Raw genomic sequence first — 71,887 nt, 5'->3', positions numbered from 1 at the left:
GAAGGGAAGAACAAAAATCAAAGAGATGGAAAAACAGAAGGAAAGATCTACAGGCCAGTTCAGAGAGAGGGGATCTGAATAAACATATTGACAAAAGAACTGTACAACTACAAACAGAGGATTAAAAACAACACCAGGTAAAGAAGGACAAGGTTCTAGAGACACATACAAATTATGCACAAAAACAGACTTACCAAGAATATTTTTTATATCGTTATGACTAATAAAGGGAAAACCAACTGGGTATACGAAACCATGGAGGACCTCAAGAAACTAAACATCTCCACAGAAGACATCACAGACAGGAAAAAATACAGAGTAAAAAACTGGAAAACAGAAATTTCAGCAGATATTGAAAGAGAAGAAAATGGGGAAGAACGGTACAGAAGAGAGGAAGAAGAATCACAATGAATATATGAGAAGTTTTTGAAAGACAAACGAAAGAGACAGGAAAAAAGCCTTCAAAATTGATGGTGCTTTACTGCTCTCCTTAAGGGGGTATTAATTAACAATAATTCAATATAATAATAATAATAATAACAATAACAATAACAATAATAATAATGACACTATCTCTGTCTCAAGAAACTGATCTTCGAAGATCAGCTGAAGTTATCTCCCATGTCTTACTCTGCCTCTGTCCATGTGAATAACAGTAAAATTTAGGCTTATTTGGGAAAACAGCATCAAAGAAATTGTTTATTACAAATGGAACAACAGTATTATAGATTGCACATGACAAAGATTTATTGTCACAAATTGATGTTATCACCACTCTTGATAAATCCTGTTAATACAGTACAATAAAAAATAATAACACCCGATAAATCTCTGTACACACGCCACATTACCACAAGTGAAAACTACATGGAGTGGAAACAGAGGGAGATACTACAACGCAAAATTGTTTCCATCTTATGACCTTTTTGTTGTTGCTGTGGTAGTCTGAAGATTGGTTTGCTGCAGCTCTCAATACTAATCTATCCTGTGCAAGCCTCACCACCTCCACCTCCACATATCTATTACAACACCCACCCATTTAAACCTGCTAGTTGTCGTGAAGTCTTGATCTATTTCTACAGTTTTTATACCCCTTCCCTTCCAACACACACACACACACACACACACACACACACACTAGCCACCAAGGAAGAGCCTACAGCTTTGATTCAACCCCCCCCCCCCCCCCCCCCCGCCAGTCATACCCTCATACCTCCCTAACTATGCTTTGTTCAATACTCCATCTTCCACAATCGCAACGAATTCCTCCATCCTCCATGAGATATATACATCCTAAACACCAATCCTGTAAAACTGTTGTCAACCTTTCTGCCACAACTCTTAGCCCTGCAGAAGTCTTGGTACTTTCTAAAGGCCTCACCTTTAGCCCAAAACCTAAATTCAAGTGTGCTGGACTTGTAAAGGACCTTCTTTCCTTACCTAATCTCTGCAGTGGATATTTCTTCAATGTGCATTAGGGAGGTATGAGGGTATGACTGGAAGGGGGGGGGGGGGGGGTGTTGAATCAAAGCTGTAGGCTCTTTCTTGGTGGCTAATGTGTGTGTGTGTTGGAAGGGAAGGGGTATAAAAACTGTAGAAATAGATCAAGACTACTCTCCAGGCTGAACGCTGAAAGGCATAATCAGTCTTAAATGATGATGCATCCCACTAATAACAGCCAACAAAAACCTCACACAGAACCTTGCTTAAAACAGTTCCAGCCTCCCTCCCACCCTGAACCTCCCCTTCCAGCCAGTCATCTCTTGGTTATCTTTCAGGAATTCGTCACTTCTAACCCGGCCTTACTTTTCTTTCCTAAATCCTCCCTAATGAGACCAACATCACTCCTATGTAACACACAGCTACCCATATCCTGTAAATTAATCCGTGCCTTATCATCTTTCCACAGATAAAAGCTTCATCACAGTGTTCATGAATCATAGTGACTATGTGGCATAGAGTCTTCACCAACTTTCTAACACCTCTGCATACAAACCTTACAACCATGATCACATCCTAGAATTCCAAGACTCCAGCAGCTCTCCAAGACCTTAAGTCCATCCCATAAAAGCTACACAAACCCAACTACACAGGTCTCTCCACTTGTCCAACTGTGGCTGGGTACAATCCTCCCACTGAACATCACATGCAAACCATTGTCTGTAACCTCCCATCCTACAGTGAAGACAATGCTCACTTCCTTCACCGCCTTTCTGCAGTTCCTGTTTTGCTACCACATGACTCCTTGCTGGTTTCTATGGATGCAACATCCCCCATGCCCATGGCCTCACTTTCCAAACATCCTCCTGATACCAAACCCATCACCTCTTTCCTAATCCCCTTACCCAATCACATCCTGACCCACAATTATTTCACTTTTGAAGACCAAGTCACAGGGTGAAATGCCTAAAGCTCGCACCACAAGTATGAAGTGCTATTTATTTGCGGCTTTGACAGAATGGGACTCATTATTGTTACCCAATCATCAGATTGTAAAAATCCTTTCTTGTGCAGATGTACACTTTTTAAATGAAACTGTGCTTACTGACATTAACAAACTAAAAATATGGTAAATCAGAATGTCAGTGGGGTTTGTTGCAGGATTCTAGTACAAGTTGTCAATGAGATACAGTATTTTTAAAAGTTTCCACACCAATACTAGTTTGTGCCACTCAATCTGGGTAGTTACTAGGTATGATGTTGTTTGCTTACAGTGTGTTTGTGTGTGTGGGTAGTTGCTAGGTATGATGTTGTTTGCTTACGGTGTGTTTGTGTGTGTGGGTAGTTGCTAGGTATGATGTTGTTTCCTTGCAGTGTGTTTGCGTGTGTGTTCCTCGAGTTCATTGTGACTTGCAAGTCAGTAAGTGCGTGACAGTCCAATCAGTAGGTCGTGAGTGGACGATGGGATTTACCAACGCAGAAAAAGGTGACATGCTCATGGTGTATGGAGAGTGTACGAAGAATGCAGTTCATTCTTCTACAGTATATGCGGCAATAAATACCAATAAATGTCAAGCATCTCGGCAATCATTTATCAACCTCTTCAACCAGTTATATGGAAGTCATAGCCTATATCTTTGCAACATAACAGATGAAACAAGTAAATGATCCACATGTTACCTCTTGCACAATCGCATGTGGAAATGGCATTAATCGGACAAGTGTCCTATGCATTCTCCATTGACATAGGTTTATCCCTTTCTATAAAGAGCTGCATGGAATTGATCAAGAGAATTGTGTTAACTTCCATACATGGGCATTAAGACAGGATACTCCAGATGTAACATGTATCTTGTTTAGTGGTGAAGGAAATTTTAACAATCGTGGCCTGGTAAAGTGCTGAAATAAGCACAATTGGTCTGTTAACAATTCTCTTTGGCTGTGGCAGGTGGAATGTCAGCATCCTTGGAGTGTAAACGTGTGGTGTGGGGCAGTGAACCATCAGCTCATAGGCCCATTTTTCTTAGAAAGAACACTGAATGTGCACAAGTATCACAGCCTCCTAACAAATCATCTTCCACGGATGCTAGAAGAGATTCCTCTGCAGACTAGGAGCAACTTGTGGTACCAATACGATGGCTGCACAACCCACAGTGCACGGAGTACAACATGGCTTCACAAACTGTTTACAAATCTTTAGATTGGATGCAGAGGACCTGTATCTCGGTTGACCCATTCGCCAAATTTCATGCCTGCAGACTTTTTTTCTATGGGGAAAGCTGAAATACTGTCTACAAGGGCATACCAACTACATCTGATGATATGCAATGATGTATTACTGCAGCCTGTCGGATTGTCCCTGCTGAAATACTGGTATGTGTGCAGCAGTCTTTCCATACCAGAATGGGAGCATATACTGTTGCTGCCAGTGGTCATTTTGAACACAGCCTGTGATGGTCAATTGTCTCATTACTGGTCACAATCCACATAACTAGTGTATGGACTTGGACTGTTCTTTGGTGTGTGCTACCTCAGCTAATGTACAAGTGTTGGCGTGGGAACTTTTCAAAATATGATATCTCATGAATGGCTCACACTAGACTCCTGCAACAAACACCCCTGATAGACTAATTTACCCTACTTTTAGTTAATACCAATAGGCATAGTTTCATTTAAAAAAGTGTATGTTTGCACAAAAAATGCACTTTCTAATATCACTACAATCTGTTGGTTGGTTACTAGCATAAGCCCCCAACTACCAATCCATCGTGTGAAAACCACACATCAATAGCACTTTCCATTTGTGCAATGTTTGTGGTGCAGGTTTTAAGCGATTATCCCTGTACAAACAAATCTGTAGTACTGCCATGGGTACTTGCATGGTGCCATCCTATACCAACTTTTTTATCGGCCATCAGAAGTCCTTCCTATCCAGTCAACACCTAAAACCCCTTGTCTGATTCAGAGCAATTGAGACATTTTCATGATCTGGACTCATGGTATAGACTGCTTCTTCCATAACCTAAAAACCTACTCCCAAATCGTCTTAAACCGATTATTCTCAACTCAATGCGCCATATCACTAGACGTCGATATCCATAAACACATGTCAAGTGGACCAACCACCAACAGTACCTCCCTCCACTTTGACAGCTGTCACCCATTCCATGTCAAAAAGTCTCTTCCATACAGCCTTGTCGCACGTGGACTCACTATCCCCAGTGGAAAGCAGGAGTTGTCTAAATATGGCAATAGCACTACCAGAGCCACAGTATCCTATCCGTCTCATTCATAAATAGATCTCCCATGCCATCTCCTCATCTCACACCTGTAACCCTGTTAACCAGACAATGGTCAGCACTCATCTAATCACCCAGGCCTTGAAAAGCTCAACCATATTCTTGACTGGGGCTTTGACTATCTCAGATGGGGTATACTGTACTCAAGATACTACCCACTTCCTGCAAAGTAGTGTTCCACTGCCCGCACAATCTAGAGAACATCCTTGTCCGCCCCTAATCCTGTGAGTGACCCAGGTGCAAGACCTGTCCCACAAATCCACCCACCACCTCCTACAGCAGTCCAGTTGCAGGCATCTCCCACCATATAAAAGGCACGATCATGTGCAAAAGCAACCTGTTAAAAATCAGCTATGCTGCAATTACCTTACAATTTTCCATGTAGGGATGACAAGTAACCAACTGTTCACTCACAGTAATGTCTAGCACCAAACTGTGGCAAACCACAGACTTGACATTCCAGTTGCCAAGAGGCTGTACACCACTTCAACAACTGCTTCACTAGACATACCATTTGGATATTCCCTTCCAGTGCAAGTTTCTCTGAACTACACAGGTGGAAATTGTCTCTCCAGCACATCTAGTGCCATCCACCTGACCTAAACCTCTGCTAATTTGTTTCCCACTGTATCACTTTACCTTTTCTCTTCTGTACACACCAATCTTTTCCCATTCAGACCATGTACTGTCTTCTCCAATCACTCTGCGCCCCCCCCCACCCCCTGCAGCTAGTGCGGGTGTGTACATTTGGGTGTTTGTGTGGTTTCCAAACTAAACCATGTGCATTTTAGATATGTTAGATCCATATACTTTACCTGAAACTAATTCTCTGAGGTACTGAGACTACTGCTTCCTGGCTCAGGGTTTCTATTTTCAGCTAACACAGAAGTATTGTCTACAAACAAAAGTGTATGGGACAGGATATTTACCAGTGTATCATTCACACTGGACACCAAAAAGACTGTTGTGTGGCATGTAGACAACCCCCGAGATGGTGCACCAAGGCAGTGTGACTGCAGGAGCAGCCAGCAAAAACTCTACACAAAAGATGGTCCAGCACTTCTCAGAGCTTACAGTCAAAAATTATCAGGCAAGGTGTCCATATTATGCAAATTAACGTAGGATTAACAAGTGACAAATGCAGTTACCAAAGCAAATTAGATGATGAGCATGCCATCAGTATTATAGCTCTATAGGAAATGCATTTAGGTGATAATTCAGCAGCTACATGCAAGATTATGCAATATAAAGCAATATCAATACTCCTCTCAATTGTTAGGTGCATCCACAATAAATGAAAAAAGAAACAGCTCTTGGATTATGCTGGCTTAAGCTGTCAGAAAATTAGTGATGTAAAAGTAATTAGGATAAAACTCAAAGGCCTGGTTATTACATCAGTCCACAAATCACCTAACGGAAAGTGTCTGACACTAGTCTTACACACAGCAACTAGACAGCACGTATATGTTTAAGATTTTAATTCCAAAACACAACCCGGAGATACATAAATAGAGACAAAAATAGAGAACCATTGTTCGAATGGATCAACACACAAGAAATTATCTAAGTTTGATGCCAAGGAATTTAAAACGTTTTGGGCAGGCAGATGGAAACTGATACAAAACCTGACCCATCCATCTTTTCCACTGATGAGAACAAATTACCACTGAATCACTCAATAGTAGTACTGAAACATTTTTCAAGGAGTGTACATTGGCTCACAAAAGTTATCATTGGTGCTGAAATATCAGTTACAAAATACATTGATAAACCCACATGGAAATTTGAAAAAACTAACTCGATACAATACACCCAGGAAGTGGAGAGCAACCCGCACTGGACACCTCAAAAGGCAGAACATTGGGAATTATTGTAGATGTAGCTAAATGGAATATCTGAATGGAAGTAACAAAATAATGTGTACTAGGATGGGACAAACCTGCCCAAGTCCTCTACAAAGGATACCAAGGGTCTAAATAATGTTTTGATAACATTTTGTATTTAAAAATATTTGTGTGTATAAATTGTTCATGTTGATGTAAATTTGACAATTTAAGAAATGGTCATGCTTAGGAACAATGTAAGAAATAGGTGTTATGTAAAAGCCAGCGTGCTTTTGTTTGATACGAAAATGGTTGTGGGGAGTGGAAAAGGTGCGAAAGGCGAATTGGCGTGCTACCTCGAGCAAGTGCGGGAAGTAAGTCACACAGTTTGTAGGCAGCAGTGATTGATGTAACTCCTTTGTGGAGCAGAAGCTTTGCCTGTAAATTTCCATAAAAATGCCTCGGTTGAAGACTGCAAACAGCTTACAGCATAGCTGTGAGTTGTTGAGCTACTGTATGTAAAACTGAATGAAGCCAAGAAGAGAAATTGAGCCCATACAGCAAGAAACTTGCAGGCCGTAGTGTGGGTAGTGTAGCCGTCATAGCTGTTCGCCACACCCAAGCCTACAGCCACCAGATAAGATTTTTTTCTATTTTTACCTTTGTACAGCATGAACCATTAATTTAAACTGTGTTTTAATAATCATTCTTGAACTTTACGGAAACTGGCTCACCCTGTTATTTCATCCTAATCATACATCTGTATAGGGTTCCTTCCTGGTGTTTGATTAATCCGAGTGTCCTGTTTTACAGACTTTTGAAGTGCCAAGTTAATATAAAGAGGCACCATTTAAATTGCTTTAGTGTAAATATTAAAAATTTTTTCATAACTATTGCAAAGTGTTATACACTCCTGGAAATGGAAAAAAGAACACATTGACACCGGTGTGTCAGACCCACCATACTTGCTCCAGACACTGCGAGAGGGCTGTACAAGCAATGATCACACGCACGGCACAGCGGACACACCAGGAATCGCGGTGTTGGCCGTCGAATGGCGCTAGCTGAGCAGCATTTGTGCACCGCCGCCGTCAGTGTCAGCCAGTTTGCCGTGGCATACGGAGCTCCATCGCGGTCTTTAATACTGGTAGCATGCCGCGACAGCGTGGCCATGAACCGTATGTGCAGTTGACGGACTTTGAGCGAGGGCGTATAGTGGGCATGCGGGAGGCCGGGTGGACGTACCGCCGAATTGCTCAACACGTGGGGCGTGAGGTCTCCATAGTACATCGATGTTGTCGCCAGTGGTCGGTGGAAGGTGCACGTGCCCGTCGACCTGGGACCGGACCGCAGCGACGCACAGATGCACGCCGAGACCGTAGGATCCTACGCAGTGCCGTAGGGGACCGCACCGCCACTTCCCAGCAAATTAGGGACACTGTTGCTCCTGGGGTATCGGCGAGGACCATTCGCAACCGTCCCCATGAAGCTGGGCTACGGTCCCACACACCGTTAGGCCGTCTTCCGCTCATGCCCCAACATCGTGCAGCCCGCCTCCAGTGGTGTCGCGACAGGCGTGAATGGAGGGACGAATGGAGACTTGTCGTCTTCAGCGATGAGAGTCGCTTCTGCCTTGGTGCCAATGATGGTCGTATGCATGTTTGGCGCCGTGCAGGTGAGCGCCACAATCAGGACTGCATACGACCGAGGCACACAGGGCCAACACCCGGCATCATGGTGTGGGGAGCGATCTCCTACGCTGGCCGTACACCACTGGTGATCGTCGAGGGGACACTGAATAGTGCACGGTACATCCAAACCGTCATCGAACCCATCATTCTACCATTCCTAGACCGGCAAGGGAACTTGCTGTTCCAACAGGACAATGTACGTCCGCATGTATCCCGTGCCACCCAACGTGCTCTAGAAGGTGTAAGTCAACTACCCTGGCCAGCAAGATCTCCGGATCTGTCCCCCATTGAGCATGTTTGGGACTGGATGAAGCGTCGTCTCACGCGGTCTGCACGTCCAGCACGAACGCTGGTCCAACTGAGACGCCAGGTGGAAATGGCATGGCAAGCCGTTCCACAGGACTACATCCAGCATCTCTACGATCGTCTCCATGGGAGAATAGCAGCCTGCATTGCTTCGAAAGGTGGATATAAACTGTACTAGTGCCGACATTGTGCATGATCTGTTGCCTGTGTCTATGTGCCTGTGGTTCTGTCAGTGTGATCATGTGATGTATCTGACCCCAGGAATGTGTCAATAAAGTTTCCCCTTCCTGGGACAATGAATTCACGGTGTTCTTATTTCAATTTCCAGGAGTGTAGTTTGCTTACATAAAATTTAATCAGAGTGAAGCCAAGTTACTAGAACCTGTTAGATGGCTATACACAATTAGTTCAAAGAATAATAGCTTTTGAAAGTAAATTCCAGCAAGAAAGAGGTTTTCTTTAAGTGAAATGTTCAGTTAAAAAGTGTGTGCTTTAGTGTCTAAGTATTTAAGTTTCTTGATTATGGAAAGTGCTTTTCTAAAGGTTGTCCCCCCACCCCGGCTAATTGTTTTTACCTTCCTTGAAGTTATCTACTGGGCTTTTTCTTTTTTAAAAACATAATGTATAAAGATGTAGCCCAAAATTGTTTAAGTGGTGTAATTTATTTGAAGAGCCAAACTAAACAGTAGCAAGAAAGTAGGCAAAATTCAAATTTCTGCTTCTCCAATACTTCACTATTTCAATTGCCAGGATAGGTTGGTGACCATTAAGTACATGTTTTAAACCACTAAATGAACTTGGAAATGAGTTGTCCTAGCTTCAGTATACACTCCTGGAAATTGAAATAAGAACACCGTGAATTCATTGTCCCAGGAAGGGGAAACTTTATTGACACATTCCTGGGGTCAGATACATCACATGATCACACTGACAGAACCACAGGCACATAGACACAGGCAACAGAGCATGCAAAATGTCGGCACTAGTACAGTGTATATCCACCTTTCGCAGCAATGCAGGCTGCTATTCTCCCATGGAGACGATCGTAGAGATGCTGGATGTAGTCCTGTGGAACGGCTTGCCATGCCATTTCCACCTGGCGCCTCAGTTGGACCAGCGTTCGTGCTGGACGTGCAGACCGCGTGAGACGACGCTTCATCGCGACTGCTACGGTCGCAGGTTCGAATCCTGCCTAGGGCATGGATGTGTGTGACGTCTTTAGGTTAGTTAGGTTTAAGTAGTTCTAAGTTCTAGGGGACTGATGACCACAGATGTTAAGTCCCATAGTGCTCAGAGCCATTTGAACCATTTTTTTTGAACGACGCTTCATCCAGTCCCAAACATGCTCAATGGGGGACAGATCCGGAGATCTTGCTGGCCAGGGTAGTTGACTTACACCTTCTGGAGCACGTTAGGTGGCACGGGATACATGCGGACGTGCATTGTCCTGTTGGAACAGCAAGTTCCCTTGCCGGTCTAGGAATGGTAGAACGATGGGTTCGATGACGGTTTGGATGTACCGTGCACTATTCAGTGTCCCCTCGACGATCACCAGTGGTGTACGGCCAGTGTAGGAGATCGCTCCCCACACCATGATGCCGGGTGTTGGCCCTGTGTGCCTCGGTCGTATGCAGTCCTGATTGTGGCGCTCACCTGCACGGCGCCAAACACGCATACGACCATCATTGGCACCAAGGCAGAAGCGACTCTCATCGCTGAAGACGACACGTCTCCATTCGTCCCTCCATTCACGCCTGTCGCGACACCACTGGAGGCGGGCTGCACGATGTTGGGGCGTGAGCGGAAGACGGCCTAACGGTGTGCGGGACCGTAGCCCAGCTTCATGGGGACGGTTGCGAATGGTCCTCGCCGATACCCCAGGAGCAACAGTGTCCCTAATTTGCTGGGAAGTGGCGGTGCGGTCCCCTACGGCACTGCGTAGGATCCTACGGTCTTGGCGTGCATCCGTGCGTCGCTGCGGTCCGGTCCCAGGTCGACGGGCACGTGCACCTTCCGCCGACCACTGGCGACAACATCGATGTACTGTGGAGACCTCACGCCCCACGTGTTGAGCAATTCGGCGGTACGTCCACCCGGCCTCCCGCATGCCCACTATACGCCCTCGCTCAAAGTCCGTCAACTGCACATACGGTTCACGTCCACGTTGTCGCGGCATGCTACGAGTGTTAAAGACTGCAATGGAGCTCCGTATGCCACGGCAAACTGGCTGACACTGACGGCGGTGGTGCACAAATGCTGCGCAGCTAGCGCCATTCGACGGCCAACACCGCGGTTCCGGGTGTGTCCGCTGTGCCGTGCGTGTGATCATTGCTTGTACAGCCCTCTCGCAGTGTCCGGAGCAAGTATGGTGGCTCTGACACACCGGTGTCAATGCGTTCTTTTTTCCATTTCCAGGAGTGTATATTCAGTATATATTCATACTGTGTTTCTATCTAGCCACTGGGTAAGATCTTAGGAAAAGGAGTGAATAGTCCAATTTACTTATCCATTAGACGCAACACACGGTAAATCCTGTAAGAAGGATAACTCTATTGATTATCTTTTCCTATAAACAGGACTATCCTTCCATAGTGTATTTTATTTGGAAACTAAACTAAATTTTAGTAAGAGGGTTATATGTGGCAACATAGAGACAGGGTTTCTGTTATTTACGTAAAAGCATACTAATATCATAATGGTAGTGTTATAAGGTCCTATTAATGTGTGGTCATGACATTTGTTAAATGTCTCACCACATTCCTATTGAAACTATTTACTCTTCTTGTAAATAACACCTATGACAATTTTATACAAATGTCCACTAAGACTTTGCTCGTCAATCAGTACTGTTAAGAAATACTGACTAGCTTTATTTTCAAGAATCTCAAGTTTAAGTTATACGTATTGTTATCCTCCAATAAGAATCATTGGCCGATTCTTCATCTTTGACAGGTTCATCATGCCTGCAATGCAAAACATTATCTTTTGTATTAACATATGAAATCCAACTTTTTAAATTTAATAAATGCTTATACAGACATAAATGATTAATGGAAAATCTCATATAAGATGTGAAACAAATACTAACAAAGAGATAGAGGGGCTGGCCAGTACTTACCTCAGCTCAGTACAGCCGATAGATACACATAAAACAGAACTGAAAATTTACATTCCTAGCTTTCGGAACTTTGTTCCTTCATCAGGGAGGAGAGAGGGGAAAAAAGGGAAGAAGGGAAAGTGGATTCAGTTACTCACAACCCAGGTTATGAAGCAACAGGGAAAGGGCGAAAGAACAGACTCGCGAAATTACAGACCAATTCCCGTAACATCAGTTTGCTGCAGAATTCATGAACATATTCTGGGTTTGAATCTAATCAGTTTCATAGAGACCAATAAGTTTATGTCCACAAATCAGTACAAAGCATCGCTCATGGGCAACTCAGCATGCCCTTTTGTCATACAACGTCTGCTCAAAAAATTCCAGAACTTAGTCCACAAAATTTTCTATGCTTATCTTTTAGTTACTATGGATTGTCTCCTTCGAAATACTCTCCTCCACAATTGATACACTGCTCCCAATATCATTTCCACTTCCAGGAGCAGTCTTGACACACCTCTTGCTGGGTTGCATAAACTGCCGTCTGCGAATTTTCTTTTATCTCATCTACCATTGCAAAACTTCATCCTTTTCAACTTTGGAAATGAAAAGAAGTCTGCAGGGGTCATACTATTCTCGCAAGGAACATCTCATTCTCATTTGTGAGATCCAAAAAGTTTTTTTGGTCTTGACTCATGAGCCGTGGAATGAACTTCGCGGCAACACAATGCATTCCAAGATGCTGTGTCATTTCATAACATGATCCAATTGAAATGTTACATTCTTCTACAATCTCTCGGACAGTGAATCTTCGACTGGAACACACAATTTCGTTGACGTTCCTGACACAAGCATCATCAGGGGACATCTAAGAGCGTCCTGAACAAGGATCATTTTTGACTTTTGTAAAGCCATTTTTAAAACGTGTGAATAATACATAACACCAAGTATGGCTTAAGCACTCATCGCTATAGGCTCCCTGCATCATTTGGTGTGTCTCTGTAAAGGTTTTCTTGAGTTTCACGCAAAATTTAATGCAGATGCATTGCTCCTCTAACTTTGCCATCACAAAATTCACAAACCAGATTCCATATTTCTTGATTTCCGAGAAGCATTTGACATAGTGCCTCACTGCAGACTCTTAAGAAAGGTACAAGCACATGGAATAAGTTCCCAGACATGTGAGTGGCTCAAAGACTTCTGAAGTAATAGAACCCACTACATTATCCTGACGGTGAGTGTCCATCAGTGACTAGGGTATCATTAGGATCGTTCCAGGGATGTGTGATAGGAGCGCTATTACTCATATTTTCTATGTGCATAACTGATCTGATGGACAAAGTGGACAGTAAACTGTGGTTGTTTGCTGATGAAGTTGTGGTGTATGGAAGGTGTCATTGTTGAGTGATTTAGGAGGATAAAAGATGACTTGGACAAAGTTCCCAGTTGGTGTGATAAATGACAGCTAACCCTAAATGTAGAAAAATATAAGTTACTGCAGATGAGTTGGAAAAACAAATCCATAATGCCAGAATCCAGCATTAGTAGTGTCATGAATGAAGAAGTCATATTGTTTCAATATCTGGACATAACATTGCAATGTGATATGAAATGGAACAAACTTGTGAGGGTCATGGTAGGGAAGGCGAATAATCATCTTTCGTTTGTTGGGTGGATTTTACTGCAGTGTGGCTCAGCTGTGATGGACATCACATATAGGATGCTAGTGTGATCTCTTCTTGAGTACAGTTTGAGTGTCTGGGATCCGCAAGGGGTTGAATTAAAGCAGACATTGAGGTAATTCAGAGGCAAGATACTAGATTTGTTAACAGTAGGTTGAAACAACAACATACAAGTATTATGGAGATGTTTCTGGAACTCAAATGGGAATCCCTGGAGGGATTTTGAGGAACACTGTGCTGACTGCAGAACAATTCTGCTTGCACCAACATACATTATGCATAAGGACCACGAAGATAAGAGACAAAAAATTAGGACTCGTAGAGAGGCATATAGACATTCACTTTTTCCTCACTCGATTGGCAGATGGAACGGGAAAGGAACTGACTACAGTCGAATTAAAATTACTTGATAGTTGGCACTTCAAACGCCAATAAGAGTAGTCAGCGTCACACTTGAACTGTCTGCTGTTGCCAAACTCCACCAAAATTGGCCAGTCACTTCCAATTCCTGGTTCAGCATTCTTTCTTGATGTATTTGTATCCTGAATTATGAGCCCGACACTTTTATTATGTATTTCATGACACGCGATAACTACACCAAAAACAACACACATTAACAATGCTAATGAAAGACACACATTTCATTCATAGCACTAACCAAACACTACTGAATAACTCAGCACAAGGTGTAATTCAGTATCGTACATATAGTTATCATATTCACAGAGATCATCTTACATTAGATAAGCTTTTCACTACACTGCGTGAAACTGAAATTTTTAAGGTTGCAATTCATAGTTGCAACTGGGTCACTACATTCACATATATAAATACTTCATGCAGTGCTGTGGCATAGCACAATGGTTGGCAGATTAATCTAATGTGTAGCATGTCATAGGTTTGAATCTCATCAATGTAGCAAAATTTTTATTTCTAAATCTAACCAAAAGAGTGTGATTATTATTTTCATTCAATTAATTGGTTTAAATGCATTTTTTTTTATTTTTAATACTTTGCTGCATCATTTTTCATCATTGTTTTGACTGTTCTATTTGGTCTTATTTTTCTTCCTGTCATTATTTCTTCATTTGGAATCTGCCTCAGTCATCTATAATCCACGAACAAGTGCCCACACGGGCTGTTCACTGGTTTCTAACATGTCAGCATGTGCAGCTAGTGTAAGGATAGTTACAGGTAACAAATGACATGGAGAAATTTCAATTTGCTTTCAGCCCTGAAATTGAGTTTTTGTTGTCTTGAGTTTACCCTTAAGGGTTAGCTTTAATCGCCATGAACAAAGCGATCATGATATTAGTACTGCTGCAGACTGTTGACCACAATTTTCTCGGCTGGGTTAGGACACAAGTTTACAGTCAGGGATACAAAACGGGTCGTCTGCCCCAGTTCAGTCACTGGTCACTTTAAATCAATAGTCAACAGAGTATCCAACATTTCTGACATACCTTGCACCAGCCACTAGAAAAATTGCTCTGTGGTAAACATTTAACATAATTTGTGAAGTGAGCCGCTTGTTTGTTGTCACCTGTAACCAAACGGTAGCTGGTAGCCAATGTGGCAACATTGTTGCAGCAAGTTATTGATGTCAACTATCAAGTAATTTTATTCAGACTATTGTAGTGAGACAGGGTACCTTCTGCCATGCACCATATGGTGGCTAGTGGAGTATGTATGTAGATGTGGAATCAGTCTTTCCTTCTCATCCCATCTGGAAAGTCTCCCCTGATCTGCAGTTCTGGGTAACTTTCTCAAAATCTACCCTTTTTCCTAGACCTATCCTTCACCGCTCTTCCTTCCACTTCAACCCGTCTGCCTCAAGAATGAGCTACTGGCTCTGAAAGCTCGCCTAATTATAATCTTCTTTTATGTGTGTGTTCTGCCACCACTTAGCGAGTATATTGTTTATCTATCCAATTCAATTATCATGTAATCAAAAGCTGCATTTAACACACCAAGTCTCTTTTACCAATCATTTTTAATATGTCCTACAGAATGTACTGTCCATCCTGTCCTTTTTTGAGATTACTGTTTTGTTGTACTTTTCTACAGGCATCATCTTACTTATTAGGAGTCAGTTCCTTCATGTTGTTGTTGTTGTGGCCTTCAGTCCTGAGACTGGTTTGATGCAGCTCTCCATGCTACTCTATCCTGTGCAAGCTTCTTCATCTCCCAGTACCTACTGCAACCTACATCCTTCTGAATCTGCTTAGTGTATTCATCTCTTGGTCTCCCTCTACGATTTTTACCCTCCACGCTGCCCTCCAATGCTAAATTTGTGATCCCTTGATGCCTCAAAACATGTCCTACCAACCGATCTCTTCTTCTAGTCAAGTTGTAGAGCTGCATGTACTCGGGAAAAATTACGGCTGTAGTTTCCCCTTGCTTTCAGCCGTTCGCAGTACCAGCACAGCAAGGCCATTTTGGTTAATGTTACAAGGCCAGATCAGTCAATCATCCAGACTGTTGCCCCTGCAACTACTGAAAAGGCTGCTGCCCCTCTTCAGGAAAAACTTGTTTGTCTGGCCTCTCAACAGATACACCTCCGTTGTGGTTGCACCTACGGTACGGCCATCTGTATCGCTGAGGCACGCAAGCCTCCCCACCAACGGCAAGGTCCATGGTTCGTGGGGGGAGTTCCTTCATAGTTAACAGTTAAGGAATGGGTGGCTGAATTCATATGTGGCATATGTCTCTGTAAGATGACTCATGAACAACTTCCTAGAATTACAATCAAATATGAAAATGCTGAGAAAGAACACAGTGTGATATTGCAAGATCAGTAATTAAAAAGATGTGCAAAACAGTTGATGCCGTGGCCGTACCAGAAAGTGAGTGGCATGTCTGTTGAAGCCTGACTACAACCTAATGTGAAAAACAATTTGGGACAATCTGACACACAACTGATTCTATGCACCAATCTGTTCCCGTGGATGAGAGATGACTGAAATGAAACAGCAGTTGCACAAAAATAGCCAAGGTGACTTCATCGGAGAGAAAGAGTGGTCATTGTTTTCTAGGATGCAAAAGGGATTTGTATTTTAGATTAGCTTGCAAGACTGAAACAATACCTCACAAATACTATGCAAGTATTCTGACTCAACTGGATGAAAAAATATGGAGCCAAGACCCAGGGGGGGAAAAAAAGGTTTATCGTCAGTGAAATGCATATGGTCACAAAGGCACTTTCACAATAGGAAAACTGGGAGTTTCAAGTGTGAAGTCTTCAAATATCTATTCCATTCTCCAATTTTTTCACATTCTGACTTTAGCTTCTTCTTCTTTTCTTTTTGTATGAATGATTCACTTAAGACTACATGCGTCACACCTCAAAACCGTTTTGTGAGTCGACAACTGGATATGTTTTCACTGCTCTGTCTCTTGTAACTCCGTTGGACATGGAGGTAGCAAATGAGGATGTAGGATGTCCATGACATACTGCTGTGCTGTCAGAGTGACCTGAAGTCATATCCGATGCTGCCCCACACGCCCTCTCCCTATGTCGTTGTCATAATCACTGACAACTGTCATCGTGGGTCTTGCAGAATGTGACTCACTGCTGATCACATGACAGGTGCAGGTGTGAAAGGGTTACAATGTGCTTGGCGTACATTACAGCAATTCTCCCATGGGCTCGTCAGACACGGTCAACCGGAAGCTTGCTGACAAGCACGCTGCCCTTACGTTCCCAAGCAGTCCAACATGGGGCCACTACCATATCTGAATGTCTCACAAATCTGCATATTGCATAATTCAATCAGCCTGGCAAATGGAGACACACAATTAGGCCCCTTCAAATTTTGTTACGTGCTGATAATGCTGACTCACAGAAGTACAGGGCATCTGTGCCCTTCACAGGGATCACTCAACATCTTACACTCTTCACATCTCTTATAGCTCCTACCATTCATGGTAACAATCCGAGACACAAACAAAGCTAATGCAATCTGGTGGCCTTTGTATCCATTTCAGAGAGTTGCGACTCTCATAATTTACCACTGGTATGCACACTCGTGAAACTATGTTGCTTCAGGGAGCTTCCCTTTTTTTTCTTCAAGCAGTTTAGTTCTTTGAATCCATTTTTCTTGTTGCTCAGAATAATTATTTTATTGTGTAGCAAACTTACAGACTAGCATTCTGGTCTGAGCTGTCAGAGTTGGCGGTCATGTGTGTGTGAGGTGTGCTTGCTTGTGTGAATGAATGGTGTGTATTTCTATTTCTTTTTCTGATGAAGGTTGTGGCCAAAAGCTTATGTGTAAGTGTCTTAACTGTGCCTGTCTGCATTTTAACGTGCCATCTTTATGGTAATTAGCACTCTATATTTTCCTACACTGCTGATATTCCAACCTGGAGTTTCCATTGTTTGAACTTACGGTCTACTGTTTTATGTTGCAGTGCACTTCTACAAGTGTAATACACAAATGCTGCCTTAGGAAAGAGTCACAATAACATCCATGTCTACCGTTTGCTATTTTTTACGAAATAGCATGTCACACTCGAAATTTAACTTAGCCAATGAAATAAGTTTGAAGATTTATTGTGTGTAAAAGACACGAGGGCCCACTGTGTGGGAAATGTGTGAAGTTCTGTGCAGAGATGGAGTTATCCACAGACGCGGTAAGTCTGGGGAGCTATACGGGTGTTAAAACATCGCCACCTGCTGGGATGAGGGGCCACTTACTCTGTGGTGGCGCTGTGCCAGCAACGAGCTCAACCCATTGATTAGCACCACAGATGACAATGAGCAACCAGCTGCTTGTCTGTGCAGAGATATAAAATTTATCGATTATGGACGTCGGGTGACAATCTGTCACATGGAGAACAATGTTTACTCTGGCAATTTTAACACTAATCTAGTGTTCTGCAACATATTAATGTGAAATATTGTCTATGATGTTGAAGAGTGTAAGTTAAACTGATATCTGAGAATTTGTTGTTTTTGTGGCATTATCTGGAAAATGGCCTCTCTTGCAGCTCCAAGCATAAATGTCAAGTGAAGAAGAATAATTAGCACAGCACACTGGAATCGAGTAGGGATCCGGTTTACTGCTCGGCCACTAAATTAGCATATTGTGTGTACACCAGAAGAGACGCTGTACACACTTGCATATACTACACACACAAGTACAAGCATCGATCAAGCTACTGTGAAACTGCACTCTGTGTGACTCATCACTACATCAGAATACTGTAAATGTGGTGATTCCAATTTCTTAAGGTCTCTTCCTGTTTGTTTTCATCAGTTGGATCTTATTTTTCAAGTATGTGGGAATCCAATGAGCTGCCTGTTTGGATACATTCTTTCTGTATGTCCCACAAGTTGGATTCTTTGGAGACACATTGTAACAAGAGTTTTTAGGATTTTGCCTGGAGATTTCACACTGGGTTCTGTGTGATGTATTCCATCTTTTATTCTTGGACCTAAGATTTTTACTACAATTTTACATAACTCTCATCAGATAATGCTGTCTACACCAATATGCAGCACCTTCATATCCTCCAGAGTGATATTCAACATCTGACGCTATTCACATCCCTTATATACCACACAATGCTTGCTAAACAGCAATAAAAACAAAGAACACTAATGAATAATGAAGGAAAAGACAGCCTGTTACTTACCATAAAGAAGATACCTTAGGCTGCAGATGGGCAGAATTAAAAGACACTTACATAAAGCTTTCAGCCACAGCCTTCATCAGTAAGTAGTAATCTGTCTTTTCCAACATTGTTGATATTCCTACTGGAGTTTCCATTGTTTCAAGTACACTGATTCTTTTCTGTGAGTGTTTCCTTTATGATGTTTTCTGCATTTTAGCTTTTTTTAAAAAAAAGAAAAAAAAGAAAGAAAGAAAGAAAAAAAAAAAAAGATTTGTTGCTGGAAAACTTCTGAAGTCCAATAAAGGAGTTACAACAGCCATATATGGTTATCTGGTGGACCTTGCAAAACCAAATTCTAGGGCTGAAATGTACTGTTGACCAATGGGCATTAATCAGAATGAATACTAAATAAAAAATTAAATCCAATTTTACACAAAAAACACAGGTTCTATCACTGTTGTTTTTCGTTCTATTTTGCTCTTATGTTTGCTATGACTTGTTAAGCAGAAATTTTCTTTCTATCTATAGAGTTACATTTGCTGTAATGTATCTTACCTGCATGTTGTTTCTTCTTTCTACTCACTCCTGCCCCAATCATGGCAAGCAAGTCATCCTCACTGCATTTGCTTCGTATTGCATCTCTGAAACAACAGTTAAAACACCCATTAAACAGTACCAGGCAATTACCCACAGTGAAATGTTGGTACACTAAAAAGGAAGAAAAACTTTGCAGAAATCTTCAACAGTAATCCTGTAGTTTGCAGTAGGCAACAGCAGGATAACAAACCCACTGGACAAGAATGGGAAAGTCATGATAGAAGTTACTTTTATTTTTATAAATAAACAGGTATCCTACACAAATGCTCAAGAGTATACATAGGATCTCGGGCTGAAGAGGTGGAGCAGAAAGTGACATTAGTTTTGTTGAAGAGGGAGTAGAGGAACATAGCACAATTTCTTGCAAAATGACGCCAAATTCATTGATAAACTGTTAATTAATTGCCAAGCTCACTAATGTGACCATTTTACAACAGGTACTTACTGCTTGGAGTATATGTGAATTTTCAGGCTTGCCTGATAGATCTGTTGCAAAAACACTTTGGGTTCCCCACCAGATAACATTATGCAAGTCCCTCCCTCAATATTTCAGTGACACAACATTTTGGCATCTTCAGGTGGTGGTGATTTCCACTATCACTGCTGCAAGATGCAACTGGCAATTTCCACGTGACAGCTTTGAAATTTATCATGTGGATGACTATGACCATCATATTTAGAATTCAGAGGATTTCATAGAATACCTGAAGATGCTTAAACTAGAACTTTCAGATCTTTTAGTTAGCTCAAATGTTATATCATTACTTACAAAAGTGCCCCTGCAGCCCTCATTAGAGGTTATTAGCAGCAAGTTTGAGAAAGAAATTGTGGTGCTGTTTAAACATGTGCATACCTCATCCTATTTCTTATGTAACACCAACTACTTTGATCAAGTGGACAGTGCTCCCATGGGAGATCCTCTATTTCCCTTAGTAAATATCCAACATTCCTCCTTCTGGCAGAATGCTGAAGAGACATTTGTGGTGTGGCCCACATAATACAGACACTACCTATGTTCCTGCAGCATTTGCACTCACTCCATCTGAATATTCAGTTCACTGTGGAAGTACAATAAGATAGCAGCTTACCATTCCTGGATGTCACGGTTAGAAGAAAAGCTGACAGAACACTGGGGCATAGTCTCTACTGCAAACTGATACATGCAGAGTTATATTTGCGGTCCAAAAGTTGCCATCACCCTGCACAATGTGGTAGTGTCTTACACTCCCTGGCACATAGAGCACACGTGATCTCAGATACCGACAGTCTGCCTGGTGAACTGTAACACCTAAGAACAGTGTTCCAGCAGAATGTTTATTCTTGTAAACAGATTTGCAATGTGTTCTGAGCAAAGCAAGTTCAGTGTAGGGATGTAAATGAAGATACTTAGACAAGCACTGCAAATGGCTTTCTTGCCATATTTCAGTGGCATGTTTTCAAAAATAGAAAGAATCGCTAAGAGAAACAGAATCAAGTGTGTTTTTCGTCTACCAGCAAAACTAAGGAATTGTTTGGGTTCAGTTAAAGACAATCTTGACCTTAGAAAACACAGATCATATATAAGATCTGATGCCATTATGGGAAATCTTATATAGGGCAGACACCTCACATTGTGCAAGAACACTGTGTTCAACAGCGCTGACAAAAATGCCACCCAGTAAATTAGTGGTAGCAGAGCACTGCCTGAATACAGGGCACCACACATTTCCCAAGAGGACTGAAATTTTATCCTCAGCATCATCACTCTAGGATTGTGTTTTTAAGAATGAGGCATGTATCCATACGGTGGGCAATCTAACCAACAGGAATATGGAATTTTGACTAAGGACTGCCCAGAATCCAGCACTGACTGCTATGAAATTAACACAGTAGAAACCAGATCCTCCGATGTATGACCTGATGCAGCACCTTGCAGAGAGTTAATTCAGCTTTTAACCACACGAGTGTCCAGAAGTGCAGTCATTGCCCACAACACATAAGCAGAAGGCTACTATGAATGGCATATCCATCCAACTGGGAGTGCCTGTCCACACATTCGTACTCCTGCTTCTAGCCTGACAAATTTCAATTCTGCTGTGCGAATATCACCAGTCACATCTTGCAGCAGTGATGACAGGACCCACCACTACCTGAAGATGACGAACAGTTGTGTTGGTGAAATCTTGTGAGGCTTGCACAAAGTTATTCAGTGGCAAATCTGAGAAGATTTCTATACATTATTTTTCTGTGACGCAGGTAATGTGCAGCAAAATGTGATAACTTTCTGCATTTGCCTTTTTGTACATTTCAAAATACCCCAAAAATTGGTGATAAACACTGAACATATGACGTAACCAGATGACATACCCCACAGCATGTGCAGCAGTTGGGGCTGAGTGTAAAGGAATGATTGAGCAGTGCAATACTTTCATTTGAGCAAACAGAGCAAATTTCGAAAACATTTTGTAAATATGATCTGTTGTAAATGTAGATGTTACAAAATTATTGTCCCTGCTGTAATCAAGCAAAAGCAGTTCTGATTTTGTGTTTTTTGTTTCTGTCCCTTCTCTTTTTGTTTACAGACATTAGTTAGTAAAGAAAACATAGGTCATTTAATGGCAATGATGCTATTCTGAAGTTTATACTCATCTACTTGTTATGCAATATGGTAGGTTTTCATTGTACTGTACTTTGCAAGAAATCAAGGAAACTGCAAGGCCGGTAAATAAAATAATAAACTTCAATATAAATACATAATTGTTTAACACAATGAAAGAATACTGCCTGCCAGATGCAAGACTCAAATCCTGAATGCCATCACTAAAGTCGCACACGTGTGTCCGTAGCCACAATGATATGAATACTTGACTTGGGTTGGGATGATCAAGTGTGACAGGCCGAGAGGCTCAACCACTGCAAGCATGGCAAGGTACATCATCTGGTGACATTTGTCATTCGCTTTTGACACATTTCCCAACATTTGTATCGTATCCAACATTTGTGATCCCATGTGTCTTGTATTAAATTACTTGTCTCAGGGTCATCTACAGTGCTTTGGAGGTTTTTAAATGATAATACGCATCACCCTGTCTGTGTGTGTGTGTGTGTGTGTGTGTGTGTGTGTGTGTGTGTGTTTATATATATGAAACAAATGCTAACAAAGAGATAGAGGGCCTGGCCAGTACTTACCTCAGCGCAGTACAGCCGATAGATACACAAAACAGAACAGAAAATTGATGTATCCTAGCTTTCGGAACTTCGTTCCTTCATCAGGGAGGAGAGAGGGGAAAAAAGGGGAAGAAGGGAAAGTGGATTCAGTTATTCACAATCCAGGTTATGAAGCAACAGGTGAAAGGTAAACAGGGAGGGTAGCAAAGATGGAGGCATGGATGTCAGAGGGAAGCCAAAGATATTCTACTGTAATTACTGTGCCAGCTTCAAACCAAGGAGGATGAATACAGAAGTAAAGAGGCACATAGTATAAAGATAAACGCAACTGTGTAGGATGAAAAGATGCGTGAATGGCTAAAGAGGAAAGGGAAAGAGGAGAAGACTAAAGAGTAAATGGGAGTGAGGTTGGTTAACATAGGTTCAGTCTAGGGGGATGGCGGGATGAAAGGATGTGTTGGAGTGCAAGTTCCCATCTCCGCAGTTCCGAGGTACTGGTGTTGGGTGGGAGAAGCCAAATGGCACATATGGTGTAGCAGGTTCCTAGGTCCCTAGAATTATGCTGGAGGGCATGCTCCGCTACTGGGTATTGGACATCTCCTAGGCGGACAGTTCGTCTGTGCCCATTCATGCGCTCAGCCAGTTTAGTTGTCGTCATACCAATGTAAAAGGCTGTGCAGTGCAGGCATGTCAGCTGATAAATGACGTGTTGTCTCACATGTGGGCCTGCCTTGAGTTGTGTATGTTTTACCAGTAGCGGGGCTGGAGTAGTTGGTTGTGGGGGCATGCAAGGGGCAGGTTTTGCATCGGGGTCGGTTACAGGGGTAGGAACCGCTGGGTAAAGAAGGTGGTCTGGGAATATTGTAGGGTTTGACAAGGAAGTTACAGACGTTAGGGGGTCGGCAAAAGGCAACTCTGTGTGGTGTGGGGAGAATATTGTCAAGGGATGATCTCATTTCAGGGCTTGACTTGAAAATTCATATCCGTGGCGGAGTAATTAGTTGATGTATTTGGGCCACGATAATATTGGGTGACAAGGGGGATGCTTCTGTGTGGTCTGGGGGTAGTAACATTGTTGTTGGGTGGGGAGGAATGTATTGCTTGGGAGATCTGTTTGTGGACAAGGTCTGCAGGATAGTTGTGGGAGCGGAAAGCACTGATATATAATATAATACAGGGAAACATTCCAAATGGGAAAAACATATCTAAAAACAAAGATTGTAACATACCAAACGAAAGCATTGGTATGTTGATAGACACACAAACAAACACACACACAAAATTCATGCTTTCGCAACCCACAGTTGCTTCATCAGGAAAGAGGGAAGGAGAGGGAAAGACGAAAGGATGTGGGTTCTAAGAGAGAGGTTAAGGAGTGGAAAGACTTACCTTAGGGGGGGGGGGGGGGAAGGACAGGTATACACTCGCACACACACACACACACACACACACACACACACACACATATATCCATTCGCACATATACAGACACAAGCAGGGTATATGTGCGGATGGATATGTGTGTGTGTGTGTGTGTGTGTGTGTGTGTGTGTGTGTGTGTGTGTGTGTGTGTGTGTGTGGCATACTGATCTGAACTATGCAGCCTTCAAATGGAAGTTTTTTGATCACTCCTTATTTTGCACCCTGCCACCTTGGCAATATGTACCGCAAATCATCAGACAGACGACCTTCCTGCATGCTTCGAGCATCCCCTGGTGCTGTTCCGAACCAATGCTAATCTTTGTAACTGCGACGAGCAGTGTGCAGATTGCATCTTTGTATCCCACAAAGAGGTGACAGTTCCCAGTGGCATGAATGGTTACTGTTTATTGACTGTCACTGAGTTGGTGAGTCATTTGCTACATTGTGGCCCACCTGTTCACTGCTAAAGCCATGCTAGTCAGTGGTAACCCCTGTCAATGATATCCTGTTGCCCACAGCAGTTCACTCTGCTGATTGTGGTAGTATTTTCCTTGAATAAATCTGCTCACATTACACCTTTGACACTGTGGTACAAGAAAGCCCAATGACTACACACCCTTATAGAATAAGTGTCTCGAGCCATGGGTACCCAGGATATGGCAGTGATAAAATCACCCTGTGATCAACTGTCACACTGCAGCTGTAAGCTGCACCTCCTTTTTCAGAATACTCAGGTTTATTAACTTGAAGTAAATCAGATCTTTTGAAGGAAGATTTAACAAAAAGGGCACATCCAGGAAAGGATGAAACCATGTCTAATTAACTGGCACACAAAATTAATAATTAGTGGTGACAAAGATCCTCTGCAATAAAAAATAATGTCCACTGACTTCATGTATTAGTCTTCAAGTGACAGAATATATGTAACTGTGTCCTTCTTATTTACACTGATTAAACAATGGAAATTCCAGGTAGGAATATCAACAGTGCAGGGAAAGATAGATCACTATTTACCGTAAAGAACACAAAGTTGCACACAGGCACAACACACAAGCAAGCACACCGCGTGTGCACGCACGCACGCACACACACACAGAGAAAAAAAAACTGCCAAGTCATATGTGTGTGACATGTGCTTGCCTGTGTGTATGAATGTGTGTGTTTCTCTGTATCTCTTTTGCTGATAAAGGCTGTGGCCGAAACCTTTGTGTAAGTGCCATTTTAATTGTGCCTGTCTACAATGTAACATGTCTCCTCTACAGTAAGCAGCACTCTACCTTTTCCTATATTTTTCATTTACACAGATGTAATTAACAAATCAGAGTCTATTTATTCCAGAGAAGTGACAGTTTGTTCATGACAGTTCAGCACAAATCAGATTTTTTATATACAGCAAGGCTACATATAAATTATTCTGTGCGCCAGTGTTCATGCTGACTATAGGGATTCACACTGATCATGTGTAATTTGACATCTGGTCCTGTAAACTTACTTCTGCTCAACGTGAAAAATTCTCCACTCCACATTTTGTAATTAACCTTAACATATCAAATAATGCACCCTTCGATATAACTGCTTATTGTCCACTTCCCATCACTCTATTCCCAATGTCAACCCAGCTGACCTCTACTTCTAATCCAAAAACCATGGTTGACTCAATGTTTGCTATTGCAAGCTATTGCTATTGCAACACAAAAGTGCCAGAGGCACCAGTAATGATATATAATTAAAAATACTAGAAAGTAAGGCTCACCGGTTAGTTCATGCTAAGACAAACACTACAAGTGTCTAAGACACTGCGCTCTCACACAAGTACGAGGTCTGAATACATTCCAGTTACGATACACTAAACTATTTCATTCACGGTGGCAATATACATACTCTCTCCCCAATAAACAGAACAGTTATAACTCAATTGTTCACAAGTGTATATTATGACTCTTGCCACAGCTATGCAGTCAGTATGCCACAGGCGTGCCATAGAAAGGGATCAGGTTCAATTCCTTGTAGAGCCGGGAAATTCTGCTCGGTGGACAGACTGGAATAGGGTACACACTGCTTGTAGTTTCAGCTGAGGAGCTACTCAAGTGAGAAGTAGTGTCTTCAACTTCTGGAAGTTGATAACAGCCTGGAGAGTTGTATACTGACCCCTTAACTCTCCATAGTTATATAGTAGAGAACATCTCTCGAAGAGCATTGCGTGATCTTCTGGGCCCAATGCAGAGTTCCTTTATCAATGTATATTGTATATCACCACTTGTACACACTCATCAGCACAGTACCATATTGTCTCTTCACGTGGCAAATTTTTATTCCCTTGTTTCCAGATCAACATTTTTCCTCTTCTTCTTCTTCTTCTTCTTTTTTTTTTCCTTACTATCATTTCTTGTACCACACATATTCCACACGGTTTATGCTCACTTCTTCACTGATACTGCCCATCCTTCTCTAGTGTGCGAGTTGTCCCTGCTTTCCTGCGTGTTTGTTGGTTTAAACACCCTTGTTTCAAAAGAGAGTGACAGCTTAGATACAGTCTTGTCAACATTTTGTATTTTTATTTAGCAATTATTGTTTGAGCCTTATAGGCGAATGTCACAAGATATTGTCAACCACTGCATTCACTAGATTGGAATGGGGTTCATGGTAACTTATCAATTCATTTTTTAAGTTGCTGTTATCTTTTTCATCCTATCTTGGACTAGCTTTTCCATACTCCCACTCTATTTTACGTAGTCAAACAGTTATCTGCCCTTGCAAACTTGCTCCTTTACTACCAAGTTAACTAATACTGGGCAGCCTAACAGAAGTTCCAATATCCAGTCTTTCACCACAATTCACCTACACACACTTTTCACTCACTGATTTCCTTTTTTCAATGTCATAAATATTTTGCTTTCACAGACTGCTGTGCTTTGAACATAAAATTGTAGGAACATCTGCCTCACATGTCAGTTTTTTTTTTTTTATTTATTAGAGAATATGTTCCTTGCTTATTCCTATCTGCTTCTGATACATTTCCATTCTCACTTTTATTTTGTTTTGATCCATTTCTTTTTTCTTTGATAGACAAGTCAAACAACAATGGCAATATGTTGCAGCCCCCTGTGTTTCACCCTACTTACTACGAACTTACTTCTCTTAGCTTTCAATTTTATTAGTCATTTGGTTTTTAAGATACTTAATTGTTTGACCCTGTATTTTTATATCTTATTTTACCTTGGGTTGATAAAGGATTTCTGTTATGCTCACAAAGAGAGAGCTGATTCTTCTCACCCCCCACCCCTCGTACCTTGTCCTGAAACAAACTTATCGCCAAGTATCTTGCAGTTTTTTTTCCTATTATTAATCTCTTAGTCTAGTCATCAATTTAAAAGTGTCAGTTGTTGGTCCCATTGTCTAATAATTTGTACATTTATATACAGGAAGTTCCAATTTTTATTTGGAACATATAGACTCTGATAATCATGAATCACAGTTCAAATGGCTCTGGGCACTATGGGACTTAACATCTGAGCCAAGGCAGGATTCAAACCTGCGACCATAGCAGTCACGCGGTTAAGGACTGAAGCGCCTAGAACCGCTTGGCAACGGTGGCTGGCGAATCATACTTACCATCACATGGACAGAAATACTGTGTTAACTTTATTACAACCTAGGGACATAGCTAAAAATGTCTTTACATAATTTCCAGTCCTGATTACTTTCCTTTAATTTAATCTCACAAATAGGTTAGTGTAACATGATGTTGACAGAGGCAAATTATATATACTCACAAATTATTTAGCTAGAGGTATCTGGTTTGTATGTCTGGGAGGGAGGAGGGTGCAAGCTGAAAACTTCAAGAAAAGATTACTCATTTCATACCTGCTGGATTTAACTGCAGTTTATCTCTTCCATATACCAACCACATACTTAATGTGCATGGCAAACAGTTTAAAAGTATTATTCTATACTCAGCATTTGGAACTATCAGTTTCTTCATGAGAGAGGAAAGAGGGATAAGTTTCTGAAGGTCTGAAAGGTCACTCGGACTCCACGACTAATGTGAGGACAAGAGGAACGAATGTGTCTATAAGAAGTTTTGGAATTTCACCTCCTGAAGGTAAAATACTGATCAGTCTGTCAGTCTTCTAGTAATTTTATGGTTTCCTCACATGAATTTTCACTTGGACACGATTATTCTATGTTTCATCACTCACCTGAGAGATATCTCTGAATTCCCAAAGAGACACACCTCCAAATTGCCATCAGCTGTTATCCGTAAACGGTTGCACGTGCCACAGAAGTGTTCACTCATTGAGGTAATAAATCCCACACATCCCTTGAAGCCCGGGACATGGTATGCCGGCAAAAAGAAATTGTAAGAAAATAGCTACTGCTGTTGTGAAAATACTATAAATGTGTCGCTCACCAAGTGGAGGAAGGAGAAAACGTGCATTAAGGGGAGTTTGAACGCCCTATCCTGACAATGTTAAATTTAGTGACTTAACTTCCCCGTATTTCAGGAACAACTGTAGCCATTGACAAGAAACTTTTACAGCACATTAAACTATATGTTCTGAGTCTTACAATAATTGCATTTCAGTCACTGCTTTTGGAAATACAATTTTTTAATTACACAGTTAAAATTTTGTGTACTTTTTTGTATGTTATTCTAAATAATTTTATTTATACATAACATTATGTTTTTCTTTTAGTTCAGAAGACTCAGGATACGTATGTTATTACTCCCTCAAAATTTGAATTCGCTACTCGAAGTAGTTTCTGAGATTTAGGGAAAAATGCAAGAGAAAATGTAAATTTTCAGGAAGAGTTTTTAAAGTTTTAATAGACTGTAACTCAATATATGCTTAACATTTTATTTTTAGTCACTCAGAAGCACCCTGCACCATACTGTATATCATCCTCTTGATCTTTTTTAAGTTTTTTCTTGTTTTCTTCTTTCTGGACTCCGTAGTGGCCAACTGTGCTGCATACTTTGCTTTACCAATGCAAACCTTGTCCATCCATTCAAATTCTCTGATGCAGTTTGCTCCAGAATTAATTCCCATATGTTGTAGCACTTTCACGCTACCAATGTTGCCATCATTAAAAGCAATAACAGCATAACTGACCCCCACTTTAGTGTCTTCATTACGAGAAAATCATTTTTTGGTCTACATCTACATCTACATCCATACTCCTCAAGCCACCTGACGGTGTAGGGTACCTTGAGTACCTCTATTGGTTCTCCCTTCTATTCCAGTCTCGTATTGTTTGTGGAAAGAAGGATTGTTGGTATGCCTCTGTGCGGGCTCTAATCTCTCTCATTTTATCCTCATGGTCTCTTCGCGGGATATACGTAGGAGGGAGCAATATACTGCTTGACTCCTCGGTGAAGGTATGTTCTTGAAACTTCAACAAAAGCCCATACCGAGCTACTGAGCGTCTCTTCTGCAGAGTCTTCCTCTGGAGTTTATCTAACATCTCTGTAATGCTTTCGCGATTACTAAATGATCCTATAACGAAGCATGCTGCTCTCTGTTGGATCTTCTCTATCTCTTCTATCAACCCTATCTGGTACGGATCCCACACTGCTGAGCAGTATTCAAACAGTGGGCGAACAAGTGTTCTGTAACTTAATTCCTTTGTTTTCAGATTGCATTTCCTTAGGATTCTTCCAACGAATCTCAGTCTGGCATCTGATTTACTGACGATCAACTTTATATGATCATTCCATTTTAAATCACTCCTAATGCATACTCCCAGATAATTTACGGAATTAACTGCTTCCAATTGCTGACCTGCTATATTGTAGCTAAACGATATGGGATCTTTCTTTCTATGTATTCGCAGCACATTACACTTGTCTACATTGAGATTCAATTGCCATTCCCTGCACCATGCATCAATTCGCTGCAGATCATCCTGCATTTCAGTACAACTTTCGATTGTTGCAACCTCTCGATATACCACAGCATCATCCGCAAAAAGCCTCAGTGAACTTCCGATGTCATTCACAAGGTCATTTATGTACATTGTGAATAGCAACTGTCCTACGACACGCCCCTGCAGCACACCTGAAATCACTCTTACTTCGGAAGACTTCTCTCCATTGAGAATGACATGCTGCGTTCTGTTATCTAGCAACTCTTCAATCCAATCACATAATTGGTCTGATAGTCCATATGCTCTTACTTTGTTCATTAAACAATTGCGGGGAACTGTATCGAACGCCTTGCGGATGTCAAGAAACACAGCATCTATTTGGGAACCCGTGTCTATGGCCCTCTGAGTCTCGTGGACGAATAGCGCGAGCTGGGTTTCACACGATCGTCTTTTTCGAAACCCATGCTGATTCTTACAGAGTAGATTTCTAGTTTACAGAAAAGTCATAATACTCGAACATAATACATGTTCTAAAATTCTACAACTGATCGACGTTAGAGATATAGGTCTATAGTTCTGCACTTCCTTTCGACGTCCCTTCTTGAAAACGGGGATGACCTGTGCCCTTTTCCAATTCTTTGGAATGCTATGCTCTTGTAGAGACCTACGGTACACTGCTGCAAGAAGGGGGACAAGTTCCTTCGCATACTCTGTGTAAAACTGAACTGGTATCCCATCAGGTCCAGCGGCCTTTCCTCTTTTGAGTGATTTTTATTGTTTCTTTATCCCTCTGTCATCTATTTCAATATCTACCATTTTGTCATCTATGTGACAATCTAGAGAAGGAACTACAGTGCAGTCTTCCTCTGTGAAACAGCTTTGGAAAAAGACATTTAGTATTTCGGCCTTTAGTCCATCATCCTCTGTTTCAGTACCTTTTTGGTCACAGAGTGTCTGGACATTTTGTTTTGATCCACCTACTGCTTTGACATAAGAGCAAAATTTCTTAGGATTTTCTGCCAAGTCAGTACATAGAACTTTACTTTCGAATTCATTTAACACCTCTCTCATGGCCCTCCTCACATTACATTTCGCTTCGCGTAATTTTTGTTTGTCTGCAAGGTGTTGGCTATGTTTATGTTTGCTGTGAAGTTCCCTTTGCTTCCGCAGCAGTTTTCTAACTCGGTTGTTGTACCACACTGGCTCTTTTCCATCTCTTACGATCTTGCTTGGCACATACTCATCTAACGCATATTGTACGATGATTTTGAACTTTGTCCACTGATCCTCAACACCATCTGTACTTAAAACAAAACTTTTGTGTTGAGCCGTCAGGTACTCTGATATCTGATTTTTGTCACTTTTGCTAACCAGAAAAATCTTCGTACCTTTTTTAATATTTCTATTTACGGCTGAAATCATCGATGCAGTAACTGCTTTAAGATCGCTGATTCCCTGTTCTGCATTAACTGTTTCAAATAGTTCAGGTCTGTTTGTCACTAGAAGGTCTAATATGTTATCGCCACGAGTCGGTTCTCTGTTTAACTGCTCAAGGTAGTTTTCAGATAAAGCTCTTAAAAAATTTCACTGGATTCTTTGCCCCTGCCACCCGTTATGAAAGTTTGAGTCTCCCAGTCTATATCCGGCAAATTAAAATCTCCACCCAGAACTATAACATGGTGGGCAAATCTACTCGAAATATTTTCCAAATTATCCTTCAGGTGCTCAGCCACAACAGCTGCTGAGCCAGGGGGCCTATAGAGACATCCAATTACCATGTCTGAGCCTGCTTTAACCGTGACCTTCACCCAAATTATTTCACATTTTGGATCTCCGTCAATTTCCTTCGATACTATTGCATTTCTTATCGCTTTAAACATGCCTCCCCCTTCACTGTCCAGCTTGTCTCTGCGGTATACATTCCAATCTGAGTTTAGAATTTCATTACTGTTTACATTTGGTTTCAGCCAACTTTCTGTCCCTAGTACTATGTGGGCATTGTGACCGTTTATTAATCAGAGCAGCTCTGGGACCTTTCTATAGACACTCCTGCAGTTTACTATTAGCACATTAATATTGTTATTCCCTGTTGCATTTTGTCTACTCCTACCTTTCCGCATCTCAGGAGGTGTCTTTTCGGGCCTAGGGAGGGAATTCTCTAACCTAAAAAACCCACATGTGCACTCCACACATACTCCGCTACACTTGTAGCTGCTTCCTGCATGTAGTGCACACGTGACCTATTCAGGGGGACCCTACATTTCTCCACCCGATAGCGGAGGTCGAGAAATTTGCACCCCAGATCTCCGCAGAGTGGTCTGAGCCCTTGGTTTAAGCCTTCCACTCGGCTCCAAACCAGAGGACCACTATCGTTTCTGGGAATGATACTGCAAATAGTTAGCTCAGATTCCACCCCGCGAGGCTTTCCGCCTTCACCAACTCTGCTAACTGCCTGTAAGAACTGAGGATGACCTCTGAATCCAGACGGCAGGAGTCATTGGTGCCGACATGAGCAACAATTTGCAGTCGGGTGCACCCAGTGCTCTCTATCACTGCCGGCACAGCCTCCTCCACATCTCGGATGAGACCCCCGGCAAGCAGACAGAGTGAACACCGACCTTCTTCCCCGACCTTTCCGCTATTTCCCTAAGAGGCTCCATCACCCGCCTAACGTTGGAGCTCCCAATAACTAATAAACCCCTCCCCACCATGTGCCTGCTCGGACCTTGCTGAAGGAGTGGCCACATGTCCACTCACAGGCAGAACGGACGATGCCACACGGCCAGCCTCCACACTGACCCTCCGCCTCGTGCGCCACAAACGCCGCTGAACCCGCCACTACCCTTGCGAACAGAGTGGCCCAACCGCGCCCGGTACCCGCAAAGATGTGTCAACAGCAGGGTCAGTGGGTGAAGCATGTAACACCTGGGGTGTACCATGCAACGCACCAGACTCCCCACTGCCACTACACTCCGAGGCAGCAGCCAGAAGACGGCTAACCACGGCCATCAACACGTTCAGCTGTTCGCGAACAGTGGCCAGCTCCTCCTGTGTCCGTACACAGCAGTCTCACATCCTATCCATCCTAAGAAATCAATTTACTGTAGAGAGTTAATCAACTTATAACTACACTGCTAATTCACTAAAGGCGGCTGATAGTTGACTAAATTGTGGTTAGTAGATACTTCCTGTAGAAAACAATGAAAATAGCACTACCTGTCTCTGGACTGTATTCAAACAAACACTAGCACTACTGGCACTATGTCTGACTAAACGGACTCTCTCTGACTGTATTCAAAACAAACACAAAATCTATGGAACACTATTACTAGCACTCGACAATTAAAGCTTCCTAAAAGCAAAAACACACGGAAGAAGAAGTGACAAGTAAGAAAAATAGAGTTAATACTTAAACTAGCGTAGCTCGCTGCACAGCAGACGTGACGCAGACGGCAGTTACGATGACACTGACACTATAAGATTATTGAACGACTCATTGGGATTTTGAGTTTGACAATGCAGACACTTCTTCAATAATTCAGGATTGCCAGGTCTCTCTAAACAGGTTTTATGATATCCACAACTGCTGCTGGGATAGAATGTTTATGGCTGTATGACCTGTTTGAGTACTGGGCATTGCGGTAATTGCACCATGAACCAGATCCAGGAGGGCAAAGATGGTGTACTGGTTTATCATCAGCTGACAGTCTCTGGAAGAAGGTAGCCCATACTGCCTGCTTCATTTTCAACAAATCCTCAGTATTATTTCTAATGGCAATCTCATAATACTGTTGTAGTTCATCAATCATGTTGTCTGTCAGCCTGCTTCTTATGGTCTTACCACCTGAAAGTTTCTTGTCTCTCAAACTTTGTTTCAATTTCCTCAATCTGGTACCCATCCTCTTCTGGACATGACCAACACATTCCATTTCTGTGATAAGCTTCTCACCATAAGGCTGAGTGGCTACTACACTGTTATATTTATTTGAGTCTGTCTAACCTAAGAACTTAGTGTAACACACTCCCCTTTAGTTTACAGATCGATTATAAATTTCAACAGCTGCACAGGCCTCCGTACGACTAGTTGTCCTTCATAATTTCTGTCACAGATATGCCCTTCTTCATTCCCTGGTTTATACTTATAACAATATTTGGTTAAAATTTGGAAATCTATAAGCTTTCCAGTATCCACACTGGTCACTGTAGCAACAGAATTCTTAGAACTGCAGCTGCACTTCTACCAAGTGCCCCAAAAGCTACTGATATGTCAATCATACCATCGTTTATTTCAGCAGCTTCATTTGCAGCACCCTTAATTGACTCACATGCAGCTGATTTCACAGCAGCTCCAATAAATCCTGCATACTTGTCCATTTTACAAAGTGGGCGTGGCATATACTTCACGACACACATTGTTTCTGCTGCAGTGTGTCCTTTGCCAATAGCTCTCAATCCATAAGACCACCTAATATTTATTTTAAAATAATTATCTTTACACTTATCAGAACTCCAAAATGAATGAGTATATTTACAACTGGCAGAATTAATGATAAGTTTCCTGGCTAGTCCATTTGATACCTCAATGTCTTCATGTAAACTAACTGGCCCTCCACATACATACAGCACACACATTCACATAACATCCCTATTAGGATGTGTAAATGTATCAGAATATAACCTAACCTACCGTTTACATGAGGTTTGTTTTGAGATAACTGTGTTATCACTATGTTTTATTTTAATCTTTGAAGCACTAATGGGTGTTTCTCTAGATACTCATGAGTTTGCCAGTATTTCATTGTCTGTAACTTCACACACCACATGCTGAATACAATGTTTCTCTTTATTCAAAATTTTATTACCATGAAACCCACATTTCTTAAAAACACTTCATTTTGGAGTCATACTTTTTGAGAGATTTACCAGTCTATTCGTCACTTTTCCTCGGAAAAACGTTAGCACTTCGATATACAAAGCATGTTTATACTATGAAAAGATACGATACTATTTTTGACAGTGCTACCAATACAAACACATAATTTAACCTTTATAACACAGCAATCCACAGCTTTCTACAGGGTGGACCATTGATAGTGACCGGGTCAAATATCTCACGAAATAAGCATCAAATGAAAAAACTACAAAGAACAATATTCATCTAGCTTGAAGGGAGAAACCAGATGGCGCTATGGTTGGCCTGCTAGATGGCGCTGCCATAGGTCAAACTCATATCAACTGCATTTTTTAAAAATAGGAATCCCCATTTTTTATTACATATTCATGTAGTACGTAAAGAAATATGAATGTTTTAGCTGGACCACTTTTTTCGCTTTGTGATAGATGGGGCTGTAATAGTCAAAAATGGTTCAAATGGCTCTGAGCACTATGGGACTTAACTTCTGAGGTCATCAGTCCCATAGAACTTAGAAATACTTAAACCTAACTAACCTAAGGACATCACACACATCCATGCCCGAGGCAGGATTCGAACCTGCGACCGTAGCGGTCGCGCGTTTCCAGACTGTAGTGCCTAGCACTGCTCGGCCACTCTGGCCAGCTGCTGTAATAGTCACAAACATATAAGTATGTGGTATCACATAACATTCCGCCAGTGCGGACGGTATTTGCTTCGTGATACATTACCCGTGTTAAAATGGACCGTTTACCAATTGCGGAAAAGGTCGATATCGTGTTGATGTATGGTTATTGTGATCAAAATCCCAAGGGGCGTGTGCTATGTATGCTGCTCGGTATCCTGGACGACATCATCGAAGTGTCCGGACCATTCGCCGGATAGTTACATTATTTAAGGAAACAGGAAGTGTCCAGCCACATGTGAAACACCAACCACGACCTGCAACAAATGATGATGCCCTAGTGGGTGTTTTAGCTGCTGGGGCAGCTAATCCACACATCAGTAGCAGACAAATTGCGCGAGAATTGGGACTCTCAAAAACGTCGGTGTTGAGAATGCTACATCAACATCGATTGCACCCGTACCATATTTCTATGCACCAGGAATTGCATGGCGATGACATTGAACGTCATGTACAGTTCTGCTACAGGGCACAAGAGAAATTACAGGATGATGAAAGATTTTTTGCATGCGTTCTATTTAGCGATGAAGCATCATTCACCAACAGTGGTAACCTAAACTGCCATAATATGCACTATTGGCCAACGGGAAATCTACGATGGCAGTGACAAGTGGAACAGCAGCGACCTTGGCAGGTTAATGTATGGTGTGGCATTAAGGGAGGAAGGATAATTGGCCCCCATTTTATCGATGGCAATCTAAATGGTGCAATGTATGCTGATTGCCTGCGTAATGTTCTACCAATGTTACTAATGTTTCACTGCATGACAGAATGGCGATGTACTTCCAACATGATGGATGTCCGGCACATAGATTGCGTGCGGTTGAAGCAGTATTGAATAGCATATTTCATGACAGGTGGATTGGTCATCAAAGCACCATACCATGGCCCGCACGTTCACCGGATCTGACGTCCCCAGATTTCTTTCTGTGGGGAAAGTTGAAGGATATTTGCTATCGTGATCCACCGACAATGCCTGACAACATGCGTCAGTGCATTGTCAATGCATGTGCGAACATTACGGAAGGCGAACTACTCACTGTTGAGAGGAATGTCATTACACGTATTGCCAAAGGCATTGAGGTTGACAGACATCATTTTGAGCATTGATTGCATTAATGTGGTATTCACAGGTAATCACGCCGTAACAGCATGCGTTCTTAGAAATGATAAGTTCACAAAGGTACATGTATCACATTGGAACAACCGAAATAAAATGTTCAAATGTACCTACGTTCTGTATTTTAATTTAAAAAACCTACCTGTTACCAACTGTTTGTCTACAATTATGAGCCATATGTTTGTGACTATTACAGCGCCATCTATCACAAAGCGAAAAAAGTGGTCCAACTAAAACATTCCTATTTCTTTACGTATTACACAAATATGTAATAAAAAATGGGGTTCCTATTTTAAAAAACACAGTTGATATCAGTTTCTCCCTTCCAGCTAGACAAATTTCGTTCTTTGTAGTTTTTTCGTTTGACACTTATTTCGTGAGATATTTGGCCCGGTCATGATCAATGGACTACCCTGTATGTAAAAAATTACCGATTTTATTAGGTCTTGAAATAATGCATGTAAAAATTTTAACATTTTCAACTGGTGTAGATTATATTTTAGAAACTAAAATAAAATACTTCCCACGCAAGTTTATAAGTAATATACATATCATTTTATTTGGAAAATTGCAAATTTTATAATCAGATAAAAACCCGAAAAAGTGAAAAAGAATGTTTTCCCCTTCTAACTCCCCTTAAAGTTACGGAAATGTGCAAGCTTTCGGAGCCAGTGGCTTCTTCTTCTGGCAGAAACAATGAAGGGGAAGGAAAAGGGAAGAAAGAAAAGGTTTGTCAAGGTTTAGGAAATGGGGAGAGTTGCAGAAAAGCTACAGAGAAACCCAGGCCAGGACAGACTTACTGAATGGGATGAGAAATATATAACTAAACCAGTCCATCTCTCATACCACCAGCAGATGAGAAGTATTCTTGTGATTGGTAGTAAGTCATAAACATTAAATTATTTTCAGTGTATGTTCATATGTAATACTGCACGTACCTTTGAGGTATCATTGGGCCCATTGGGAAGAGGATCGAAATTAGGCCACTGCTTTCTAATTATTTGGAGCATTTCACTAAATGAGACCATCTTCCCATCATTCCATTTGTTGCCGCTGAAAGGCATGTACTCGATAAATCTTACGTCAACATTACTCTCTTTTGTTAACTACACAAAACTGCACACTTCATCTTCATTAAAACCTCGCATTACAACACAATTTATCTGTGGAAGAAAGACACCATTAAAAACTTGGTATCAGATAAAGCATGGTTTAAACAGAGTTTGAAAGACTCTATAGATGAATATCTTAACAGTGTCTGTTAGGCCAGCTTAAATAAGAATGTCTGTTAGATTTCAGTTCTGAGAGCACTTTGTCATAACAGTCAAAATTATGTACGTTTTGTTTGATAAATTTATTAATAGTGCATAACAATGTTTGAGTCTGACAGCGTATCAATTCTGAAAATATTAGCTGTTCCAGTTTGTATTGTATTCACCTAGTTTGACAATCTCCTGACAAACGATCAGGGTATTCAAATGTTTTATATTTTTTATGTTATACTTTCTGGCATGTTACTCACCCATGAGAATCATCTCATGTTTTGGGTCTTGGAACAAAAGCTGAATCTAATCTAATCTAACCTACAAAATAATGGTTCTACAAGTCTGTTGTTATATTTGTATACCTCACTGATTCTGTTAAATTAATCTTTTTCTCTCTTTTTAGAGAATGTGGGAATTTATCTTAGCATGTCAAGCTGTTAACCTTCTTAACAATTTACGAAAATTAAACTACATACATCTCCAATCTTTTTCCCCACTCCAACGCACACATCTTTTGCTGAAGGCATTATTTTAACTATTACATTAAATTATGAAGCTTTCTTGAAACTGTGCTGCCATTTGTGAAACAACTTTAAAAGTGTTCTCAAGATAAAAGGTCTTCACAAAAAGAGCATTCAGTATCTGTGCAGGTGGTAACACTGACAGCCTTCATATAAACAAGCCCAAATGGTAGAACATCCTTATTTACACACACACGCAAAGGTAGAAAAAAGGAAAAGAGCACACCTTTCATTCAAGCATTGAATATATAAACTGATGAGACAAAACACTATGACCTCCTGTTTGATAATGTGTTTGTCCACTGTTGGAACACAATACAGCAGTGATTTTGTGTGGGACAAGTTCAACAAATTTCAGGTATGTTCCCAGCATTATGTGAGGTATGTTCCCAGCATTATGCAGCACCGAATGTCTAAGCACAGGTCATGTAATTCCCATAAATTGGAGATCAGTGGTTTCTGGGTGCAGAACTGGTATCTGATAGCATCGCAGATGTCTTCCATCAGATTCAGAAGGGGTGAATTTGATTGTGGCCTCGTGACACTGAAAGTCATATTGTTGAAACATGTCACCTTCATTAGGGACAGGGTGCGGACAGTGCACAATAATGTTCACACAGAACAAAGCTGTTATGGAGCCTTCAGTTACTACCACAGGACCCACAGAAGACCAGGTGAATGTCCTCCATAGCATAATATTGCTCCCACTGGCCTTCGTCTGTAGCAAAGTGCACCTTTCAAGCACCAATTCACTCTGTTGACAGTGTATGTGCACAAAACCGCCAAGCAGGTGTAATGCGAAACATGAATGATTCAACCAGATGACACATTTCTATTGATTCACTGCCCAATCTCAATGCTCCTGAGCCACAGAAATTGTAATTCAACAGTGTTGTCAACATGGGAACATACAGGGGTTGTCTGCAGCAGAGCCCTATGTTTAACAATGTGCAATGAATGGTGTGCTCTGAAATACTCGTGCTTCCACCAGCACTGTGTCATCAGACCTGCCACAGAAATTAGCTTTCTCAGCCGAATGTCATCTTTTTTAAAGGAACCATCCCAGAATTTGTCTTAAATCATTTAGGGAAATCGAGGAAAAGCCAAATTTTGGTGGCCCGATGGGACTCGGGTCCGTTGTCCTCTCGAAGGCAAGTCCACTGTCTGACCACTGTGGTGGCATGACCTAGTCTTAATTAAGCCAGAAAATCCTGGTAAATGCTGACATACTTATTGATTTAAGATATAACAATTTAAAACAATCCTTTCATGAATTTCACTACAATTTTCTGCTCTTATGAAAAAAAATTTCCTTTGACTGTTTTGATATTGTTTAGTATGTTTAAATAATGATGGCAGTCTCTATAAAAGGGCAGTTTGACTTTTAAGTTTAGTTATACTGTTTTAAACTACATCCTTCATCTATTTGTCCACACAGAAGTGCTATAGGATATAACTTGAAGACTATGGTGAGGTGGTGGGGGACAGTCATGTGTTGAGAAGGTGGTGCTGCCAGAAATGAAGTGTGACACTGCATACAGGGAGAATAAAAATACTCTATTCCATATTCATTTACAATCTAATTCTGGCCCCCATATGGTTTTACTTTTCTCCAATAAGAAAAAAGAAATTGTCAGTAACTGTCTTTATAAGGTCTTAAAAGGAAACAAACAATAGAAAATCTAGGCTGGAATAATGACCATATTATAAAAAAGATACATTGCTATTCACAGTATACAGGAGATGTTAGGTCACAGACAAGCACAACAAAAAGACTACTAAACACGTAAGTTTTCGATCAGAAAGTCTTCTTCCAAAGTGGACAAAACACACACACACACACACACACACACATGACCGTTGTTTCTCCCATGATGCGCAGTTGCTCCCAGTCTGGCCCTAGCAGCCAGAGACAGTGGTCATGTATGTGTGATTTGCATTTGCGCGCATGTGTGTGTGTGTGTGTGTGTGTGTGTGTGTGTGTGTGTATGTGCATTACTTCTGCAAACCTTTCAGAAAGGACACGGTATGCATTTCATTCAGCAAGATGAGTAATAAACAATATTAGCAATACTGCATCAAACTTGTTCACTTTCATCTTTGGATTAAACATTCGATTTCAGAGAGTACAGAATTTGGCAGAATCAAATTTTGGGGATATGTGGAACTGGGACAGTGGCATATTTTTCACCCATTCAACAAACTAAGCACTGCTGATTGCTACTTTTATTGTGTCTGCTGTTGCAATGCATATATGAAACTGTAAGTGCAGCATCTATGATGGAATAAAATGTTATACAAATGAAACAAACTCTCGTTCAGAACATGTTCTCTCATACACAGTCTATTATTTGGTTCTTGTTGATCATTATCAAAGAAAGCAGCAGTGTAAGTAACAATAAATAGTAGTCTCTTGCCATTGTTTCGCTAATGAGACGATTTCTCTCTCTTTTCTTCTTTCGCAAAGAAAAAGGAGCCACAATTGCACTTTGTGTGCCAGTTACTTTCCAATACATTGGCACCAGCTGATCTTATTTAAGAATACTCAACTTTCGTAGCCATGCAGCACATCCTTTGCTTCCTGGCCTAAATCCAAGTTAACTCCCAGCCCCCCTGCCTCCCCCCCCCCCCCCCCACACACACGCCACTCCCCCCCCTCTCCCCCCCCCCCCAAATCAGCTAGTTGTGTGCTGTTATCTCACGTCACACCCTAGTCTATGAGTGCCCAGCTGTCTGTCGCCTGACCCCTCTACCTGCACCCCTAGCTAGCCCACAGATGGCTCCCCACTCTCCCACGAGCCACTAAATGCTTCCCTCCAAACCCCTCCCATCTCTCTCCATCTCTCACATTGCCTCAACCCACCCCATCCTACCCCACTCTAAAGCCCCACCTCACTCCAGAACACTCACCGTAGGCCAGTAAAGAGCTGGCAGTTGAGTGACCACAGCATAAGAAGACATGCATGCGCATGTGAGAATGTGTGTGTGTGTGTGAGTGTGCGCGCACGCGTGCGCACGCGCGCATGTTTTCCCTACAGCTAGAAAAAGAAAGTGCATTCTGGAAGCTCGCCAAGCAACGTACCTTTGTTTGGAAGGTAGAAGGCGAGGTACTGGTGGAAGTAAAGCTGTGAGGACGGGTCGTGAGTCGTGCATGGATAGCTCAGATGGTAGAGCACTTGCCCACGAACGGCAAAGGTCCCAAGTTCGACTCTTGGTCCGGCACACGGTGTTTATCTGCCAGGAAGTTTCATATCAGTGCACACTCCACTGCACAGTGAAAATCTCATTCTACATACCTTTTGTTCGTGTGCCTATCGATGAGACAGTGCTTCTGCCTTTTGGTGAGCCATCTCCTTTATTCCTAAATAATTTGTAATTTTCAACAGAAACCTTCCATACGTTATTATTGCATCCTACATTACAGTATGCAATTTCCACAATATGTGGTCATCTGTGAATATAATGGGGGTAACAACTGTAGGAGACCAAAAACTGACTGCAGTAAGCAAGTTCAAGTTACTGTACGCTGCAGTAGTTATGCAGAGGTGAAGAGGGTCACACAGGATAGGCTAGCATGGGCAACTCCATGAAACCAATCTTCAGATGGAAGATCACAACAATAAAAACATTTGATTCAGCATACACCAGACTCCAAACAGCGTACACAACCTGTATGCTCAGAAACACAGAAAATCATATTGGTTCCATCAGCAGGAAACTTCAGCCAGTAATTGATATGGAACACTGTGTCGATTTTGTTCATTAATAAAATCCAAAACTGGGGAGTAATAAGAGAGTATTGTTGTAACTTCTTATCAACCTGGTTACCAAAATACATATTAAGAAGACTGGTAAAGTGTTATTTTAAAGGGGTCACTCCAAAGCACCACGAAAGTATTTGAGCAATGTATAACATTAGAGAATCAGTGCGCAATATTCAAAGCCTATCTACATTATCTATATCTGCATGGCTAGTCTGTAATTCACAATTAAATGCCGGCAGAGGGTTCAGAGAACCACCCTCAACCTATTTATCTACCATTCCACTCCCCTACAGCATTTGAGGAAAACCAAACACTTCAATATTTCCGTACAAGCTCTGATTTCTTTTATTTTATTACAAGATCATTTCTCTCTATATAAGAGGGCTCTAACAAAATATTTTCACATTTGGAGGAGTAAGTTGATGATTGAAATTTTAAGAACCTGCTCCAGCAAAATGATTTTGCTTTAATGACTGCCACCCCAATTCACATGCAATATCTGTGGCATGCACTTTCCTGTTTCCCAATAATACAAAATGAGCTGCCCTTCTTTGAACTTTTAAATGATGTCCTCTGTCAGTCCTATCTGGTAAGGATCCCACACCATGCAGAATACTCCAAAAGAGGACAGACAAGTATAGTTGTAGATAGTCTCTTTAGTAATCCTAATCTTCTAAATGTTTTACTATTAAATCACAGTCTTTTGTTTGCTTTCCCACCGCATTATCTATATGAGCATTCCAATTTAAGTTATTTGTAAATGTAATTCCTAAGTATTCAGTAGACTTCACAGCCTTTAGATCTGCGTGAATTATCATGTAACCAAAATTTAGTAGATGCCTTTTACTACTCATGCAGATGACATAACAATTTTTATTATTTAAGGTCAGTTACCACTTTTTGCATCATATGGATAGGTAGCCTAAATCATTTTACAGTTCATTTTGATCATCTGATCACTTTACAAGACATTAAATGATTTGCAAGACTGTAAATGATAGCATCATCTAAGAGGACTGCTCAGATTCTCTCTTAAATTGTTAATGTAGATCAGCAACAGCAGGTGGTCTGTAACACTTCCTTGAGGAATGTCAGATATCACTTCTGTTTTACTTGACGATTTTCCATCAATTACTATGAACTGTGACCTTTCTGACAGGAAACCACACATCCAGTTGCACAACTGAGACAATACGCCATATGATTAAAAAACGCTTGTGAGGAACTGTTTCAAAAAGTCTTCTGGAAATCTACAAATATGGAATCAATTTGAGATCCCCAGTCGACAGCACTTATTACTTTGTGTGACTAAAGAGCTAGCTGTGTTTTAAAAGGTCGATATTTCTGAATCTATCTTGGCTATTTATCAATGAATAATTATCTTTGAGATAATTCATAATATTCAAACACAATATATGCTCCAAAATCCTAATGCAAATCAACATTAATGATATGAGTCTGTTATTTAGTAGATTACTCCTCTTTTCTTTCTTGAGCATTGGTGTGACCTGAGCAACTTTTCAGTCTCTAGGTATGGATCTTTATTAAATGAGTGGCTATATATGATTTCTAATGGAGCTATTGTATCAGCATTCTCTGAAAGACACATAACTGCTTTATGACACTGAGGAGAGCTACTACTAAGTTACTCACAGTTGCAGATGTTCTTGATTTGAATACTTCAATATTTACTTTGTTGTCTTTGGTGAAGAAATTTCAGAAATCCGTGTTTAGTAACCCTGCTTTAGTAGCACTGTCATCAGTAACATTACCACAGCTATTGCGCAGTGAAGGTATTGGTTACGTCTTGCCATTGGTGTACTACACATGCAACCAGAACCTCTTTGGATTTTCTTCCAGATTTCAAAACGAAGTTTCACTATGGGAACTATTAAACACATCTTGCACTGAAACCCACCCTAAGTTTCGAGCTTCAGTAAAACATCGCTAATCTTGGAGATTTTGCATTCTTTTAAACTTTTACATGCTTTTTTTCATTGCTTCTGCAGCTGAGTTTTGACATATTTTGTGCACCATCCTTTTAATTTATTTGGTATCCTTTCAATTTATTTGGTATATATCTCTTAATTGATGTCGATACTATTTCTCTGAATTTAAACCATGTCTGGTCTACTCTTACATAGTCAGACTTGAAGGAGTAGAGACTTAGTAGAGACCGTCTCCTTGGAAGGCATCAAGTTAATTTTTATCTGCTTTCTCATTAAATGCCCTATTGTGTAGGGCTGAAAATTAATAGAGATAAGGCAAACAGAATGTGCAAAGTAAGTGGAAATTACTCATCTCTTCCCCGATTACAGTGCAATAGAAGATACTACAAGATGTTGACAGATTTCCATATCTCGGTAGCTTTATATGTAATAATGAGGTCACAGATGCAGAAATCACCAGCAGAACTGGAAAATCAGTCCATATGGCAATTAGGTCTGTAATATGTCAACAAAGCTTTGACTGTACTCCTTTATCGTTTATATGTGTGAGACTTGGGAAATGTCAGTAAAATCAGCACACAGTCTCCATATTTTTCACCAACAATGCTAGAGATGAATTCTGAAGATGTTAACCGAACCAAGTTACAAACAATGATGTGCTGAGAATACAACGTCTAGACAGCCTGCACAAAATTATTGTTGAAAGAAGACTGAAGATTGCAGGTTATGTTCTACGCATGTAAGGTGGAAGAATCCCAAAATCAACACTGTTGTGGAAATCAATGGACAGATACAGATGTACAGGAAGTCCTTCTAACACCTGGAACTTTTGCAATGAATCTTCAATGCATGGACTTGGAGGAAGGTGAGAACTTGGCAGCTGATCGAGTGAACTAGTGGAAACCAGTTCCTTGTATGGTACACAGCAAATCTGAGTAGGTTAGTAAGTAAGTAATTAAGTAAAGTAAGTACAACTGGGGATTTTGCAAAATTGTTGGATGATCAATATTATTGTCTAGATTTGACACTGTTGGACTTCTACCTTTTCCTTGATGTGTATTCTTCAAATTGTGAGTTTTATGAGAAAGCTGATAGGTACTTACCAATCAACATTCCCTCACACAAACTGACATTGTCTCTTTGTAAATTCTACTGTGCTAACAATTATCTACTGAGAATCCTCGACTAGGTCTCCGCAGCTCAAAGAGCCAGTTTCTTTTAAATTTCTATCTTTGGCTATAATTGTCTTCCAAGTATGGTGACACAACATCCTGTTGTGAAACTTTTGCCTTTACACTTGTTTACTTTTCTGGAAACTGCCTTTTTCTACACTGTGCACTAAATACATTATGTGAGTAACGCCCAATCTCCAACAACCAATCGTGAACTGTAAACAGTTGTAAACTCTATCAGGGCACATAACAAACAATTAACATTTGTGTTTTAGTGTTCTAAGCTGTGAGGTCATCAGCGGACAAATAATTTTAGTACCTATTCCTGGACAGCCGGAGTGGCCGTGCGGTTCTAGGTGCTACAGTCTGGAACCGAGTGACCGCTACATTCACAGGTTCAAATCCTGCCTCCGGCATGGATGTGTGTGATGTCCTTAGCTTAGTTAGGTTTAATTTGTTCTAAGTTCTAGGCGACTGATGACCTCAGAAGTTAAGTCGCATAGTGCTCAGAGCCATTTGAACCTATTCCTGACGTGCTGTTGTTTGGAACAACAACTGACATGATCCAAAATATTACTTTCTTTTATTATAGCTTCACTTTTATTTTGTCTAATGATTACTACTTTCAGTATCAAATTCCATCATCAAGCCACTATATGATCAGAAAGCATAGTGTTTTGTTAAAATATTGTTTAATAAACAGATTACCATTATATCATCATTCCTTAAAGTAATGTCCAAAGTGGAAGGACAGATGATTAATTTTGAGTGTATACAAAAGTCAGAGTGCTGAACTGGATATGAAAGAAGGAAAACCAGAAGGGCAGTGAGAGACGGGTGCCTTCTATCACCTTACTTCCATAATATGTTCATCAAGGAAGTAATAACAACAACAAAGAAAAGATGACAAGAATCAAAAGGTAATTTCTGGAATACTCCAAGGAAATGTGATAAGACCATTACATTTACAATGTATATAAATGATCCAGTAGAAAGTGTCAGAGGCTCCTTAATATTGTTCACAGATACTACACTTGTCCATCAGAAAGTAGCAACAACAGAAGACAGTATCAATTTGCACAATGACCTGCAGAGGATTGGTGAATGATGCAGGCTCTGGCAGTTGCCCCTGCACATAAATAAATGTAACATATCACACACACACACACACACACACACACACACACAGGAAAAGAAATCCAATACTGTACAACCACACTATTAATGACAAATTGCTGGAAACAGAATCTACCATAAATTATCTAGAAGTAACTATCCAGAGCAACCTTAAAGTGGAATGACCACATAAAACAGCAATAGAAAAGCAGATGCCAGACTAAGATTCACAGGAAGAATCTTAAGTGAATGTAAATTACCCCTGTGTCCTTACCCAGTAGGACTGACAGAAGAGAGAAAGAAGATCCAACGAAGTCTGGAGTGTTTTGTCACAGGATCATTTAGTCACTGTGAGATCATTACAGAGATGCTCAGCAACTCCAGTGGTAGATGCCATAAGAGAGCAGTTGTGCATCACGGAAAGATTTACTACCCAAATTTCGAGAGAGTAGTTTCCGAGAAGAGTCTGACAACATAATAGTTTCTCTCATATACAATTCACGAAATGATCACGAAAAGAAAATTTGAGAAGTTAGAGATAATACAGAAGTGGAACAAGGCAGAGGGGATCAGTTGGTGGCATGAGACGTATCCCCTGCCGCACACAGTTAGGTGGTTTTTGGAGCATGATGTCGATATGGAAACTTAATTGCATGCATATACACTGCAGATTGACAACATCACAATAGTAAATCAGAGTAGGAACTAAATAAAATGTTTCAGGCCTTAAATCAAGAAGTGGTAAAACTAAAGCTAAAAATGAATACAAAGAAGACAAAAGTTATGGCTACAGACAAGAAAGGAGGTGGAGGTAGGACTGACACAAGAACAGGCAATGAGCAACTCAAGAAAGGAACTGAAATTCACTATCTCAGTAGCATTTTGCAAGAAAACAATCAATATTTCAAGGCATTCAAGAAAAGAAAAGCACAGGTGAAGAGTTCCTTCCAAAATAAGAAGAAGCTGCAACTGAATAAACATATCAGCTTCCACATTAAGAAAATATTTGTAAAGACCTTTGTGTGGAGTGTTCTGACACACAGATGCAAAATCTGTACATTAGAAAAGCCAAAGAAAGCTCGCCTCAAACCTGCTGAAATGTGGTTCTGGAGGAGAAGTACAAGAACTAGCTGCATTGACAGAAAAGTTAAAGGAAATAGGAGACAAGAAAGAACCACTGAAAGTTATAGGCCAGGGCAAAGCAAAATACACTGGACACTTAACTGGAGACGATAATCTTTTAAAAAACATTTCTGAAGGCAAGATCGTAGGTAAGAAAACAAGAGGATGACTGAGAACATCCTACTTAAACAATATGATCAATGAATGGGATTTTCTTCACACATGGAGATGAAGACAACTGCTGAAGAGAGAAAGCTGTGGCTGCAGAGACAAGGTTTAACCTTTTGGAAGAGTAAGGACAAACTAATACAAAATATGAGTCTGCATGGTAGCTACATATGGAATAAATGACAACTTCTTGTGTGCAGTCATCAAGTCACTTACCCCTGTAGGTGTCTTATCTACTAAAAGTAAAGGTCACTGTTGTGCTTTCAATAGATGTGAACTGCACCCTGAAAATGGTATGTCTAGTTTGCAGTTGTACAGAAGCTTTTTATTTTGCAAAATGGTTCAAATGGCTCTAAGCAGTATGGGACTTAACGTCTGAGGTCATCAGTCCCCCAGACTTAGAACTACTTAAACCTGACTAACCTAAGGACATCCCTGCCTGAGACAGGATTCGAACCCGCGACCGTAGCAGCAGCACGGTTCCGGACTGAAGTGCCTAGAACCGCTTGGCCACAGTGGTCAGCTTTTATTCTGCAAAGAAATTTTTGATAATAAGATGAACTGATGCTGGTACTTGCTACTGAAACCAGTAGTACTTAGACACAACAAAAGTGTGACTACAGAATTAAGAATAATTTTTCCAAACAATCGAGTATTTTTTCAAAACAACACCACAATAGAGGAAACTTATTTTAAACTAAAGACACAAAAGAAAAAAAGAGAAACTGTAAAGATCTTGAGTCTCATAAGACTCTCTTGGGAGGAAAATATAAGTTATTTAATTGGTAAACTTGCAAGGCATACTTTTTTATGTTGTATAAACTATGAAACTGTTATCATCGTCAGCTACAATTTACTTCTTCTGTCTTAATATACCTTCCTTCACTTACAGCTGCAGTGTGGAGACAGGGGTGAGGGTGGGAGCGGTGATGGGGGCGAGGGTGAGGGCGTACTGCTTTAAAATGGTGGTTCTTGTATTGATATTCTTAACAACAGATTTATATCTTTTGCTTATGAAAGTCTGCATGCGATGACAGCTGCACTAGTAATACCTTCACAGGGTCGTATTCAAGTTGCAAGGCTAGATCTATGCCAGCCATGACACGCTCCCAGCCTTTCCTCCTCGTGATCTGGTTGTAGCGTTGGGACTGCAGGGTGTCTAAGCTGATGTTCAGACCGTCAAGCCCTGCCCTCTGTGAGGCAACCAGCTGTCTTGTCAACATGAGGCCATCGGTTGTCATTAAGACACTTTCGAGATCTTTTATTTTCTTCAAGGCACCTGTGAAACAGCAAATTATTCTAAAGAAACTGAAACAAATAATTTGTAACATTGCTGCTGCATATGAAACAAACCTCCAGTTGATAAATTGAAAATACAAATTCCTTAAAAGTTAACTGTACATTTGCCCTAATACAAAGAGATAAGAAGGGTTAATAAACTGAATTGAAGAATGCAAGTTAAGATAGCAATGAAAAAATAATTAGAGGCATGAGATCACCTACTGCAACAGGGAAATGGGAATCAATATGAACCATTACCCAGCTACTGTCAACTGATTCCATGTCTCCATGCACACTGTATAAACCACTGTGGGTTGTACGACAAAGTACATTGTTGTACCACACATTATGGTTTTTCCCCATTCAATGCTCATGTGGAGTGTGGGAAGAATGATTCTGTAAATGGTTCTGTGCATGCTGTAATTAATCTTGCCTTCATAGTCCCTATAGGAGTGATACATATGCGGTTATTGTATAATCCCTAAATACCTCACTTAATACAGGTTCCTGAAATTTCATAAGTTGGGTTTTGTCATATATTTGGCATCTATCTTCACTTGTCTGGCATTTCCAATTTTTAGTAGCTTCTTGATGCTCTCCCATGCATCAAATAAATCTATGATCAATCATGCTACACTATTTTGTATACATTCAATGTCTGCCATTAGCCTTATTTGTTATGGGTCATACTTAAGCAATATTCTAGAATGGGCCACACAAGTATTTTGTAAGCAATGTCCTCTATAGACTGATTACATTTTCCAGTATCTTATCAATGAATTGAAGTCTGCATTCTGCTTTGCCTACAAGTGAGTCTACGTCACCATTTCATTTCATCCAGATATTTGTATGAGTTGACCAATTAAAACTGTGATTATTTGATAATGTAGTCATACAATACTGTCTTTTATTTGTTTTGTGATGTGCTCCAATTTACATTTCTGAAAACTTAAACTCAGTTGCCTATCTTTGGACCAATTTGAAATGTTATGATCTGACTCAAATTTGTGCAGATTTTTTTCAGGCAATAATTCATTATAGACAACTCTATCATCCAGGAAAAGTATGAGGCTCCTTATAATATCGTCTTCCAGAACATTAAGGTACAACATTAATGTAATGGTATAAATTACTATAAATGTATAAATAAGTTTATAAGTGTGTAAAATACATTGAACTATTTGTTACAACAAAACATTGTACTGGTATACTCAGCAAGATGTTAAATCAGCAGATAGCTACATTTTATGTTCAACATTTTGTGTACAGCATATATGCTGGAAAGGATTTATACCCAAATTAAATAAATCTGAAGAAATGGTAGGGTGTCTCTGGAAAAAAAATCCATAAAAACTCATACAGTCCAATTTGCTATTATGTCACTGTTACTGAAATATAATACAAAGTAACTGAATTCGATGAACATTCTCAGAGTGCAATATGCCTCAGAGTGAATGCACAGTAATGTCAACATTATTTTTCAAGGCTATGTTTGTGAAAATGGATGAAAGCAAACCACACATTTTGTTCTCAATCTGCGGAAGCATTATGCACTGTGAAACACTGTACTGCTGTTCTACATAAAAGCTGTCTCATTGCCAACATCTTTCCCCTGCTGGCTGTTCTACACTTCTCATCACTGATTCTACATGTTGTAAGATATTTTATGCTGTATCACACCACAATCCAATCTGGTTAGGATAGCATAAAAATAATATATGAATTTCAGTATTGAAACTGGAACAGCAGAACAGCTCTCATCACACTGGATATCAAATCGAGGTTGGATTACAGCCATGTGTACATCATTTCATGCTACTCAACTGTATGTCATATGTCAGAGTTCATCAACTGTAGTGGCTGGCGACTGGTGGCTGGCAACTGGTGGCATAGCCATCTCTTGGCATCCAGTGAACAGAGGTTCTACACAGGTGACAGATATGAAGAAAATGCTGGATACGGCAACAGTGGAACACTCTCTGTATCGAGGTATCTCAGTACAGCTCAGGTGATGTGTAGTCTTGCATTATCTTGTTAAAAGATAACATCACGGAGCCCTTGAGAATAGGGCACAGCGATAGGCCTTAACAAAACACAAATGCAATGGCTGCTGTCCAAATTACTGGCTATGTGAACCAGAGGTTGTGACATGTATCCAGTTGCACCCCATACCATAACATCACATGCTGGACCCGCATGTGAATGACAGGTACAATCTGGCCAGGTCTGTTGGCATCAGAGCCTCCACACACAAGTACATCAATTGTGACGATGTTGCAGAACCGAGACTCATCTGATACGATGACACAGTGCAATTCCTGTGTCTGGCATTGTTGTCAGTTGCACTGCTGTCAGTTCACCTCTCTCTAGAGCTGCATTAAGGGCTAGACAGTCTGTGCTGCTCCAGATGCCATCACATTGTCTGTGTGGATACTTGTCTCACTGTATACAAGCCCATTTCCTGACTAAATGTACACAACTTCACTGCAGGATCACGTACGCATGAGTGAACACTTGTCTGCCCTCTCAGGTGCTAGTTGGGTGGCACTACTGAGGCCCTGCAAGGCATTTAGCATGGCCCTCCTGAACCTACCAATTTTATGTTCGCACAAAATGAGATTCTGAGCAATGCAAGCAGCAATATAGTGAAACAATAAACCAGAGCCTCAGCAGACCATGAGCCTGCCACTGCCAAATCTGGAATGCTGATAAACATTTCTCCTTCTTCCATTATGCTTAACACGGACTTCGTGTAAACAACCAACACTGAAATAGAATTTCTGAATGAGAAACCTGCTCCATAAGCTTTTTCTTGCATACAGAATATGCATGGGAGTGCTGAAAAGTAATGCCTCTGAATTTTTTATTCTGTTCTCAATATCGGTCGAGGTATGACACGTCACGCATATTACTTGGTCAGCTTTCCCACTTCACTGACTCGTGGCACACCCCCCTCCCGCAAACAGATGGAGTCGCAATAGGCAGCCCACTCTGACCAGAGATTGTGAATATGTTTACGGTGCACTTCGAGGAAGAGGCGCTGATGTCATCCAAATGGAAATCCATCTTCTTCTTCTTCTTCTTCTTCTTCTGTTATGTGGATAACACACTTGTCATCTGGCCTCATGGAAGAGACAAACTTCTTGACGTCTTTGTACATCTGAACTCCACACGCCACAAAATCAAATTCACTATGGAGACCAAAGAAGAAGGAAGACTACCATTCCTGCACATCATAGTCAGGAGAATAATGGACAGCACCCTGTGCCACAGCGTGTATCTGACTCTATAAAACACATAAACTCAGTTCTCCCTATGGCACTGTGAATAATTTCAATAACTTAAAGTGAGATGAATGTTGCAGCGTACATTTAATTTCCACTTTGGCTTTGCATTCAAGATCAGTCTTACCTGAGAGTGCAACATTACATCTTTGGTTAATTTAATTATATGTTCATTAGATTTTGGTTATAAGGCACGTTTTGCTGCCTAATGTTTCATCTCCAAATACTGGAAACAATCCATGGAGGAAGAGGAGTATGTAAGACATTGGTGGACCAGGTTGGACGAATCTGAGAATTTCAATACTCTGTAGAAGAGCTCAATCATTTGAAAATAACTTTCAGACCTTGTGGCTATTCTAACAGATGTACATAAGGCACTACATTCTAAAATATTTGCATCTTTCACTGAAAAACATTCATACAGCAAAATCACACAAAAAAATTTCCTATTTTTGCAGGTATTGTGCCTTCTGTTTCTTTTTCATTACAAAAACATATTGATTCAAGTTTATAAAGTCACAACTATGTCACTGTGATTTGTGTAACACACATTCTGGAACATGTTCCAGGAATGTCATGAAACAGACAGCTTTAAATACTTACTCTAGCTCATCTTTCAAGACTTGCATGCCAACAACAACACCATCTATCCAATCTGTTTTTATTTCACTTTCATGTAAAGATTTCTCCACAAAGGATATCATCTGCCATGTAGGCAGTGCAAGAGGAAATTCCACACTCACATTTGGGTAATCAAGTGGATTCTGTGTCTTGTCAGAACCAAGTACAATCAACCCAATTTCATCTTTACCACTGGTAAATATCTGGAAACATATTAAATGGTAAAAATAAGTTTTGTTTATAACAAGTTGTATACCAATAAAAACATCACACACAGATACTCTTTATAAAATTATTTAATTGGATAGATAAAAAATCTACTCACCAAGCAGTGGCAGAACACACACATAAAAGACTGTTGTGATAGGCAAGCGTTTGGAGCCAGTGACTCCTTCTTCAGGCTCAAGGGTTGCAGGGGAAGCAAGAAGGGTGAAGGAAAAGGACTGGAGAGGTCTAAGAAAAGGGGTAGATTTTGAGAAAGTTACCCACAACCGTGGGTCATGGGTGACTTACCGTACAGGTTGAGAAGGAAAGACTAATTGTTGGGGACTGCATCGGGCAAGATTCGGAAACCTGAGAGCTTAAAGGTGGAAGACAGGGTAATATGCAAGACAGAGATTACTACTAAAACTGTACATGAGTTAATAAGAGTGAGAAGCTAAGTGTATTGTATGCAACAGTTGTGGGAGGGGGCAGTGAAAATAGACGGAAAAGACAATGAAAGATGTAGAAAGCTAAAACGGACTGAAGCAAAGAGTAATTACAGTGAAGAAAAGCTGAGACAGGAGAAATTAACGTAAATTAAGGCAAGGTGGGTGGTGAGAACCAAGGACACGTTGTAGTGCTAGTTCCCACCTGCGGAGTTCTGAGAAACTGGTGTCTGGCGGAAGAATCCAGGTGGCATGTGTGGTGAAACAAGTGCCGAGGTCACGTATGCCATGTTGTAGAGCATGCTCTGCAACAGGATATTGCAAGTTTCCAGTATATACACTATGCCTATGCCCATTTATCCTGACTGAGAATTTGGTGGTAGTCATGCAGATGTAGAAAGCTGAACAATGTTTACATAATAGCTGGTATATGACATGTGTCGTTTCTATTTTTCGCCTGATCCGCAGTTCTGGGTGACTTTCCCAAAATCGACACCTTTTCCTGGAACTCTCCAGGCCTTTTCCTTTACCCTTCTTCCTTCCCCTTCAACGCTTCTGTCTGGAGGAGCCACAGGCTCCGAAAGCTTGCCAATCACAACAGTCTTTTATGTGTATGTCCTGCTGCCGCTTGGTGAGCAGATTTTTTATCTATTCAATTAAATAATTTTATCAATAATTTATTGTTTATGTTGTTATAGTTACTCTTTATAACCTACTTAAAATACATCACGTACCCTCCTCTCCACAATTCTTCGAACACATAGTTTTGCCTTTTGTAAAAAATCACTGCATTTCTGTATAACATACTTGGAGTCAAAGTGTCCAACATCTATTACAATTATAAACAGAAGAAAGAAAGTCATTGTATTTATTGGCAGTATTACGCAATCAAATATTTTGAAAGAGTTCCAGTGGTATAAATATACAATATCTTACAAATAAATATATACGTTTATTCTTTAAATCAATTCTTAGCAATAACATAATAGTATAAATTGCAGAATCAATATAGCCAATTTTAATGTAATGACTGCAATACAAATACAAAATAACAGCGGTAAGTTATAACAAATGAGAGAGAGAGAGAGAGAGAGAGAGAGAGAGAGAGAGAGAGAGAGAGAGAGAGAGAGAGAGAGAGAGGCATTTAGACAATGTTTCATTACAGTGTGAAACTTATTAGAATTAAAATGAAGCCATAGTGAATTATTACATTCCAAAAATAATAATTATTGTGTTCTTTCACCCCAAAATAATACTTTCATTAGGTAATATATACTTTTAATTTCAGAAATTTTTACAACAGCTCTGGACTTCACTGCCTCGATGAATTTATTACCTGTGTCAATGAATGAGGGTTGATAACACTGCTCTAGTCATTCAATTGTTCGTCATGTGATATTCGCAATGTTCTTAATAACTTCTTATATAAAGTTCCATTATCAAAAAGATAATCTACGTAAGTTTTAAAAGTCGCGAATCTTTAAACAACAACTTGAAAATGGGTACATCAGTATTTTGTATACTTTCTAGCATTGCTAGATTTACTTTTAAATTTTAAAGTATATGGGCAGATTGAGCGACTTTCCATCCAGAAAATTTGCTGTTGGCAAGGCCTCACTACAAAGATAAATGGTCTTTCCGGAGTCAAATGCAAAAAAAATTCATAAATACCAGCATTGTAAGTGATACAAACAGGTATTAAGCAACGGGCATAAATATCGTTCTGCTTGACGAGAAAAAAAAGTAGGTAGATGAAAGAGTAAATTGGGTGCAAGGATTGAACATAAACTCACCCAAATTGCAAAGGTTTAAAAAAAAAAAACAGAAAAACAAAAACAAAAAAAAAAAAAGAAACAAGAGGGTCACTGCTCAAGAATTGAGAACTGCCCCCCCCCCCCCTTTCTTTTACAGGCTTGCTTTCACTTTTCAGATGAGACCATGTCCTGCATATGTGAAGAAAATAGTCAATATGTAAAGAGGATTACAGATAAAGAGTTTTCTAGAATGAGATTTTCACTCTGCAGCATAGTGTGCACTGATATGAAACTTCCTGGCAGATTAAAACTGTGTGCTGGACCAAGACTCAAACTTGGTGATCGTAACCCCAGACCTGTGTTGCCGTTTTGGGAGGTAGATCTCGTATCTGGAAAGAGGAGATGACAGTTAGGGTACTATGGGCGAGCAGCTGCCATCAATTTTTGATGGTGCAGAACCCACAATAGTGGAACTGCTGCCTAGTCCAAAGGCACCTGTTACCAGTCTTACCCCACAATAGTGTATCGAATCCAGACGTAATGTCGAAGCTGATAAAAAGTCATATGAGAGGTTCCTGTAATCTAGGTGTGACTGCACCAATGCTGCATACAGCCATATCAAAGTAGAGTGGACCACACCGCGGTCGGTGTCGCTGAGGCATAGAAGAGCATTCAGGTGCGACCTACATGTCTGCTTTAGTTGACAAAGATGGGGAAGCAATGTCAACTAGGCATCAAAGACCGGTCCTAAAAAACACAATGACAGAAATGCATAACGTAGGTCATGGCAGCCAAAAAATGGATGCTATGAGTGAAAGCCCAGGATTGTGCTTGGTGTATTGCTCCCTGCATTCTGCCTCCAGCAATAGCCGTCGCGGACGAACAAAAAAGATGGGGACACCATATGTCATGCAGCTGCCGCCAGATCATTGATAGCCACAAAAAGGAGAGCGACACTCAAAACAGAACCTTGTGCAAGCCCATTCTCCTGCAGGGGGGGATGCTACAGGAGGCACCAACCTGTACCCAAAAAGTGTGACATGGAAGAAAGTTCTGGATAAAAATCAGGAGTGGGCCATGGAGGCCCCACTCCTTTAAGGTGGCAAGGACGTTATGGCACCATGTGGTATCATAAGATATATACGCAGATCAATGAAAACTGCAACAAGGAACTGATGCTGAGCAAAAGCTGTTCAGATAGCACACTTCAAGTGGACTAAATTATCTTCAGTAGAGCGCCCTTGGCGAAAAGCACCCTGGATCGAAGCCAAAGATCCGGGGATTCAAGGACACAATACAGCCTTCGACTAACCATATGTTCAAGTAACTTGCAGGACACTGAGTAAAAAATCTGGACGACAGCTGTCCGTTTGAAGAGGCAATTTATCTGATTTCAAAATTGGAATAACGGCATTTTCTCGCTACTGGGAAGAGAATTATGCATTGCACCAGGGATGGTTAAAGAAAGGCCAGGTACATTGACAGAAAAATTTGCAACACCAAAAAATAATTAATGTAGAGTAATGAAATACCAGGAATATATTTGTTGAGACAACGTATGTAAAGTGATTAATGTTGCAAGATCAGAGATCAATGTGAGTGTGAGATAAGCCACTGCAAATGTAAATGTAAATGCTGGTACGCTGTTGTACACGTGTCATATGTCAGTTTGTGGGATGGAGTTCCATGCCTGTTGCACTTGGTTGGCCAATATAAGGACAGTTAATGATGTTTGTGGATGGGTTGAAGCTGTCATCAGATGGTGTCCAATATGTGCTCGATTGGAGGTAGAGCTGGTTATCGAGCAAGCCAAGGCAATATGTTGACACACTATAGCATGTTGGCTTACAACAGCAGTATGTGAGCAAGTGTTATCCTGTAGGAAAACACCTCCTGGAATGCTGTTTGTGAATGGCAGCACAACACGTCAAATAACCAGACGGACATACAAATTTGCAGTCAGTGTTCGTGGGATTCAGACAGACAGTTTTGTCAGTGGAAAAGCGAAAGCCATTGTCGATGCTCCAGGAGTAAAGACAATCAAGACATTGCTGAAGATGCCACTAAGTGAGACAGGTTCATAGAGAACTGCAATAGATGGCAATATCGTCAAAAAAAGGGAGCCGAAGATGCCCAGTGGGAGACAGGCCATTATAGGGTTAATGGTGATAGCAAAGAGAATGACACTCAGAATGGAACCCTGAGACACACCATTTTCCTGGATAAAGGTGTCCGACAAGGCAGACCCTCCATGCACCTCGAAAACTCGGTCTTTTAAAAATGTCTGAAGGAAACAGGGTAGGTGGCCACGGAAGCCCCACATGTGAAGAGTATGGAGGGTACTAGCTCTCTAGCAGGTGTCATAGGCCTTCTCCAAATCGAAAAACACGGCAACAGTCTGGGATTTCTGCAGAAAACCATTCTTGACATGGGTGGGCAAAATAATGAGACGGTCAACTGCAGAATGCCGTGTTGAAAGCCACACTGTGCATCCATCAAAAATTGTGAGACTCGAGCCACCATATCATCCGGGCATGAATCATATGTCCCATCACCTTGCGAACACACTGGTAAGAGAGATGGAGTGGTAGCTAGAAGGAAGAGTGCGTGTGTGTGTGTGTGTGTGTGTGTGTGTGTGTGTGTGTGCGTGTGTGTGTGTGTGTGTTTTTGTGTGGGTGTGTGTGTGTGTGGGTGTCAGAGAGAGAGAGAGAGAGAGAGAGAGCTAATTTCGGCAAGAGCTGGATTTCCATCAATAAACTGAGTTGAAGTCTGCTGTTGTGGTCTTCATCCAACTACTGCTTTGGTGCATCTCACCAGCCTATTCCAGCCTTTGTAAGCCTCTTCATCTCTGCATAGTATTTCAACCTAAATCCACTTAGAATGGTGAACCACCATTCAGAGAATAACTTTTTAACAACACAGTTTGACTTCTGTAAAGGCTTCTATACTGAGAATCCAACATAATGTCTCACAAATTCATTTCCAGTAGAATTAAATAGTGGAAATTATCCCCTCTGTCGTCTTGCCAAAGCCTTTGACTGTTTAGATTAAAAAATTCTGTGAGGGGGAGCTAAAATAGTATGGCATTAAAAGTCTTCCCCTTGCATGGATTGAGTTGTACTTTAACTACAGAAAATGGAAGGTCACATTAACAAATGATAAGACAGGAATAAGATTAAACTCAAAAAGGGAGAACATAAAATATGGTGTGGCACACAGTGTTTGCTGCCAAGTCCACAAAAATGATTTACTTGGGGCACTGGAGGGCTTTGGAAAAACTCTAATGTTTTGCAGTGTCACAAACTTATTGATGCAAGATCTAAACTCATCCATACCAGAAACATCCAGGAGAATAACAGAACAGGCTTGTACTGATCCACAGGTACCAGCTTAATGCCTAAAAACTTGTATTGTGCAGTTCTAAAGAAATAAAAGTGACTTACAGATACGAATATCAAAAGTAGGGATAAATGGGCAGTTAGGCTCCCGTGTTCTAAGTTCCTGGGTATGCAGATACCACTCACGTGTGAGACCAGCATGTGAGTCAGCTAACCGAGAAGCTCAGTTCCGCCCATTTTGTGCTTAGAAATCTCTTACTGTATCAAACTGGACAAAGGATTGCTAACACACTTTCACTCAGTTTACTCATATGGCATAATCTTCTGAGGTACTTCAGCTAAGAGGAAAAAAATATTTATTCTACATGTTGAAAAAGCTTCTTCAGGGACCCATGGATTCTCACACTTACATTCCTATAGAAGTTATATTCCCTAATGGTATTTGTGATTAATAACAAGAGTTAGTTTAAGATGAACTCAGCAATTCAGAACTGCAATACTAGAAGCAAAAATAATTTCCATATATAAAAACCTAAAATCAGGGTTGCCACAAGTTTCTCCAAGTGAAATTCCCTGATATTTCTCTGATTCCACAGACACGTTTTAGAATTTTTCCCCGACAAATTTTGAGGTCTCAAGGGGAGGTAAAGACATAAGTCGACAAAAGAATGTAAGGGCTTTGTATTTCTCCCCCATTTTGTTTTAGGGCGCAAAAACACCTAGGGTCATATGTGTCCATGCCAAAACTGTGAAACACAAAGATGAAGAGAGGAGTTAAAAATGATTACATGTCAACGTTTAATGACAGAAGAGAGGACAGCTACAAACAGGGATGTGGAGAAAGGTCTATGAAGTACGCAATAGGGAAATGGAGGCCCAGAACTAAAAATTAAATGGCCTTCACCATATTGCTACAACTGATAAAAAGTAAAACACGGTCGACAGCCCACGCATTGTTCACTAAAACGGCCAATAACTCAGATGGCAAACCCAAACGGGAATGTAAACGGTAAAAAAAAAAAGGGCATCCCCTCAGGAAACGGCAGACAGTTAAAAGTTGGGTGCAATGTGCACAAAGTAGTAGGGGAGCACCACTTAACAAATGGTGATGACTAAAAAGGCAGTGCCCAATATGCAACCTAGTTAAAATGACCTCCTCGCCACAGGAGGACTGAGAGGTGGTTGTCCAAGCCACTGGGAGAGGCTTAATAACCCAGAGCTTATTCCTATGAATGGAGGACCAGTGGCGATGCCAAAGTGACATCACCTCCTGACAGAAAGCAACAAGAGATCATCAGAGGGAATGCAAGAATTATTGGGCTGAAGTACGAGGAATGCAGCTTTGGCAGCAGTATCAGCAACCTCTTGGACCGATATGACCTGGAACCCACATAAACATCACAGTGGCTCCATAAAAAGTGAGCAAGTGGAAGCTTTCCTGGAACCGGTGCACTAAGGGATGGACAGTCTACAGTGCACAGAGGCTTTGAAGGGTGCCAAGAGAGTCTGAGCAGTGACACAGTTGAAAAGAGTATGTCACCAGATGCACTCCACGATCTGATACAGGGTGAAGAGCTCTGCTGTAAATACTGAGCAATGTGCTGGAAGTCAGTACCAAAAAATGTTGGTTGACGTTGAAGGCACACCCGACACCATGGTCAGTCCAAGAGCCACCAGTGTACACAAAGATACTATTGCAAAATTCCATGCATAGGTCATGAAACTGAAGGCAATAGACCGAGCCTGGTGCAGTGCCTTTAGAAAGTGAATGAAGGTCAAGGTGAAGATGGGCTGCCACACAAAGCCAAGATTGTGAAGGGTTCACACCCACCGAAAAAGCTGCAGGGAGCATGAAGTGGGAGGACCAAGATAGTTTTGTATAAAGCAGGAGCCTCAGGAATTTTGTAGTGTCAATGAATGGAAGAGCAACAGGCCCAAGATGTAAAAATGGAGGGAGAAACCAGCTGTGCTGCCAGAAATTCATACAAATGTTTTTGTCCGTAGAAAAACGAAAGCCACTGTCGATGCTCCATGAGTAAAGACGATCGAGACATTGCTGAAGACACCACTCAATGAGACAGGTTCATGGAGAGCAGCAGTAGATAGCAAAATTGTCAACAAAAAGAGAGCTGGAGATGCCCGGCAGGAGACAGGCCATTGTAGGGATAATGGCGACAGCAAAGACGACGACACTCAGGACAGAACCCTGAGGTACACCATTTTCCTGGCTAAAGGTGTCCGAGGAGGCAGACCCCATACGTACTTCGAAAACTCGTCTTTTAAAAATTCCTCAAGGAGATGGGGCAGTTGGCCCCATGTGTAGAGAGTACAAATGATACTAGTCCTCCAACAAATGTTGTAGGCTTTCTCCAAATTGAAAAACACAGCCAGTCTGGGATTTCCACAGAAAACCATTCATGACATGGGTAAACAAAGTGGGTGATAGCCAGAAGGAAGTTGTTTGTCCTTACCGGGCTTAGGTGTGGGTATGACAGTGGCTTCACGACAGTGGCAGGAAAACATGCCCTCTGCCCAGGTCCGGTTGTACGTATTAAGCAAAAAGTGCTTGCCCACAAGAGAAATGTGCTGCAACATTTGAAAGTTAACAGTGTCTGGTCCAGGGCAGAGGATTGAGATGAAGTGAGAGCGTGACCTAGCTTCCTCATAGTGAAGGCAGCACAGTAACACTCACGATTCTGAGAAATCCAGCTCTTGCCGAAATTAGCTCTCTCTCTCTCTCTCTCTCTCTCTCTCTCTCTCTCTCTCTCTGACACCCACACACACACACACACACACACACACACACAAACACACACACACACGCACACACACAAACACACACACACACACACACACACACACACACACACACACACACACACACACACACACACACACACACTTCCTTCTAGCTACCACTCCATCTCTCTTACCAGTGTGTTCGTAAGGTGATGGGACATATGATTCATGCCCGGATGATATGGTGGCTCGAGTCTCACAATTTTTGATGGATGCACAGTGTGGCTTTCAACACGGCATTCTGCAGTTGACCGTCTCATTATTTTGCCCACCCATGTCAAGAATGGTTTTCTGCAGAAATCCCAGACTGTCACCGTGTTTTTCGATTTGGAGAAGGCCTATGACACCTGCTAGAGAGCTAGTACCCTCCATACTCTTCACATGTGGGGCTTCCGTGGCCACCTACCCTGTTTCCTTCAGACATTTTTAAAAGACCGAGTTTTCGAGGTGCATGAAGGGTCTGCCTTGTCGGACACCTTTATCCAGGAAAATGGTGTGTCTCAGGGTTCCATTCTGAGTGTCATTCTCTTTGCTATCGCCATTAACCCTATAATGGCCTGTCTCCCACTGGGCATCTTCGGCTCCCTTTTTTTGACGATTTTGCCTTCTATTGCAGTTCTCTATGAACCTGTCTCACTTAGTGGCATCTTCAGCAATGTCTTGATTGTCTTTACTCCTGGAGCATCGACAATGGCTTTCGCTTTTCCACTGACAAAACTGTCTGTCTGAATCCCACGAACGCTGACTGCAAATTTGTATGTCCGTCTGGTTATTTGACCTGTTGTGCTGCCATTCACAAACAGCATTCCAGGAGGTGTTTTCCTACAGGATAACACTTGCTCACATACTGCTGTTGTAAGCCAACATGCTATAGTGTGTCAACATATTGCCTTGGCTTGCTCGATAACCAGCTCTACCTCCAATCGAGCACATATTGGACATCATCTGATGACAGCTTCAACCCATGCACAAACATCATTAACTGCCCTTATATTGGCCAACCAAGTGCAACAGGCATGGAACTCCATCCCACAAACTGACACATGACACGTGTACAATAGCGTACCAGCATTTACATTTACATTTGCAGTGGCTTATCTCACACTCACATTGATCTCTGATCTTGCAACATTAATCACTTTACATACGTTGTCTCAACAAATATATTCCTGGTATTTCATTACTCTACATTAATTATTTTTTGGTGTTGCAAATTTTTCTGTCAATGTACCTGGCCTTTCTTTAACCATCCCTGGTGCAATGCAGAATTCTCTTCCCAGTAGCGAGAAAATGCCGTTATTCCAATTTTGAAATCAGATAAATTGCCTCTTCAAACGGACAGCTGTCGTCCAGATTGTTTACTCAGTGTCCTGCAAGTTACTTGAACATATGGTTAGTCGAAGGCTGTATTGTGTCCTTGACTCCCCGGATCTTTGGCTTCGATCCAGGGTGCTTTTCGCCAAGGGCGCTCTACTGAAGATAATTTAGTCCACTTGAAGTGTGCTATCTGAACAGCTTTTGCTCAACATCAGTTCCTTGTTGCAGTTTTCATTGATCTGCGTATATATCTTATGATACCACATGGTGCCATAACGTCCTTGCCACCTTAAAGGAGTGGGGCCTCCATGGACCACTCCTGATTTTTATCCAGAACTTTCTTCCATGTCACACTTTTTGGGTACAGGTTGGTGCCTCCTGTAGCATCCTCCCCTGCAGGAGAAGGGGCTTGCACAAGGTTCTGTTTTGAGTGTCGCTCTCCTTTTTGTGGCTATCAGTGATCTGGCGGCAGCTGCATGACATATGGTGTCCCCATCTTTTTTGTTCGTCCGCGACGGCTATTGCTGGAGGCAGAATGCAGGGAGCAATACACCAAGCACAATCCTGGGCTTTCACTCATAGCATCCATTTTTTGGCTGCCATGACCTACATTATGCATTTCTGTCATTGTGTTTTTTAGGACCGGTCTTTGATGCCTAGTTGACATGGCTTCCCCATCTTTGTCAACTAAAGCAGACATGTAGGTCGCACCTGAATGCTCTTCTATGCCTCAGCGACACCGACCGCGGTGTGGTCCACTCTACTTTGATATGGCTGTATGCAGCATTGGTGCAGTCACACCTAGATTACAGGAACCTCTCATATGACTTTTTATCAGCTTCAACATTACGTCTGGATTCGATACACTATTGTGGGGTAAGACTGGTAACAGGTGCCTTTGGACTAGGCAGCAGTTCCACTATTGTGGGTTCCGCACCATCAAAAATTGATGGCAGCTGCTCGCCCATAGTACCCTAACTGTCATCTCCTCTTTCCAGATACGAGATCTACCTCCCAAAACGGCAACACAGGTCTGGGGTTACGATCACCAAGTTTGAGTCTTGGTCCAGCACACAGTTTTAATCTGCCAGGAAGTTTCATATCAGTGCACACTACGCTGCAGAGTGAAAATCTCATTCTAGAAAACTCTTTATCTGTAATTCTCTTTACATATTGGCTATTTTCTTCACATATGGGGGACATGATCTCAACTGAAAAGTGAACACCCAATTTACTCTTTCATCTACCTAGTTTTCTTCTCGTCAAGCAGAACGATATTTATGCCCGTTGCTTAATACCTGTTTGTATCACTTAAATTCCTGGTATTTATGTATTTTTTAGCATTTGACTCTGGAAAGACCAATTTTCTTCGTAGTGAGGTCTTGCCAACAGCAAATTTTCTGGATGGAAAGTCGCTCAATCTGCTCATATACTTTAAAATTTAAAAGTAAATCTAGCAATGCTAGAATCTACAAAATACTGATATACCCATTTTCAAGTTGTTGTTTAAAGATTTGTGAGTTTTAAAACTTACGTAGATTATCTTTTTGATGATAGAACTTTACATAAGAAGTTATTAAGAACATTGCGAATATCACATGACGAACAATTGAATGACTGAAGCAGTGTTATCAACCCTCATTCATTGACACATGTAATAAATTCGTCGAAGCAGTGAAGTTCAGAGCTGTTGTAAAAATTTCTGAAATTAAAAGTATATATTACCTAATGAAAGTATTATTTTGGGGTGAAAGAACACAATAATTATTATTTTTGGAATGTAATAATTCACTATGGCTTCATTTTAATTCTAATAAGTTTCACACTGTAATGAAACATTGTCTAAATGCCTCTCTCTCTCTCTCTCTCTCTCTCTCTCTCTCTCTCTCTCTCTCTCTCTCATTTGTTATAACTTACCGCTGTTATTTTGTATTTGTATTGCAGTCATTACATTAAAATTGGCTATATTGATTCTGCAATTTATACTATTATGTTATTGCTAAGAACTGATTTAAAGAATAAACGTATATATTTATTTGTAAGATATTGTAAATTTATACCACTGGAACTCTTTCAAAATATTTGATTGCTTATTACTGCCAATAAATACAATGACTTTCTTTCCTCTGTTTATAATTGTAATAGATGTTGGACACTTTGACTCCAAGTATGTTATACAGAAACGCAGTGATTTTTTACAAAAGGCAAAACTATGTGTTCGAAGAATTGTGGAGAGGAGGGTACGTGATGTATTTTAAGTAGGTTATAAAGAGTAACTATAACAACATAAACAATAAATTATTGATAAAATTATTTAATTGAATAGATAAAAAATCTACTCACCAAGCGGCAGCAGAACATACACATAAAAGACTGTTGTGATTGGCAAGCTTTCGGAGCCTGTGGCTCCTCCAGACAGAAGCGTTGAAGGGGAAGGAAGAAGGGTAAAGGAAAAGGCCTGGAGAGTTCCAGGAAAAGGTGTCGATTTTGGGAAAGTCACCCAGAACTGCGGATCAGGCGAAAAATAGAAACGACACATGTCATATACCAGCTATTATGTAAACACTGTTCAGCTTTCTACATCTGCATGACTACCACCAAATTATCAGTTAGGATAAATGGGCACAGGCATAGTGTATATACTGGAAACTCGCAATATCCTGTTGCAGAGCATGCTCTACAACATGGCATACGTGACCTCGGCACTTGTTTCACCACACATGCCACCTGGATTCTTCCGCCAGACACCAGTTTCTCAGAACTCCGCAGGTGGGAACTAGCACTACAACGTGTCCTTGGTTCTCACCACCCACCTTGCCTTAATTTACGTTAATTTCTCCTGTCTCAGCTTTTCTTCACTGTAATTACTCTTTGCTTCACTCCGTTTTAGCTTTCTACATCTTTCATTGTCTTTTCCGTCTATTTTCACTGCCCCCTCCCACAGCTGTTGCATACAATACACTTAGCTTCTCACTCTTATTAACTCATGTACAGTTTTAGTAGTAATCTCTGTCTTGCATATTACCCTGTCTTCCACCTTTAAGCTCTCAGGTTTCCGAATCTTGCCCGATGCAGTCCCCAACAATTAGTCTTTCCTTCTCATCCTGTACGGTAAGTCACCCATGACCCACGGTTGTGGGTAACTTTCTCAAAATCTACCCCTTTTCTTAGACCTCTCCAGTCCTTTTCCTTCACCCTTCTTGCTTCCCCTGCAACCCTTGAGCCTGAAGAAGGAGTCACTGGCTCCAAACGCTTGCCTATCACAACAGTCTTTTATGTGTGTGTTCTGCCACTGCTTGGTGAGTAGATTTTTTATCTATCCAATTAAATAATTTTATAAAGAGTATCTGTGTGTGATGTTTTTATTGGTATACAACTTGTTATAAACAAAACTTATTTTTACCATTTAATATGTTTCCAGATATTTACCAGTGGTAAAGATGAAATTGGGTTGATTGTACTTGGTTCTGACAAGACACAGAATCCACTTGATTACCCAAATGTGAGTGTGGAATTTCCTCTTGCACTGCCTACATGGCAGATGATATCCTTTGTGGAGAAATCTTTACATGAAAGTGAAATAAAAACAGATTGGATAGATGGTGTTGTTGTTGGCATGCAAGTCTTGAAAGATGAGCTAGAGTAAGTATTTAAAGCTGTCTGTTTCATGACATTCCTGGAACATGTTCCAGAATGTGTGTTACACAAATCACAGTGACATAGTTGTGACTTTATCAACTTGAATCAATATGTTTTTGTAATGAAAAAGAAACAGAAGGCACAATACCTGCAGAAATAGGAAATTTTTTTGTGTGATTTTGCTGTATGAATGTTTTTTACAGTTTTTCAGCTCAATAATTAAGGAGGTATTGACACAAGGCTTTGCCAAAAATCCATCTGTCACCTACAATTCCAGCCCTGTCACTGGCATTCCCTACCCCACAATATGACTGGGCCACCATGAAAGCAGCCACATCATTGTCAAATTCACTGAAACTACTGCATAGCAATTTACTTGAGTATGGCTGCTGTTGTGGTCTTCAGTTTGGTTTAAGCACTGCGTCAATACCTTCTCTTCATAGCACTTGGAGGTCGCGATCTGCGACTGTTTTTACAAATGGCAAGAGAACTTTTCCTCTAGTTGTTTGTTTTTCAGTGAAAGATGCAAATATTTTAGAATGTAGTGCCTTATGTATATCTGTTAGAATAGCCACAAGGTCTGAAAGTTATTTTCGAATGATTGAGCTCTTCTACAGAGTATTGAAATTCACAGATTCTTCCAACCTGGTCCACCAATGTCTTACATACTCCTCTTCCTCCATGGATTGTTTCCAGCATTTGGAGATGAAACATTAGGCAGCAAAACGTGCCTTATAACCAAAATCTAATGAACATATAATTAAATTAACCAAAGATGTAATGTTGCACTCTCAGATAAGACTGATCTTGAATGCAAAGCCAAAGTGGAAATTAAATGTACGCTGCAACATTCATCTCACTTTTTGTTATTGAAATTATTCACAGTGCCATAGGGAGAACTGAGTTTATGTGTTTCATAGAGTCAGATACACGCTGTGGCACAGGGTGCTGTCCATTATTCTCCTGACTATGATGTGCAGGAATGGTAGTCTTCCTTCTTCTTTGGTCTCCATAGTGAATTTGATTTTGTGGCGTGTGGAGTTCAGATGTACAAAGAAGTCAAGAAGTTTGTCTCTTCCATGAGGCCAGATGATAAGTGTGTTATCCACATAACAGAAGAAGAAGAAGAAGAAGAAGAAGAAGAAGAAGAAGATGGATTTCCATTTGGATGACATCAGGGCCTCTTCCTCGAAGTGCACCGTAAACATATTCACAATCTCTGGTCAGAGTGGGCTGCCTATTGTGACTCCATCTGTTTGCGAGAGGGGGATGTGCCACGAGTCAGTGAAGTGGGAAAGTTGACCAAGTAATATGCGTGACATGTCATACCTCGACCGATATTGAGAACAGAATAAAAAATTCAGAGGCATTACTTTTCAGCACTCCCATGCATATTCTGTATGCAAGAAAAGCTTATGGAGCAGGTTTCTCATTCAGAAATTCTATTTCAGTGTTGGTTGTTTACACGAAGTCCGTGTTAAGCATAATGGAAGAAGGAGAAATGTTTATAAGCATTCCAGATTTGGCAGTGGCAGGCTCATGGTCTGCTGAGACTCTGGTTTATTGTTTCACTATATTGCTGCTTGCATTGCTCAGAATCTCATTTTGTGCGAACATAAAATTGGTAGGTTCAGGAGGGCCATGCTAAATGCCTTGCAGGGCCTCAGTAGTGCCACCCAACTAGCACCTGAGAGGGCAGACAAGTGTTCACTCATGCGTACGTGATCCTGCAGTGAAGTTGTGTACATTTAGTCAGGAAGTGGGCTTGTATACAGTGAGACAAGTATCCACACAGACAATGTGATGGCATCTGGAGCAGCACAGACTGTCAAGCCCTTAATGCAGCTCTAGAGAGAGGTGAACTGACAGCGGTGCAACTGACAACAATGCCAGACACAGGAATTGCACTGTGTCATCGTATCAGATGAGTCTCGGTTCTGCAACATCGTCACAATTGATGTACTTGTGTGTGGAGGCTCTGATGCCAACAGACCTGGCCAGATTGTACCTGTCATTCTCATGCGGATCCAGCATGTGATGTGATGGTATGGGGTGCAACTGGATACATGTCACAACCTCTGGTTCACATAGCCAGTAATTTGGACAGCAGCCATTGCATTTGTGTTTTGTTAAGGCCTATCGCTGTGCCCTATTCTCAAGGGCTCAGTGATGTTATCTTTTAACAAGATAATGCAAGACTACACATCATCTGAGCTGTACTGAGCCACCTCGATACAGAGAGTGTTCCACTGTTGCCGTATCCAGCATTTTCTTCAAATCTGTCACCTGTGGAGAACGTCTGTTCACTGGACGCCAAGAGATGGCTATGCCACCAGTCGCCAGCCACTACAGTTGATGAACTCTGACATATGACATACAGTTGAGTAGCATGAAATGATGTACCCATGGCTGTAATCCAACCTCGATTTGATATCCAGTGTGATGAGAGCTGTTCTGCTGTTCCAGTTTCAATACAGAAATTCATATATTATTTTTATGCTATCCTAACCAGATTGGACTGTGGTGTCATACAGCATAAAATATCTTACAACATGTTGAATCAGTGATGAGAAGTGTAGAACAGCCAGCAGGGGAAAGATGTTGGCAATGAGACAGCTTTTATGTAGAACAGCAGTACAGTGTTTCACAGTGCATAATGCTTCCGCAGATTGAGAACAAAATGTGTGGTTTGCTTTCATCCATTTTCACAAACATAGCCTTGAAAAATAATGTTGACATTACTGTGCATTTCACTCTGAGGCATATTGCACTCTGAGAATGTTCATCGAATTCAGTTACTTTGTATTATATTTCAGTAACAGTGACATAATAGCAAATTGGACTGTATGAGTTTTTATGGATTTTTTTTCCAGAAACACCCTACCATTTCTTCAGATTTATTTAATTTGGGTATAAATTCTTTCCAGCATATATGCTGTACACAAAATGTTGAACATAAAATGTAGCTATCTGCTGATTTAACATCTTGCTGAGTATACCAGTACAATGTTCTGTTGTAACAAGTAGTTCAATGTATTTTACACACTTATAAAATTATTTATACAGTTATAGTAATTTATACCATTATATTAATGTTGTACCTTAATGTTCTGGAAGACGATATTATAAGGAGCCTCATACTTTTCCTGGATGATAGAGTTGTCTATAATGAATTATTGCCTGAAAAAAATCTGCACAAATTTGAGTCAGATCATAACATTTCAAATTGGTCCAAAGATAGGCAACTGAGTTTAAGTTTTCAGAAATGTAAATTGGAGCACATCACAAAACAAATAAAAGACAGTATTGTATGACTACATTATCAAATAATCACAGTTTTAATTGGTCAACTCATACAAATATCTGGATGAAATGAAATGGTGACGTAGACTCACTTGTAGGCAAAGCAGAATGCAGACTTCAATTCATTGGTAAGATACTGGAAAATGTAATCAGTCTATAGAGGACATTGCTTACAAAATACTTGTGTGGCCCATTCTAGAATATTGCTTAAGTATGACCCATAACAAATAAGGCTAATGGCAGACATTGAATGTATACAAAATAGTGTAGCATGATTGATCATAGATTTATTTGATGCATGGGAGAGCATCAAGAAGCTACTAAAAATTGGAAATGCCAGACAAGTGAAGATAGACGCCAAATATATGACAAAACCCAACTTATGAAATTTCAGGAACCTGTATTAAGTGAGGTATTTAGGGATTATACAATAACCGCATATGTATCACTCCTATAGGGACCATGAAGGCAAGATTAATTACAGCATGCACAGAACCATTTAAAGAATCATTCTTCCCACACTCCACATGAGCATTGAATGGGGAAAAACCATAATGTGTGGTACAACAATGTACTTTGTCGTACAACCCACAGTGGTTTATACAGTGTGCATGGAGACATGGAATCAGTTGACAGTAGCTGGGTAATGGTTCATATTGATTCCCATTTCCCTGTTGCAGTAGGTGATCTCATGCCTCTAATTATTTTTTCATTGCTATCTTAACTTGCATTCTTCAATTCAGTTTATTAACCCTTCTTATCTCTTTGTATTAGGGCAAATGTACAGTTAACTTTTAAGGAATTTGTATTTTCAATTTATCAACTGGAGGTTTGTTTCATATGCAGCAGCAATGTTACAAATTATTTGTTTCAGTTTCTTTAGAATAATTTGCTGTTTCACAGGTGCCTTGAAGAAAATAAAAGATCTCGAAAGTGTCTTAATGACAACCGATGGCCTCATGTTGACAAGACAGCTGGTTGCCTTGCAGAGGGCAGGGCTTGACGGTCTGAACATCAGCTTAGACACCCTGCAGTCCCAACGCTACAACCAGATCACGAGGAGGAAAGGCTGGGAGCGTGTCATGGCTGGCATAGATCTAGCCTTGCAACTTGAATACGACCCTGTGAAGGTATTACTAGTGCAGCTGTCATCGCATGCAGACTTTCATAAGCAAAAGATATAAATCTGTTGTTAAGAATATCAATACAAGAATCACCATTTTAAAGCAGTACGCCCTCACCCTCGCCCCCATCACCGCTCCCACCCTCACCCCTGTCTCCACACTGCAGCTGTAAGTGAAGGAATGTATATTAAGACAGAAGAAGTAAATTTTAGCTGACGATGCTAACAGTTTCATAGTTTATACAACATAAAAAAGTATGCCTTGCAAGTTTACCAATTAAATATCTTATATTTTCCTCCCAAGAGAGTCTTATGAGACTCAAGATCTTTACAGTTTCTCTTTTTTCCTTTTGTGTCTTTAGTTTAAAATAAGTTTCCTGTATTGTGGTGTTGTTTTGAAAAAATACTCGATTGTTTGGAAAAATTATTCTTAATTCTGTAGTCACACTTTTGTTGTGTCTAAGTACTACTGGTTTCAGTAGCAAGTATCAGCATCAGTTCATCTTATTATCAAAAATTTCTTTGCAGAATAAAAGCTGACCACTGTGGCCAAGCGGTTCTAGGCACTTCAGTCCGGAACCGTGCTGCTGCTACGGTCGCGGGTTCGAATCCTGTCTCAGGCAGGGATGTCCTTAGGTTAGTTAGGTTTAAGTAGTTCTAAGTCTGGGGGACTGATGACCTCAGACGTTAAGTCCCATACTGCTTAGAGCCATTTGAACCATTTTGCAAAATAAAAAGCTTCTGTACAACTGCAAACTAGACATACCATTTTCAGGGTGCAGTTCACATCTATTGAAAGCACAACAGTGACCTTTACTTTTAGTAGATAAGACACCTACAGGGGTAAGTGACTTGATGACTGCACACAAGAAGTTGTCATTTATTCCATATGTAGCTACCATGCAGACTCATATTTTGTATTAGTTTGTCCTTACTCTTCCAAAAGGTTAAACCTTGTCTCTGCAGCCACAGCTTTCTCTCTTCAGCAGTTGTCTT

General features: G+C 40.9%; 1 pseudogene; it reads right to left on the bottom strand.

The window, feature by feature from the left end:
- Positions 1-11,466: 11,466 nt before the first annotated feature.
- LOC124722815 lies at positions 11,467-54,481 on the bottom strand (annotated as a pseudogene).
- Between the last annotated feature and the right edge of the window lie 17,406 nt (positions 54,482-71,887).

The sequence above is a fragment of the Schistocerca piceifrons genome, chromosome X, assembly GCF_021461385.2.
Source record: "Schistocerca piceifrons isolate TAMUIC-IGC-003096 chromosome X, iqSchPice1.1, whole genome shotgun sequence".
Classification (NCBI taxonomy): Eukaryota; Metazoa; Arthropoda; class Insecta; order Orthoptera; family Acrididae; genus Schistocerca; species Schistocerca piceifrons.
The sequence above is the reverse complement of the archived record's forward strand: the minus strand, read 5'-3'. Positions and strand labels throughout refer to the sequence as shown.